Source organism: Canis lupus, chromosome 10 (genome assembly GCF_048164855.1).
Source record: "Canis lupus baileyi chromosome 10, mCanLup2.hap1, whole genome shotgun sequence".
NCBI lineage: Eukaryota > Metazoa > Chordata > Mammalia > Carnivora > Canidae > Canis > Canis lupus.
This window is the reverse complement of record NC_132847.1, coordinates 39,113,629-39,185,717: the sequence shown is the minus strand read 5'-3', so window position 1 is coordinate 39,185,717 and position 72,089 is coordinate 39,113,629. Positions and strand designations below refer to the sequence as shown.

At 39.3% G+C, this 72,089-nt stretch overlaps 1 long non-coding RNA gene across 1 annotated transcript; it reads left to right on the top strand.

The window, feature by feature from the left end:
* The first annotated feature begins 31,864 nt into the window (after positions 1–31,864).
* LOC140640926 (uncharacterized) lies at positions 31,865–62,235 on the top strand. Its single transcript, XR_012037526.1, has 5 exons — positions 31,865–31,930; positions 32,834–32,895; positions 54,175–54,264; positions 54,631–54,696; positions 62,039–62,235. It is a non-coding gene; the product is annotated as an uncharacterized lncRNA (long non-coding RNA).
* Positions 62,236–72,089: the final 9,854 nt, after the last annotated feature.

Below are 72,089 nucleotides of genomic sequence, written 5' to 3'. Positions count from 1 at the left end.
GATTGTATTTACTGACTTATTTCAGAGAAAGAGAGTGAGAGAGAGTGAAAGTAAAGGGAGGGAGAGGGATAAGCCAGACTCCATGGTGAGTGTGCCCAACATAGGGCTGGATCCCAGGACCCTGAGATTAGACCTGAACAGAAATCAAGAGTCAGTGTCTCAACTGACTCGCAGGCACCCCTATTAAGTACATTTTAAGTGACAGTTTTGTTGTTACAGTTGTCTAAGATTTCAAGACTTCATTAGCTAATTTTCAAGCCGATTCCTTCTGATCCAAATGAAGAAGATAAAAACCTGAAAGGTTAAATGACATCATTAAATTCAAATGGGTAGTCAGCAATGAAGTCAAGAAACAAACACAGGTGTATCATGATCTCAGAGCTTTTGCTTTGCCACTACTTTATTCTATTTCATTTAGCCTTTCCAAGCATCATTTTCCGCATCAACAAGAGTAGAGGAGGGATCCCTGGGTGGCGCAGCGGTTTGGCGCCTGCCTTTGGCCCAGGGCGCAATCCTGGAGACCCAGGATTGAATCCCACGTCGGGCTCCCGGTGCATGGAGCCTGCTTCTCCCTCGGCCTGTGTCTCTGCCTCTCTCTCTCTCTCTGTGACTATCATAAATAAAAAAAAAAAAAACAACAAGAGTAGAGGAATAGAGTAAGTGCTCTCTGAGGTCTCTTCCAGTTTGCAGAACCATTCTTTTTATACTTATAATTTTTTATTTTATTTTTATCTTTTTATACCTTTAAATAGACTTTTAAAACATGCAACTGTAGGTTGGTATTACCTCCAAGGTCATCTTCAGAGTCACTAAAGTTATCATACCTGGTGACAAGCAAAAATGGAAAAATTATGTTATTTCCTTTGAATATGCCTGCTCAAAATCCATCCTAACTACCAAAATGTTACTAAAATTAACAATAGTTTGGTTTATACAATACCATATTTGCCTTTTTTCTACAAATTCTCCTTGCCAAATTCCAACATGATGCTCTTTAAAATGGCAGGACATTTAGACATTTCATTGAGAAGTACTTACTATAGAATTCTAGCTAATTAAATGTAGAACGAATGATAGAATTAAATAAATATGATATATGATCCTAATGAAATAATGTCAAATGTCCAAAACCAAAACTATTAGTTAACAGGGAACATTTTGATTGGTAGAATTTGTAATGGGAATTGGACTGGTGATATGTGAATGCAATGATCAATCAAAGCATTACTGAAAGTTGGAATGCCAGATACCATTTGCTTCATGATGTAATGTGTTAGGAGTATACATATACCAATGAAGTATTATTGCCTAAAAATTTTCACCTGAATCATTTACTCTCTATATCTAACTATAGTTCTCCAGAAGCAGAGACAAGTTAAATGATAATACTAAGAAGAAATCAGTCAAATCCAGAATTTCAAAGTACAACTATCCAGTTTATCTAAGAAATAAATGGCATTAAAAGAAAAAGAGGGAATGAGTCAGAGCACAAGAGATTTTTACAGACAAAACCTCTATAGGTAATATGTGAACCCTTTTCAGGTCTTGATTCAATAATCTAACTGTAAAAAGACATATTTGAGGTCTGCTTCCAACTATGAAGAAGTGGCAAAGCTTTGATTTACTTTCCCCAAATAGATAGCTAGAAAACAAGATGAGGGTGAGGGGTGGGGAATGAAACAGCTGTTTTCAGTCCTGGGTCAATGGGCACATCAGGAGTCTGCTCCCTGATTGATGAGAAACAAAAGAGATGACTCTTAAAATCACTCTTGCTTTCTGCCAAAAGGCGTACTACAGTCCCAAGCAGAGCATGGCAGATTTGCTAAATACAGAAAACAGAAATCTGACTTCTGGAAGACTGAGATGACCAGAAGCAACAGGGCAAAGTTCTAGAAGTGGAAAAACAGCATCAGAGATCTTCATATGGATACACCTGAGTCTCTGCTGAATAATAATATCTGCATGCCTAGGGTAAAAATTCAGTCCTCTAGGGAAGCTGCACTGCAGGAGCTATGAACAGACTGGTTCACAGAGCTCCCACAGGGCTGAAAGGTGTTCTATTTCTAACTATACAAGGTGATGAGTCTTGTTTTATAACTTTGGGTACTCAGTAGAAACCCAAGAAAGGCTACATCCTAGGTGTTAAAATATTCCTAAAGTATACGATACTCTAGAACCACCTTAAGGAAAGTTTTCAAAAGTCTCAAGAGGATCAAAATGAGTAACAAACTGAACTAAAAACCAGAAGAAAAGCTAATACTTTAAAGGATGACAATGAAATCTAGACCGTTGATGATATAATACTCCCAAAGTCCAGCAATATAACAAAAAAATTATTAGACATTGCATGGAGGAAAATATACATTTAACCAAGATAAAAATTTTCTATAGAAACAGACCAACAAATGAATGTTTCAGTGATCTGTGAGACAATAACAAGTGGCCTAACATATGCATATTTGGAGTCCCAGAAAGGACAGAAATGACAGAAGAAACATTTTAGAAGGTATAACTGCTGAAATTTTTAAAAATTTGATGATACGCAAAGCTCAACCCAAAGGTGGATCTTTCAAAAAGAGAGAGAGAAAAAAAAAACAATAAACCTTATCAAGGCGCACAATAATCAAATTTCTGAAGACACATCACTTAATAGAACTAGGGTAAGAAATAGATTTCTTGTCCTTTAACCACATGAGCCACAAAACAATGGAACATCTGCAAAGTGCTAAAAGAAGGTTGAGGGCAGGAGAGACTATCAACCTAAAATTCTAAATCCAGGAAAACAACTTTCAAAAATGAAGGAAAATCAAGATTTTTTAGAGAAGCAAAATTTCAGAGAGAACTTCATTTCAGTATTACATGATTTGTTAAAGTTCCTTTAGAGCAAAAGAAAATGAAAGAAATAGAAACTGTGATTTTTACAAAGGAATGAAGCACACCAGCAATGATAAAAATATAGATATTTTAAAGTTTTCCACTTTTGTTTTATTTAAGAGATAATGAAGAACTAGCAACAGTGTATTATGGAATTAATAACATTATGTTTAAAGCAAAAATAATAACAATGCATAGATTTATAACATGTATGAACACAATTGCCAAATGGGACAGGATGATAGAAGTTAATATAGCTTGTTATAAGTTCCTTTCATTATACAAGAAATGCTATAACGTTTTTAAATAGAGTGTGAAAAGTTAAGGAGAAGTACTGTAAATCAACAAGGTCTACCTAAACAAGCTTTTAAGCCAATAACAGCCATAAAACGATATCATGAAAAATTCTCAGTAAATCCAAAAGAAGGAAAGAAAAAAAGGAAAGCAAGGAACAAAGATAAATAAAAACAAATACCAAAATGGTTAACTTAAATCCAACTAGACCAATAATCATCTTAAGTGTGAACAGTACAAGCTACAATAAATACAGAGATTTTCACAATGAACAAAAAAGCAAGAGCAAGTATTATTGTCTACAAATAAGAAATAAATCTTAATATAAAAGGATGGAAAATATATGCCACAGAAATATTAATCTTGATCATGACCTCAAACAATTTAATGTATTTTCTTTGTTTTTTGTATTAGGTGCTGCTGTATAATAACTCCTAGAACAAAATGGGTCTAACAAATGTGCATGTGACATCTTTAAAACTTAAGAACAGAGGGGTGCCTGGGTGGCTCAGTCAGTTGAGTATCCAACTGTTGATGTCAGTTCAGGTCATGTTCTCAGGGTTGTTGAGATAGAGCCCTGCATCAGGCTCCATGCTGCACATGGAGCCTGTTTGGGATTGTCTCTCTCCCTCTGCTCCTCCTCTCTCTCTCTCTCTCTCAATTTCTCTTTGTCTCTGTCTGTCTCTCTCTCAGAAAAAAACCAACCAAACAAAAACAAAACCAAGATATTCAGGAAAAAAACAATTGAGCAGAGACTGCTAGTTGGTATCAGATTGAGAGTTTATAAGAGAGACAGGCAGAGGTTTGCATTTGATTTGGTATGGAATTAAAGCAAAATGAAGCACTTTGATGAATTTCAAAGCAGGGCCCACTGCCTGTTAGGCTGGGTCCCCTCCGAAGCAGTTTGAGTTCTCATCTGTTTATGAAGCATGTATAGTTTCAGGCCTCCTCCTCAGCAACAGAGAGCCTGTCCAAAAAACGTTAACCAAGAATTAGAAAGAGTAGGCCAGGGACATTCTAAACAATGATTTCATACTTTGGGTTTATCCTGGGTTTCCCTGAGTTGCCAGGGTAACCATTTATTGTAAAGTCTTGGCATCTTTTGGGTTAAGTTATAGGGCAAAATCCTATAAAATTAGTGGAGCAGAGCTCTTTTGAGGTCTTTGAGTATATCAAGCAGTCCAAGCCAAGGTTTGGCTCTAGGACCACATCTAGCTCCTCTACTCAGACCCTCTCCACCCTCCTTGTGATTCCCTGTAATGGAGAAGCAGAGGAGTAGCAAAGCTTTCACTGAATCAATAGAATTTATTTCACTACCGGGGACTGGCTTGTATAGAGAGGAGTAGAGGGAAAACTGCATTTGCAAATCCTGATATTAATTCATATCATTTTAGCAAGGACCACAATGAAGAAGTTAATCTGGAAATCTTACTTGGAAAGTCTGGCATAAGGAATTTGGCCACCAGGAAAGTTGTGTACTTGAGGGCATCCAGACAAGGACAGTGAATGGAACTTCAGCAGAAATATTGATAATGCTCACTCCACCCCCTCTTCTCACTCCCCACTCTGAAGAAAGAGTGAGGAAGACTTCCTCACAATGATAAAGACCCGTGAACAAAAAAAGACAGGCTTGACCTTTGCCAGCTCCTGAGGGGGAGGTCCTTGAGAAACAGTCTAGCTACACTGAGGCATAAGATTATTGAGTCCATATCAGAATAGAAATGAAACTAGATATGGTAATTATGTATCACAGGCTGACAGGCACTATCATTCACCCAGCCTCCAGGGACTGCTTGATAGCAAGACAGACATGCAGACATAATCTACTTACAAACTTTCAATTTGTATATGTCCATATCATAATCAAAGTGATCCCCTAAAACAAAAGACTATAAACTCTGCCTGCCACTGCAGATGCTGTCATTGGTCCTGTTGGTCATTTTAGGCTCTGTCAACCTTTGGTTTCTTCTATTTCTATTATTGCTGATAAGTGTGTAATTTCTGATGGGTACAAAAAGCATTGAGAACTTTAAAAGTACCACTAATAAAAGATTATGATGACAATGAAAACAAAAATCAAAAGTTAAAAAAAAATTGAAAGTGGCAAGATGACAAATGTCCAGAGATTCATGGGATGAGTCATTCATTATTGGATCAATTTTGAAGGACAAAGAGCAAATCACACAAAGTGAAAATCACACAATGTTATCCCCTCTGGGGATAAGCAAAGGGCAGCAGTCATCAAGAGACAGGTGAAAGTGATCAATGGAATATTTAGCCTTAACATCAAAAGTCTGTTAACCTAATATTAATTCAGGAGACAGCTAGGAGGGTGTTGAAAAATTTAACTATGAAAGTCTGTTGCACAAACCTTTTGTGTCTCAATGTTTCCTATGATTCCATTGTTCCTAGGCCCATTCAAGTTTGCACAACATCAGAGTGAGTGTAGATAAGGCTGTCTGTGTGAATACTGTGTTGCTAAGGTATTGCTGATATCACTTGCAGAGGTTATGGGGTAAAGTGAGACTGAGTGTAAATGGAGGGTGGTCATGCTACAATAGGAGTTCAGTATGGTTAAAAGTGGTTTACTTTTTCAAAAAAGATGCCCAAAAGGACACATAGTAGCACACACACACACACACACACACACACACACAATATGCCTGGTTTTAAAGTTTGATCCTTAATCATGAAGGACTTAGGAACAAATGGACCCATAACAGACTTTTAAAGCCTACCCTTTGTGAAAGTAAGGATGTTTGGGATGGATTGAAGCTATCTTGTGGTACTTTAATAGAGGATGTCATCACTGGGGAGAGAGTTATTTAACTCTCGCTAAAGAAAAGAATTCCTTTGAGGAAAAGAACCATCTTTGTTTAAGCTTAAAGGATTTGGGGGGAATGAATTTAAAGAAAAACTAAGGTGGTAACTGAGTGAGTTAAACTGATCTCTATATAAACATGAATAGGAATTGAAGGGGAAAAAAAAAAAAAAGGAATTGAAGGGAAAGTGAATGAGTAAATGACCTGGAGAGGAGAGGGAACAACAAAGATTGAGTTGGAGACAGAGAGCAACACCGGGAAGGTGAACATCCCAGGAATTGCCACAATACTTTAAGAGGAAGAATATAAAGTTTCCATTTTGGATTTTTATATCATTCAATCTTAGTCCCAAACCTTTAGTGAAAACTGCCATGCACAGTCCTGAGTTAATGCACCTTAGATAAGCAGGGATGGAATTGTGCACTGTGTGATGATATGGTGCTGTCAAGGAAGAGGAGGAAAATCCAAGATGGCTCAGAGACTTCACTGCACATACAAATTCAGAATCAGAGCTTACTAAGAGAAAGCATCACTGCCATAACCACTGCCACCACTGCCACACACACCCCTACTCACCACTACCACCTCCATCACTATTTATCATCATCATCATCATCATCATCAAGAACTTCCAGATATGTTAGAAAATACACCAGATATACCACTGTACATTTCATGGGGTTCAAACCAGTTGTACCTAAATCTTACAGGGCACCGTAGCCCAAGTAATTGGAGATCTTGGACACAGCCAGAAGCAGCTGAAATCTGGGTCTGCACTCTGAAGTAAATAGGGAGCCCTGAACTCTCACTGTCTTTCTAACAACAAAACAGTTCCAAATCCTAGATGCTTGGGGTTTTTTGTTTTTTTCCATACCCCTAATACCTTCCAGGGCATTTTTCAGTGATGAGAAGAAAAGTCCCAGAAGAAAACATCAGGGAAATTGCAAGGCTTGAGATAACCAACCTCTCTCTATTAAGAGAGATCCCTGGACAATTTCCCAATGCCTTGGGGAGAAATTACACTGCTTCTAGTTCTTCTTTCAGGATCACTATACATGTAAATATATTTACTTCCCATTCCTTTATCATGGGAATAGGACATAGAAGTCTTCTGCTACAACTGCCCCTCTTTGGAGCCTTTGAAATGTCAGATAATTTAAAATATCTGGAAGTCAAGGTAAGGGTGTGTTGGAAGTCTCAGAGATATCAAATTGCAAGGAACCCTTCATTGTTAGAGACAATTTCTTTATCTAAAGGAAGTATCTAATATTCCTTCAGGACTTGTAATTTAAAAAATTTTTGCTTTGGTTTTTTGCTTAAGCTCAGATGGAATGTAGAATCTGATAAGAAATCTAACAAAGAGGGCTAAACCCTACAGCTTTGCTGTTATCTGGATTTTCTGTTTAGGATGTGCAACTACATCATTTTCATGATCAAAATACCTCATTATGTGTACACCCCAGACATCAGACTGACAGGCTCAACCACATGGGTCTGTTTCTACAGCTTTTCTCAAGACAGCCTATAATTCCTGTCGTACTCATAAACTGTAGCCAAAAACACTGTGTTTACATCCTAACTATTTTTCAACATGGCATCTTTTTGTCCTAATACTTTTGCAAAGTATCTTGCTTTTCACAATATGTTGATTGTTGAAAAGCAATATATCTATTAGGTGTTTGCAAATCAAACAAGTATTAAATGTAACCAGGAAACTTACCCTTTATAGAAACCTAAGCAAAAATGCAAAGAAATTTTGTAATGTAAATGATAGTCCCTAATTAATTGGTTCTGAAAATTTGTATGTAAGCAGGCTTTCTTAAAGTCAATGATATCTATATACTTTTAAATGTAGTAAGTTATTTTTGTTATCAAATAACTAGTAAACTACTCATGATCTCTCTTTTTTCTCTAATCCCAATTAAACTAGAAATCTACAATTTTGTAACAAATCTCCCTCACACTACACAGTGGTGTCCCACTGACACTTCTTTTCCTAATGGAATGACTTTCTAATTGGCTTAAATATAGAATAATTGTGTCACAAAAGAAAAATGCCCATTACCATTAAACCCATGCTCAGGACATTAAAGGAGAGAGAGGAGGAGCTGAGGAAGACTGACTCCTCCAAACCCCTAGCCTAAGATTAAATGTGTACTAATCTATCATTGTATCAGTCTATAAAAGCATTCTGCTGCTGCCTCAGCCTTCACACTGCACGGAATCAGTTCATATATATTTCCCATTTGGGGTTTTGGGCAAGGTTCCATTGAGGTCTGGTCCAGGAAATTCCCCCAGGGCTTTCAGGGTCATAAGTCCTGCAGGTTTATGATGGTTTGGTTTTAACTTCTGACTACACTGGGCAAGATTTTACATACCTGATGATAGCAAGCTTTACTATGGGCCAAAAAGTTCTGCAATTCAATTGGTGGTAAGTCCTGCTAATTCCCTAAAGCCTAGCAAGGAAGCTGAGAAGAAGGATAAAACACACAAAAAATAGAATTGTTGCTAGGCATACGGAATCTGGCCTTCTGAAAGTGTTAGAGGATTGACTTGCGAAAATGTGTGCTTGTGAATTTTTATGTAGGGAGTGTGTCTTGTGAATTCTATGGCCACGCTACACTTGACAATGATGTCCCCTAAAATTATTGTGCAAATCTTGGGGAATCAAAGACTTGAACTGGTGAAGTCATAACCAATAAGGAGAAACCAGAGGACCAGCAAGAGCTCCTTGACTTTTGACAATGTGCTTGCATCTTCTGTAAAGAATTTCCTAGTCTTTCTTTCTCCCCCAAGCCTACCCTGTACTTCCAATGGGGTAAAATTTCTTAAATGTTTAGAAATTCACTTTCTGAGAAATATCTTTGGATGGTGTTTATATTTTTGGTTAATGATCTCAAGCCTATATTTGTTTTGCTTCCCAGGCAAGGAAGAAAAAACTCAGCAAGTTCATTTATCTTTATTTCTTCTTTTCTTCCTGTCTTCAGATTATATTTGGACCGAAGCATCAACCTATGGATCAGGAGAAACACTTTTTGCAAAGAGAGCTAAGAGTTTTCTAATAGGACTTGTTACATTCCAACATACTGTCAAGTTCTCCAACAGCCTCCCTCTAGGGGAGACACCCTCATAATTATCAAGATCTTCCACATTTCTTCTGGGAAATGAAGTAAGGAGATGTGTTTCAATCACACCTGATACACCATTTCACATGGCAAAATGAGTTCATAGACTAATTCTGCCACCATCGGAGTTTTTTGTTTGCTTTTGTTTTTAATTTTTTTTTTTCTCTGCATGCTGAAAGCACTGTTGTTAAATGTTTGACATTTTGGATTCACCCTGTTAGTCACAGTGGTGGTATTTCTTAAACTCTCACCTAAGTAATTAATCAACAAATATTTCTTGAATTCTCACCAAGTATTCAGCTTGTACTATGAGTTGTAGAAGATACATAAACCAGGGAAAATATGTTTGTTCACTGTCAAGAAGCTCATAATTAAGATAGGGAAAGACCACTAATAGCATGAAGCAATAAGCAGCATACAAGATGATATATCATGATGGTTGACCTATCCAGTTCATCTAGTATCAATGGGTCAGAACCTCTCCTGGGTCTAGCAGCACTTTGAAGTTCAGGTAAAGGCTATTAGGTTTCTCCCCAGAAATATGCATATAGTTCATACACACATAATTTCACATTGATTCCAAAGGAGAGGACAATGGTCCATGAACTTCCTCAAATCCATTCACAAATGCAGGAGTAGTTTATGGATCACTCCCTTAAGAGCTATAGAACTTCAAAGGAGAAGGAGCTCATTTAATTCAGAGAAATCTAAAGGGACCTAGGGAAGGCATCAGGGTTTAAAATTTATCTTGAATGGTGGATGAGATTTAGGAGAACGGAAAGGAAATGAATCTTTACGAGAGACATAAGTAATTTATTTTATTTTTAAAGATTTATTTATTTATTTATGATAGAGAGAGAGAGAGAGAGAGGCAGAGACACAGGGGGAGGGAGAAGCAGGCTCCATGCAGGGAGCCTGACGTGGGACTCAATCCCGGGACTCCAGGATCGCGTCCTGGGCCAAAGGCAGGAGCCAAACCGCTAAGCCACCCAGGCGTCCTTTTTTTTTTTTTTTTTTTTTTTTTTATAATTTATATGTCATTTCATTTCATCTATATAAAAATTCAGTGAAGGAGTTACTGTGTTCTCCATGTGAGAAAAATGAAGACTGGAGAGGCTTAATAAATTGCCCAAGATCACTCTCAGTTATTTAGTTCCTAAGTTGGATTGAAACTCATGTTTTTATGAAAACATATCCCAACTACTTCCATTACACACTGTTGAAGAGAAGAAATGATAAATCTTCTGTAATCTAATGAATATGTCTTCTAGTGCACATACATAATCTGATAGATCAAGTTAAGGGTGAGGAATAACAGAATAACTCTTCTAGCTCTCTGGTAAAATTAAGTTAAATGAGATCATGATTGAGATAAGTATTGTACTGTTAATATATTATCTATGAATTAAGAACATTCAGTAAACTCGGTGTGAATTCTGAAATTTTTTTAGGCCCTTAATATACAGTTGGTATGGTAGGACAGAATTATTGTTTTCAACTTTTTGTTCTGTCCCTGTAATAACATAACATTCACTTTTCATGTGACTTGCCCATATTTCCTACTAGGCAGAGTATACATCTCCATCTCATTGACCTTGGACTTGGCCTTGTGAATTAATTGCTTTGACCAATGGAATTTTAATGAAAGTGTCAATGTGACAGTTTAGAGCAGAGGCTGCTAGGAGGGGTGTTTTCTCTCACACCTTCTGATCTTCAGCTCTCCTCCATAATGTCACAGACAGTAGTTGCCCCATCAGCTTGGATTGTAGAATGAGAAAATATATGGAGCAGATATGAACTCAACCTGTAGCCTGGAGGCAATTCCAGCTAAGTCCAGTCAAACCAGCAGATCTGGAGCTGATGTACAGAACTATAAGAAGTGAGTATTTATTGTAGTAACTAATTAAGTTGTTACCACAGAAAATGCTGACCTTTGATAGTTGGTCAAGCGTGGCCTCAAGATTTTGAAACCAACCAAGACTCTAAATCTTACCAGGGAATTCAAATAACATCAGAGATAATTCTAGACCTAACCTGAAGTAACCTGGTTGTTTCCAGTCAGGAACAACATGTATAAGACAGGATTCTATGCCTTTTATGTTCCCCCTCCTATCAGTACAGACTCCAGCCTCCAGGGAGATGGAAGGCTTCTAAATACATTTGAGGACTTAACTCCTGGTTAGAGTGAGAGATTCTCATTGCTAGAAATCAACTCAGGAACTCAAGTGCGGGCTTCCCTTCTCTTCCTTGTTCTCAATGTAGAGCAGAGACATAACATGGATATAAGACAGAAAAATATAGGAAAATGACAAACTCTTAGGCAGTTCACAAAGTTGACAACCAGGCTCTGTATAACGGAAAGCAAGCTGTATTTTTAGAATCCATATACACGTACAGATACAAGCATACATGTTTTTGCTCTTAACAATCATTTCTGTGAGAACATTGCTTCAATTATTGGCCACACAATCTCAACACCAACCCTGTTGAGGTCTAATTAGCATTCTCTCACAGGTAATTCTCTACTGAGAGCTGTGTAGGTGACAGAGCACCCATGAACAGACAGACAGATGGCCACCAGCTTCTCATTAGCACACTCCAACCTCTAATTAACACATTAAAAAAACCAGTCTGTGGCCTCAGCAAAAAGACTTTTAAAGATATTTTATACTTTTGATTTGATCTTGCCTCTCAGCTATACTGTTCTACTAAAACTACAGATGACCAGGCTCAGAGCCCCTGAGTTCTGGTGAAAACGTAACAGAAACAAATGCAATCACACACTATCTTTCTATTCCACCCACCCGAACACATCCTGAGGCCCTGAAGTGAAATCACCAGTAAGCAGGGCAGTCCATCAAACAGAGTCTAGACTGACACTTGTTAAATTTGGGTTTTGTAAAGCAAGCTGTGAGGACTCTGCAGTTTTGGCTCGAGGACATCGCTGGGTTCCAGCAGTTCCAGTGTTGGAGCCCAAGCCCGGTTCCAGTGCCAAACATTTGTCCACACGCTGTTCCCATGCAGCAAAGCCCCAACTCTGTCAACATCCCAGTGACTGGAGGAAGGTACTCCTCCTCCCATCCCACATGTGGGAAGTGTCCCCTGGTAATGAAGTCATCGAGGGCTGGATGCATATGCTTAAAATGATCTGCAGGGCTGATCCCCAGGGGAGACAGGGAAATTGGTCGGCATCCCACGGTAACTGACCCCTGAGTGGGGAGAACACAATCTGCTCTCAGGGTTGTGTGGCTTTCTCATTCAGGTGTTTCTAAGCTCTGCTATTAGACCATTATAATTTACAGAATCTCTCCACATAGGGTGAATGGGTTAAAAGATCAGATGGTTTCATCAATGTAGTCTTTCTGTCAATGCCATTGCCCTAGACAATGAGAAACTTTGTTATGGGAAAACTATTCCTCAATTAGAAGCCTCCCTGTCTTAGAGAACTGCTCCCAACTGAATAGACCTTTCTTTCCTGTCAGGTACACGATGTGTTATCTACAAGGATATCAACATAACCATATTTTGGACTAAAGGGCTTTTTTTACTTTTAAGAAGGGAAGACTGGGGGACAGTTGGGTTTAAAATGGCATTTGGCTTAAAGGCCCTTATTCAGCCTCTCCCAACAATTCAATAAAATACTCATGTCTTTAATGTAGAAAAAATACAAACCGAGGCCATCACTAAAACAGAAACTGAACAACTTTTTTTTCAGATTCTTGGATCAATCTCTATTCATGGCAAGACTGGCAAAATGGGATTAAAAACACAATTCATGATTTCCTGTGCTATAACCACTGAAACAGAGCTGCTCCTCCCCTTCTACCCTGAAAAGCAGATGGGAAGTGGGTAAGAAGTCCCTGCCCCCTCTCAACATCTGATCCCTGGCTCAGAAATGATGCACTATATGTGCTAACCAGGTAACTGAGGCCATCTCTCTATGTGGGGGATGCTTTCAGAGGTCTGGTGCCATCCTCTGTCCACTCTTCATCCTGGCTCAGATCTGTTTCCTATATCCAGTCACAGAAGGGAATGCCAGAAAAAGCACAGATGATGCAGCATCCCAAAGCAAATCACCATAGTTGAGGTTGCTTCCCAGGAGCAGTCCCAGCAGCAGCACATACTAGGAATTACAGCCTTTTAGGATTTCCATCAGGGTCAGTGTTTGGTGGTGGGAATGAGGTATGATGTCACAGGAGCACTTGAGATTTCTCAGCCTAGAGTGGGTCTAGAAGCTATGCATGTTAACATTCTGTTCAGCCGCTCATTTGAAGGATAAGATAAAAACAAAACACAAACTTCCTTTTTGGAAAATTTTGCATCTCCTTTAAAAATAAGAAAAGGGGAAAAATACTAACATCAGGCCTATACACCTGCCAGACCAAAAAAAAAAAAAAAAAAAAAAAGTGGGGTAGAGAGGAGTCCTAACTCTGAAGATTTACAGGATGGAACCGCAATTTGAAAATGATTATAGCAACCAGAAGGAAACTTTAGAAAACCATCTTTCATCCTCAGTAAGAAGATACAGAGAAGCAAAACACTCACTGAAAATGGGCTAACGTGATAAGCCAGCAAATGAGAGGAAACGTGTAGTGAGTAGGTAAGCCAGAGACTGCCAAGAACGTGAACACAGAAGAGCAGAATTTCAATCTGGAAGGGAAACAAAGAAAAAGTTGATAGTAGCCCCAAATTAAAATAGTTTAAGGCAATATCACACAACAAGAGTCTAATAGATATTTGTTGAAAATGCAGCAGAGAAAAAAAAAAGAAAATGCAGTAGAGAGGACCACAAGAACACTGACAAAGCCTCCATACTGCTCAGTTGTTGGAGAAAGTGGTTGGAAGACATAGGAGCTCGGCAGCAGCTGAGTGTTCTATTCCTTCTTTCTGGTGAACCCAACATATAGGCTCATGGCAGGGGAGGGAGAAGGTAAGAAACAACTTAGTGCACAAACAGGAGGACTAGAACTGACACACGGCTCTTGAAACTAAAGCTGAGACCAGGTCTGTGAACCTTTCCCCAGGGCCTGGTGTCCTGAGACCAGGTCTGTGAACGTTTCCCCAGGGCCTGGTGAAAATGAGAGTGTGCAGAGACAGAGGATTTATTTTGCATTGAGACAGAACATTTTTACCAAGGAGTAGACAGCAGCACCTTAGGTAACACAATTCTCTTAGCAAATAAGGAAGGATGGGAACCCAAATGGTGATTATTGCTTTCATGGTTCTAGAGGAAAAAAACTTCTGGGATGTCAATGAACATCTGGAGAATGAGGCAGCTCTGGCAGACGGTAAGAATTTGCAAGGATAGCTGTGTTCCTGGGTGGGCAACTACACATTCCATGGTGTTAAGCATCTAAATTTAGTCACCGGTTTCATGTTAGATATGATTTATTCTGAATTCCTTATTATGCCTCTCCCACAAATCAAACCATGCTACAGTACACACTTAACTGGGTTTGAAATTCTTCCAAACGTGTTTGGTGCTTGTTAACTTCCTCTTTATTCGAGGTTAACCAAAAGACAAGGATAAAAACCTTCAGCACCCACCATCTAAGGAGAAATAGATGAAGTGCTAAAACAATAACACCCACTGTTAGAACTGTAACAAATATCATCCATCAGACCATTGCAGGCCGGCCCCACCTCCAGCTGTGAGGCTGTCAGGCCTCAGGATCTCAGTAGGGATGGGCTGGAGCAGAGGGTCAAAGGCAGGCTTCCTGAGAAAGCCAAACCACTGACTCACTGGTTGGTCCTCTTCCCCTTCAATTAGACTCCAACATATGCATGACCAGGAAGCTGGGGCTGTTGGGGTGGCCTCACCCTGGTAGCTATCCATCCTGCTCCACAAGGGAGAGGTTTCCACGTTGGTGGGTTGGTGATGATTGTGTGGGCATGGTATGACAAGGTCAAAAGAAGATGAAGGACTTTGGCGTTACATTCCTGGCCAATTCTGGTCTGCCACTTATGAGTTGTGTGATTTAATTTCCCTGAACCTCTATTTCTTTGACTGTAAAATGAGAATATTATTAGTTGCCTTACTGCGCTGTCAAGAGGAATAAATAAGACAAAGAAAATAAGCATTTAGGTTTATAGTCAACATCAAAACCCCTTGGAGTGGAGGAGAACCTATGACAGCCTGTGGAATAGCCCAGCAAGTAAATAAGTAGTGAAATGGTGGTACTTGGAGAATTAGAACACTGGTGTCTAACTCTGACACACTTGTGTTCAAACCTTGGCTTGTCTGATGGTAGCTCTGTGATCTATAAATTGCTGAAAAAAATGCAAGCCTCCATAGTTGGTTTAGGAAATATTCTACACATTTCATATTGGTTAACTTATTCAAATGGTTAAAGTAACAAATATATTTGAGCATACAGACACATGCATTTATTACAGTAACTTTCCAAAAACCCTTGTTTATTTTTATTATTGAACATTTAGTATGTGTCAGAAACTATGTTATGTACTTTGCATGCATTATTTTAAATTAATCCTCCCATAACCCTACTCATCACGCTGAAATCCTGGCTTGGGATTTGGGTTATTTCATTATGCTTACAATTCTTATTAGAATCAAAGGAAGAATGGGTCCACACCTCAGACCTTGACCTTATCCCACTCCATCCCCTCTCATAAAATATATTTCCCTGGAAATATTACCCATGATGGAATGAGCTACTCACTTACTGAGGACACCAACAGGGCATGGAATTTTTTTTCAGGAATCATTTATCCAGAGTCACAATCTTGTTGATGGTATCTGGCATGACACAAAACTACCCTTTAAGAGAGCCTTAGATACAAAATGATCATGTGTGACTAGGTCGTCCATGAAAATCTGACCATGTCACCAGATCTGCCTGGGAGAATTCTCAAAAAAAATAACAGAGGACAAGGGAGTGGCTAAATACCCAAAGCCCTTTTTTTGTACTGGCCCCAAGCACCAATCAGGGACCTCTAGATTTCCTATCACAGAGAGACAAGAATGCCACTGAAATTCAAGTTCTTGGCAGAATCAATCTTTAGGGGGTAAAACTTAACACAATATTGCCTGTGCAGTCATCCAGGTCAACCAGGGGAAAGTCTCAAACTGCAGTCAAGTAAAGTGATGAAGGGATCTCTGAAAGGCAATCCCAGAAGACCTGGTCTGATGGGTACCCGTCTGGCAAGCCCCAGACAGCACCAGCAGAGCAAGCCATGTGGGATCTGAGATTGTTTCCTTTCCCAGGACTCAATGTGAATTTTTAGGACTCTGAGTCCTTTCCAGCATGTTCCAAATTCAATTATTTGATCCCCAAAGGTGTAGATATTTCAGACATGGTAGATCACCCAGGTACAGTATAATTTTTCTCACGTATTAGAAAAGATTTTTAACATTTCATTCTGGATCAGTGTGAAAATGTTGGTGCTCTTTGGCACTTGTGATATTTTAGTTGTAAGTGAATAAGGTCTTCTATGAATCAAAAGCACTTTCTTATTTTCTTGTTTACAAGACCTATAGATCCACACATCATGGAATGTTCAAGAGACTAAGATAAGTCATGTTAAGTGGTTAAAATAATTGATAAAAACGGGTATATAATCACATACAAATGGAACATGCAATAGTGTTCAAATGAGTTGTGCTGTATACATACTGCATGCAAGCTTCTCGTGGAATTGGACCTGGACTGAGCAGAACTGAAGATTCTGGAATTGGGTGTAAGAGGAGGGCAAAAACAGCAGAGGTATATATGAGAGGAAGAGAAGGCTCTTGAGCAAACAAAACAGAACTGGGGCCAGCAGAGAATCTAGCTTGTCTTCCTTCCCACCATATCCCCTGCCATGGCTCCCTTCCTGCTGCCCAGCCTCCCAGGGTGCAGCTGCCATGTAGCTAAATAACTGTTCCTGAGGCTCACCTGCTTCCCATCCTCACCTGCTCATCAAGTCTCCCCGTCAATAAAAGTCAGTAGAAAACTGAGGTTTCAGATATTGGTGAGGACAAAATGTCCTCTTAAAGTCCACATCAAGTGCAAGATGTCAGCATTTGAAATGAAAACAAGCCCCTCTCATGATCCATTGGTAGAGAGGGTGTAAGGTTCTCTGAAATTCACAGCAGGTGAACAGTGTAAGTTAGGCCAGTGTAGCTGACAAAAGCTCTAATAAGCATCCTCTTGATGCTAATGAGCTGCAACTTGCTTCTCCTTAGAATGCAGGTGAGGCACTTTGGCCCTGGAACAGAAATTCAAATGATATATTAGATTTCAGGAAAAGATAGAGACAAATCTTAATTACAAGATCTTTCTCTTATAGTATTTAACAAAATGCATTAAAATTAATAAATAAAAACAGCCAAAAAAGAAAAGAAGTTAAGCTTCATGATATGAATGTTAAGAAAATGTCAGGCCAAAAAAGACAACAAAAGATCCCTTGTGGTTTTCTAACCCCACCCTTCCAGAAAGTATACTAAAGAAAAGAAGGATTGACAAAATTCTGTACTTCTTAGAAATATATCCCAATTTCAACAGAGGCAGATCATGAGAGAATAAGCAGCTCAAGGGAAAATCTAGGGAAAGACTTAAAGCTCCTACATGCCCTAAGGACCCAACTCCCAAGTGAAAGGTCCTACTTGGGATCTGAGTTCACTGGGGGAACAATCCAAAGGGATGGGAGCGGGGTATATTCCTGAAGAAATGGGTCCTATTACATGGCACTTAATGGACTCTTAAAACAGAGACAATTCAAGTCCTTTGACAAAGATTGCATGCAGCTCATTTTTTCCTCCCTCCTACAATGCTTTAGGCTACAGAAAAATGAACAGAAAGCCACCTTATCCCTCACTGCAGCTGAGAGAAGAAGAAAAGTAGACTTAGAAAAAAAGGGAAGATGGTGAGGAGTGTGTACTTATCTTTCAGCAGAAAGAGAAGACTGATTAGAGATGCCTACATTAAACATTACATACAAAGAGGAGAAGTGGCATGGAAACTCTACACATATACCAGAAGGAAAAAAAGAAAAGAGAAAGAAATGATGAAAAAGAGCAGGCAAAAGACAGATGATGAACCTGGTCTCAAAGAAAATTTGTCCCCAAAAACCAGAATGATACTCCTTGGAAATTTGTTAAAATTGTTAATATATTTTTTAAAAATCTGAATTCAATAAAGAAAGATGGTAAAACTATCAAATGTGTTGGGAATGCATGCTGCCAAGCTAAGGAGACTAATGGATTATCAAAACAAGAGCATAATATATCCTACAAGTAAATAAGAGCAAAGAAAAAAACAGATGTGGCTGAATTCATTAATTTGAAAGAAAGATTTGAAGTCATCACAATAAATGTAGATGAAAATGACAAAGAAGTTAGAGCAAATAAAGAGATGCTATACACAGAGAAAAAGGTCAAAAATGCTTCACCACTTCATAGTCTAAAAACAGGCAAACAAACAAATCCAGAAAACAGCAAATGTTGACAGGGGCATGGAAAAATTGAAATCACTGTTAATTCTTAATGGGAGTGTAAAATGGCCATGCTGGTATGGAGAATGGCATGGTAAATTCTCAAAACAATTAGAATTACCATATGACCCAGCAATTCTACTCCTGAGTATATACCCAAAAGAAATGAAGGCAGAGACTTGAACAGATATTGGTGTAAAAGAATGCTTATGTTGATAGATAGTGTTAAGAGCATCATTATTCACAAAGACCAAAAGGTGGAAGCAATCAAAGTATTTATCAGTGGCTGAAAAAATAAACAAACTGTGATACATACAATCAATTATTCAGCCTTAAAAAAGAAGAAGGAAATTGTGACAAGGACACATTGAGAACATTATGCTAAGTGAAAGAAGCCAGTCACAAAAGGACAGATATTGTATGAGTCTGCTTATATGGGGTACCTAGAGTTGTCATATTCACAGAGACAAAATAGACAAATAAACAAGCTGTGATATATACAATTAATTATTAAGCCTTAAAAAAAAAGAAGGAAATTGTGACACGTGACACATTGAGGACATTATGCTAAGTGAAAGAAGCCAGTCACAAAAGGACAGATACTGTATGAGTCTGCTTATATGGGGTACCTAGAGTTGTCATAATCACAGAGACAAAGTAGAATGGTAGTTGTTAGGGGTAAGAGGAAGAGGGAATAGGGAGTCATTTTTTAATCGGTAGAGAGTTGTACTTTTGCAAGATGAAAAAATTCTGAAACTGGAGTGTTTATGTTAGTATGACAATGTGGATGAACTTAATGCCACTGACCTGTACACTTAAAACGGATAAAAGGTGGGGTGCCTGGGTGGCTCAGTCAGTTAAGCCTCTATCCTTAGCTCAGGTCATAATCTCAGGGTCCTGGGATGGAGCCCCACTTCAGGCTCCCTGCTCAGTGGAGTGTCTGCTTCTCTCTCTCCCTTTTCCCTTACCTCCTGATCATGGTCTCTCTATCTCTCAAATGAATAAATACAATCTTTTTAAAAATGAATAAAAGGCTAAATTTTCTGTTATGCATATTTTACCACAATTTTTTAAAAGATGTATTTATTTATTTGTTCATGATAGACATATATAGAGAGAGAGGCAGAGACACAGGCAGACGGAGAAGCAGGCTCCATGACGGGAGCCCGACGCAGGACTTGATCCCAGGACTCCAGGGATCATGCCCTGAGCCAAAGGCAGGCGCTAAAGCGCTGAGTCACCCAGGGATCCCCCTTTTTACCACAATTTTTATAAATTAAAGCTTAAAAAAAGGAAATGATCCATTATGTACATAATATGAAGTAGAGAATCCAACAAATGAAACAGAAAAAACTATTCAAGCAATAATAAAGGAGTTTCCATAAAATGAAAAACCTGGAAATAGAAAAGAATCTAAAAACCTTGATATATAAAGATCTACATAGAGACAGACCCTGGTTTTTTAGCTGAACTTCAAATGAAGTGTGAAGTTACTTATAGGGAAACAAATATCAGCCTGGCCTTGGAATGCTTTTATCGCATCATTTAACTTAGTGTTTTCTTTTGACATTTATTGTCAAAACTCTAAGGTAAGGAAATTGTAGTATGAGAATATTATACCCAGCTAAATTGGTATTTGAGTAGAGAAGAGCCACAAGAAAGTATCCACAAACTTGAAAAAATTCACAAAATATGGTAATCATGAACTCTTTTAGAAAGAAACTACTTGATGATGAAATTGAGGTGAATTGAGAGATGAATCAAAACAAATCATGCAGAAATAGCCTTAGTAATAGAATTGGTAATTAACATTAAACTATTTATTTATTTATTTTAACATTAAACTATTTAAATATTACATTGAGACTAATAATTGGAGTAATTGTGTTTATAGGATAGAATATAAATATATAAAATTTTTAAAAATTAGTTACTGCTTTTGATGCTGTAACATACCGACTCAGTATCCCATGGGCTTACATTAACAAACGTTTATATCTCAATCGCATGAGGTAAGGGTGGGGTCTGAGCTGCAGCTCTGCTGGGTCCATCTCCACATGTTCTCTCCTTGCTGAAACCCCACTGATGGGGCAGCCCCTCCTGAACACATGCCATTTGCATGTGGAGGGCTGAAGAAGGTGTCTCAAGCCAAAGTACATATTCCCTTTAAAATCCTTGGCTTAGGGGCACCTGGGTGGCTCAGCCAGTTAAGTGTCCAACTCTTGATTTCTGCTCAGGTCTTGATCTCAGAGTCCTGGGATTGAACATGTGTGGGGCTCCATGGTCAGCAGGGAGCCTGTCTGAAATCCCCCTCTGTCTCTCTCTGCCCCTCCCCCTATTCCACATGTGAACACATTCTCTCTAAAACAACTAAATAAAATATTAAAAAAAAAAAAAAGAACTTTAGGCTTAGAAGAGGCGAATGTCATGTTCTATCACAGTATATTGACCAAAACAGGTTACATGGCCAAACTCAAAGTCACTGAAACTAGATTTTAACTAAATGTGGAACTGGGGGAGATAGAGTGGGAGGAAGTATAAAAACACTAATCTGAGGTTTTCTATCAGGGAGACAAGTGATACTTTATTAAATCAAAAGCTGTCATTATAGGGGACGCCTGAGTGGGTCAGTGGTTGAATGTCTGCCTTTGCCTCAGGTTGTGATCCTGGAGTCCAGGGATCAAGTCCCACATCTGGCTCCCTACTGGGAGCCTGCTTTCCCCTCTGCCTATATCTCTGCTCTCTGTGTGCCTCTCATGAATGAATAAAATCTTTTTTTCTTAAAGCTGTTGTTATAAACAAAACATAGTGATTTAAAACTCCTCATGTTTTCCCTCTTTTTTAAAAAAAATATTTATTTATTTATTTATTTATTTATTATTTATTTATTTATTTATTTATTTATTCATAGGAGACACAGAGAGAGAGAGAGAGGCAGAGTCACCGGCAGAAGGAGAAGCAGGCTCCATGCAGGAAGCCCGATGTGGGACTCGATCCCCAGGACTCCAGGACCACACCCTGGGCCGAAGGCAGGCACTAAACTGAGGAGCCACCCAGGGATCCCCTGTTTTCCCTCTTAACTTTCAAGTAATCTCATATGAACTAGTATCATCATGTGGTAAAGAAACAATCATGTGAAGTACAGCAATTCTTTCAGTTTTGCTTCACTATCACTTTTCTTGTATTAAATTCAAGTAAAATTAAGTATAATCCTTTTTATTTAAATATAGCATATGTAGTTTGATTCCATTTTAATAAAAGAATTTCTATATATCTATTTATTCATCTTTTTATCTGTGATTACCTATAGAATATACATGCAGTGAGATTCATTTAATATAGGTTATCTCTATGGGATGGTTTTTTGGTTTGTTTCTTTTTGTGAGTGTGTATAGTTTTTTATCATAAGAATTTGTCACTTTTATAAATTAAAATCACTGTTGTAAAATTGCAACAAAATGCAAATATGAACATAATAAGTATATATCTCATCTACTACTCAGAAATTCTTTTAAAAGTTCTTAAACTTTTAAACAAAATTTAATGTATTTCCCAGGCTCCCATAATGTCAGGAACACATGCCAACTAATAGAGGAGGTATTTGTATGGAGGGGTGGAACATCTCATCCTCATTGCATCTCTCTATGTTAGTTGTCCTGAGGCAGCCTGTGGTCATGTCCACATGGCCCACATAGTCTGGGGCTTTCTCCTCTTCTCTCACTCCATGTTTGAGGCACACAGCCATCAGTGAGGCTGGCCATCATGGTGCTTTCTGCCTAAAAGCTTCAAGGAACATTCCCTCTCTGGTATTTTGGCAGCTCCCTGTGACTGTACTCAGAAATAGGAAACCAGGCCAGGTGGGCCTTTAGAGAACTCTTAGCATGCTCTGATATAGACACGAAGCTAAATACAGGGAAACAATAATGCAAGAGCTGAGTTCCCTCCGGCTCCCAGCCCTGAGAATAGATCAGGAAACTCCAGACCTCTGGTAATAACATCCCTCTGTCACCAGCCCCACTCTAATTCCTGGCAATACTTTCTTATCTAAGGACACTAGGAAGAAGGACACCACTGTTTCTTGAGGCAGGTATCAGTAAAGTTACCATCTGCGACTCCTGAATGATGTTCTTCCTTTCTGTCTGAGGCATCTAGCATAAACTGGTTAATGGGCTTAGGTATCTGGACTTCATAGCCAGGAAAGCTTTTAGTCCCACTGCATCCCTCCTCTAAGGTTATCTGCTTGTTGAATGGAAGTGATGGAAAGGGGGAAGAATACCTAAAGGAAGGTTGGAGAAAACCCACTGGTTAATAACTTAAAACTACTGCTTTGGTTTATTAATGCTGAATTCAAAAACTCTGTGATCTCAACCTAGAGGGTACCTTACCTGTTGGGTTACAGGCTATTATTTTCAGTTTTGGAAAGGAGATGCTCATAGCTGGAGACAAAGAGTTTGGGAATGAGACTGATTTGTTGGAAGATTGTCTTCCATTTACTTCCAAAACAAAGACAAACACACTTTGTCTTGGTCTCCAATAAGCCAAGTGCTTTTGCAGACCAAGAGAATGCTGGGAAGGGTATGAAATATTGGACAGGGGAGTGAGCAAGATATTTGAGTAGGCCAACAGGAGGATTTGTGGCTAGTGGGATACCACAGCCAGACAGACTCCCAATCAGAGAGAAGGCAAAAGGAAGAAAAGACAACAACAAAACAGCAAAAGGGATAAAGGAAATATGTTAATAAAAGGAAAGAAATAAAAAAGGCAATTACAGGTCTGAATTGAACTTGAGGAAATTCTTCTAGACTAACAAAGGTACATGATGCAGGATAAATCAAATAATTTCCAGGTCTTTCCTGAGACTTAAAGGTATACATACATGATGTGTGCAAGATGACTCATCCAATGTGTATAAAATTTTGAAAACACCTTTGCCTTTACTGGAACATTAATCATAAAACCATTTAAAATGAAGAGAACATTTGCTCAAATACATGTGTGTCCAAAATCATCCATGGAGGGCTTATATGCCCCAAATGACAGATCTTCCTGCTTAACTACTGGGGACATTTTCTGTATTTCCATACAGGAGTATAGGGAATATAGGGTATCACTAGAGCATATCACATTTCCCAAACAAGTAATGTCCTTTTAAATTCAGCTAAAGTAGGAAAGATTATAAGAGAAAAAAATCTCATAAGTAAACAAACCTTATAAATAAGTACAAATATAGAAACCTCATCAGAGGTTTTCTGAAAACCGATTTTACTTTTGAAACAAAAATCTTAGCTCAATTATGCCTGAGTATTTTATCAAATTGTGCCAATGTTCCACCTTGTTCCAAAAGAATCTGAGTGTGATATGTGTAATTACATAGTTGTGACATAAACACTGGCAACCTCCCATGATATAGGTCTTACTCTTTTCTTTGATATTAAATAACCAGAGGGCCAAGTTTCCAAAATCACTAACTACTACTAACTGAATGAAGGACTTCTGTAGTTGGAAGGAAGACTGTTGAAATGTATCTTCCCACAGATATTAAGTCTTTTCTGAACATCATTTATCCAATGGTAAGTGGCTAAATTATATATGAAGAGTAAAAGAAATGAAATTTTTGACAGTTTTTGGAAGAACAATGGCATAGCAATTGTCTCCTCATTATTTCTCATCCATTCTTCCTAGAACTTCCTGTAGGTTCAGAGCTATATTGATAATCTATGTCAAATGCCTTTAAACTCTCGGTAACTTCCAGGCAAAAGAATTTTAGCATATCACTCAGGACTATTGTCATCTAACATTTACAAAGGACCAAACACCAACTTTCCTAAATAAATTTAATTTTGAAACAGGAATTCATATATTTAGCAAACTATCACCAATATTATGGGCTACCTTTTTTTAAATCTCTCTCTTAAGGGGGATCTTTCCTTTCACAAATATTGCCATACTGTTTTATATTTTATATTACCCTCCATTCTAAAGGTTAGGAGTTACTTTATTAGAAGCATGCTTCATATAATGATCTTAGGGAATTTTAGAAAATTTGATGCCCAGAGTAAATGCCCCAGATAGACTCTAAGAATGTGGTTTATAGTTACATTGTTCCTTGTTGATGCTATGAAAATATTCTAGTTTTACTAGAGCTCTCATAAGGATATGGTCTTTGGAGTTCATCTATATATTTATAAAAAAGTGGTACCTGGTTAATAATTGTGATCCTCACGGAGCAGAAAATATACTGCCCCATGATCTGCTCTTAAATGCACCTGATTCCTAAGTTAGACTCTAGTGCTACAAATAAGGTGCCTCCCTTGCTTCCATTTTGAAACGTGCATTGCATATGCTATAGAATGCCAATACTTCTTAATCAACCCTAAATTGTTCATTGCTTTTATATACGACATGAGAATGAGAGTTTATTTCTCGGGACATAGCTGTCCGACCTCCTAAACACATTTCCTAACAAGCTTTACTCATAGATGCTCTTTATATCTGGGTGGGGACAATCTCCCCAAAGTTCAAGTCTGAGGTCACAGGTCTCTTTTTAAACCATAGGGACTAAGGGCCTGGCAGGAGTTGGGGAAATGAACCAAGTAAGCCACAGGCATTTAGGGAGTTGGGGCTGCCTTCTTACTCCCATGATTTTCATGTTACGTTTGATACTACAGGGAGCTTTTTGAAGAATGAACAATGTTAGATATATATATATATAGAGAGAGAGAGAGAGAGAGAGAGAGAGAGAGAGGGCGGGGGAATTTGCCATGAATCTTGGTTGAGAATGAAAACATGGATCCATAAGTATGTACTACTAATAGTAAAATTGGTTTTCCCAGGGGCTGGAAAAAGTAACACTGTAATTGGGAACATTGCGGAGTGTATAAGATGAGCAGTCTACACTGGGAAGCATTAAACAAGGGGTTTTTACAGCATGTGAAATTCAGCATGGTTTTTACTTTATGCTCCTTCATGGAGAAAGAAATTGTTACATCATTCTCTCTGGGGACAAATCACCCATTTGGGCAAAAAGAGCCATACTGTGAATGAGGGGGCAAGGGTGGCTTTATCAACACAGATGTCTTTTTTTTTTAACTAGTTAAAGGGAAATGCTTTCCTTCAATAAAAGTGTGCTTTGAGATCTAATCTTTCAAAGGATCATTTCTTGCTTATAACTTGTAAGACCTAAAGATCATCGAATTCTCACATTCTGAAAGGAACATTACCAAATGCATACTTGATTCTCAAGGAGATATGGGACACTGACTCTGAAATGAAACCAGTGAACAGAATTTGCTTCCCAGCCCATAGGCAAGAGAGAGGCTCGCTAATGATGTTGGAAGCCATTTGTAGGCAGGTGTGAGCCAACTTCCCAATAGGGAAGTTCCACATCAGAGACCCCAGCATCACACCTGGAACTAATTGGCCTCCTTTTTGGCAAATTCAAAAACTAGGCCAAAGATTAAATAGACCTTGGAGACCGTATAACCACTTCCGTTTCTAAGTACCGTCAACCCCAGGGCAGGAAGGAGAGATGCTGGGGAGGTAGCCCAGAGAAAGGGCTGCCCCACTGGCCCTGCACCTGCACCAGCAACACGCTAAACACACTTCAGTTTTCAAAGCCCCACATGTAAATGTTTGTGCATTATTCTGATGATTGCTCTCAAGATGCTGAGTTATATCTTTCTGCACTCTGTACTGGAAATAGTCACTTTTAAAGGCAGGTATGTACACAAATATAAAATAAGACTGTCAATAACATTGCATACTCTGGAGAGGGTGGAATGTTAAATATGAATGTGTTTAATTAGTAAGATGAGTTATTTTAAAATAACTTGGATTTCCTTCATTTTTGAAGATTAGTGCATTTCCCCTTCAATTTATTTAAATGACATGAATGTGTTTGTTAAAATTATGTTGATTCATGATCTTTTCAGCCAGCCTCTCCTCAGAGCAAGTCCCCTCTGAGGCTGTGCATACAATTCCTGTAGACCTGGTCTACAGGAATTCATGTCTGATGGATGAGAAAGACTAATAGGCTGATAATTAAAATGAAGTGTTATAACTACATCACTGGCAAAAGGAAACAGTTGGCCCTCTTTGAATGCAGAAGAGGGATGAAGAGGGAAGAAGCAGAAGCTGCGTGATTAGTGTTTGGTTTGGAGTCTGTGAAGACTCTCAGGTTAGAGGGCCCCCTCACACTGCACACTCCCCTCTCCAAAGTCCTGGTTAAGAAAGGGGGTTGGGTGGGTGTGGAGAATTGCAAAGCCAGTGGTGAGCCCAGGGGAGAAGCTATTAGAGATAAGGCTGCAGAGTTCAATGGAAGTAAGATCTTTTAAAAAAGTTTTTAATTTAAATTCAATTAATTAACTTATAATGTATTACTGATTTCAGAGGTAGAGGTCAGTGACTCATTAGTCTTATATAACACCCAATGCTCATTACATCACATGTCCTCCTTAATGACCATCATTCAGTTACCCCATACCACCATCCCTGCACCCCTCAGCTTGTTTCCTATGATTTAAGAGTCTCTTATGGTTTGTCTCCCTCTCTGACTTCATCTTGTTTTATTTTTTCCTCTCTTCCCCTATGATCCTCGTTTTGTTTCTTAAATTCCATGAGTGAGATCACATAATTGTCTTTCTCTGATTGATTTATTTCACGTAGCATAATATCCTCTAGTTCCATCTACACCATTGCAAATGGCAATATTTTTTTTTTGATGGCTGAGTAGTAGTCCATTGAATACATATACCACATCTTCTTTATCCATTCATCAGTCAATGGACATATGGGCTTTTCCATAGTTTGGCTCTTGTGGACATTGCTGCTATAAACATTGGGGTGCAGGTGCCCCTTCAGATCCCACATTTGTATCTTTGGGGTAAATGCCCAGTAGTGCAATTCTGGGTTGTAGGGTAGCTCTATTTTCAATCTTTTGAGGAACCTCCATACTGGTTTCCAGAGTGGCTGCACCAGCTTGCAGGGAAGTCAGATCTTAAGAGCAGTGTATGCTACACAAAAGAGATTGGGGTGACTCTGGAGGAAATGAGAAGGCTTTGAAGTCTTTTAATCCAGGGAGTGCCATTAGCAGCTTTGTATGTCAGCAATACCCTATGCTAGCTACAGTAGGAAGGATGATTTGGAGTGTGAGGACCTAAAGTCAGGGAAAAAATGCAGGAGACTGCTGTGGCTGTCACCTGCTGAAGGATGATGTGGATGTGGGCTGGGGTGAGGACAGAGATTTGGGGATGCATTCAGAGATACCAAGTAGGTAGAACTAAGTGAACAATACTGAATGTTGGGGAAAGGAAAAACAAAGTTGCATCCCAGATTTCTGGCTTGGTTTATCTAGGGCAGTTTAAAATCTACTGCCTAAAATTACCTGTTCTCATGGAAAATGTCATGATTCATTCAGTCATTCCTTCATTCAATCATCAACTCAACAAACATGGACTGAGTATTCCATGCCTTGTCTGAGATGCTGGGAATACAGCATCTGAACAAAGGTGTAAAAATCCCTGCCCTGGTGGAGGCTACATTCTAGCAGAAAGAGAAGGGTAATAGACAAATAGATTAAAAGGTGTTAGATGATGATATTTGCTAAGGAAAAAATGGGGATTGTCAGATAAGGGGCTAGAGAGTGATGAAGGGGTGCTAGGTAATACAGGGTTGTGTGACTGTGATCCTTGAGCAGAACCCTACAGAAAGTGAAGAAGAGAAGGAAAGAGTGTGCCTGGAAGAGGAAACTGCAAAATTGAGGCTAGGGCTAATGCTGTTAAGAATAATCCTTACCCAACACAGAGGCTGCCATGGCCCAAATGACAAGGCCTCACTGAGGCTGTATCCTATCCCAACTCTCTTCCCCACAGGAAAATTCTGCAATTGTCTCTGAAAGAAATGCTTGAGACCTCAGAGCAAAACATCTTGTGCTTGTTGGAGTAGAGAACTTTCAAGTTATCGTGGGAAACAGCAGGGTTGTTACCATCAAGGAGTGGACAATGAAAGAGATTCTACATTTATTCCTTCGACAAACTGTGGGATGAAAAAAAGGTATGCTTGGGCAAAGAGAGGTCTCCCAGAGCATGGAAAACCTATGCCAGCACACCCTATGATCATTTATGGAGCAAAGAGAGGGTGCAGAACTCCCCAGACAAGGAGTACCCTGCCTTCAACCCACTTTCAATCAGAAGGCTAAAGAGGCATGTGTCTAAGCACCAGTTTCCAGGAAAGCAAAGAAGAAATTCTAAAGATCAGAAGGCAGATGCAAAGACATGTCTGGTGGTCTCTAAGTCCTTGGAGGAAGATGCAAGTAGTAAAGAGAGCCACTGGAACCCAGGCAACAGCAACCTCAAAAGTATGTGCAGAGGTGGAGGAGCTCACTAGGGAGGCTGACAAATGGTCAAAGAAGTAGAAGGAAACCCACGAGAGCCTAGGCCAGAGGAGGAGAGAGCTTTAAGAAGCCAGGGGAGGAAAGAGCTTTAAGAGGCCACAAGTCAAATGAGCAAATCCTGCTGGGAGAAAGGTCAAGGGAGACATGCCCACTGGATTCAAAAGCCAAAATGGAAGGAGTTGGGAGTAATAGATGATGAGTATGCTTCTCTTTCAAAAATGCCATGCAGGATAAAGATAGAAATGGACATACAATTAGGCAGGAATTTTGTTGAGTTTTTTGTTTGTAAGTTTTTTTTGATGGGGATGTTAAAAGATAAATTGAAGTATATTAAGAATTTTAAGAGTTTATTTGAGCAAAAAGTCTATTCAAATTGGGCAGTGACTAGCCGAAAGTGGTTAAGAATGTTCCACAGGCAGGAGCTAGAGGCAAGACTTTTATAGAGAAAACACAGAAGCAAAGCAAGGAAATTATTTGATTGGCCAAAGCTTAAGGAGTTGCCTTATTTGGAAAAGAGTCCTTAGCTGTTCGCATTTGTCTTAAGGTTTTGATTTCTTAACCTTGAGACATTACAGGCTTAGGTTTGGTTTGCTGTATAGGATGCTAAGTCATTAGAAGCACCTCAGTCTAATGACCTCTTCTTTTAATTTAACAGGGAAAACATAAAGATGGTTAAATGTTGAGAATACAGAGCCAGTTAAAAAGGAGACATTACTGACACAGGAAGAGAATGAATGAGAGGCAAGGCCAGACTGGGACCAGAGTTCTGATGATAGGAAAAGAGAGCCAGGTGTGAGTGTGCAGATGTGGAGCAGGAAGTTGCAATGTCAAATGATTTATTTTTAAAACATCTGTTTTATTTATCTTCTTCTACCTGCCTATAAATGGCTTTCTATACCCACAGTCCTCAGTGAACAAACTCAATGTTCAGTTTCAAATCAGAGTTCCTCAAGTCCCTGGTAAGGCATGTGTGAAAGCTGAGTGTTTCTGATATATAAGAGCTGCGGTTTGTTGAAAGAAAAAAGCCAGGGCTGGAAGATTCAAGGCAGGTCTGGAAGATGAGAGCACAGGCCTATAAAATCAGCCATAGGGCGGCTGGAGGAAGCCATAGGAAGGAGGCAGAATGTGATGTCAAAGTTAATTTTCTCATTGCCCAGGAAGGAGGTGAAACCTCTTCTTGGCTGAAAGGAAACCTCAAAGAGAGTAAGAGAGGAGAGCCCAAGGGTGGGCCTGTTCTGTGCCTCACCCCTCACCTCAAGGGCAAAAACCAGCAAGCAGATGGAGACAGGACACAAATACCCAGATAGGCTTAGAGAACTGTAGTACTTCACAGGGTGCCTCATTCACCATGGGGCAGCCAGAGTAGAGGAAATGTGGCAATAGCAATGGTATATTAGACAGGGAGGGCCTGAAATAGCTCCCCTCCCCCCACTCCATAGTATTCCTGGCCTCCAGTAGGGCATGGAAAATAATGTGGAAAAAAAAAATCCTATAGCAAACAGCCCTTGAAATTTAGGAAACTTAGCAAATTTTTATATTTCTTTAAATTTTTTATTAAGTAAACTCTATCCCCAACATGGAGCTCAAACTCACAATCCTGAAATCAAGAGTTACAAGCTTTATTAACTGAGACAGTGAGGCGGCCCCCCAAATTTGCATATTTTTGAGCACACTACACACCATCACTAGTTGGCAGGGAGGTCAGCTCTTTGGCAATAAGCATCTTAGATATAGCTAGTTGGCCTGGCAAAGGAAAGAGCATTTGGGAGGCTCTTGCCCAGACAATTAAATGTTTACCTTGACTCATATCATTTTGGCTAGTCGGTCAAATGAACCCTATGGCTCCAGCTACCCATAGGGGGCCCAGAAAGAATAACTCAGAGATATTTGGTGAACAGCACTAATGATTGCCTCATCTTTCATGGTAAAAAGGAGCACTATACCAGCTAGAACATTGGGTGGTTCAGGGTGCAAGGGCAATCAGGAGAAGCTGATGAAAGAAAACACGAGCCTCGGGGTTCCTGAGAAGAGGTGTTGCTGGGCAGGGGTGGAGTGGGGTCCAAGAGGAGATTCATACACTACACCAGCCAAAGATGCTTCAGCAGAGGGTGCAAAAAGCACAGGGGCCACAGGCAAGGCCTGGGACCATGGGAAGGCAGAGCAATGAGAGTAAAGAAGAAAGGACAACACATGGACAGCTGCATCTTCCCTGGCCCAGGAAAGCTACCAAGAATTTAAATTTGAATTGAAAGAGTTAAATTTAGGATTGATATATTTAAAACTCATAAGTAAGTTATGTTGAAGTAGCAAAAGAAGTGTATGTCACCATTGGAGTAAAAGAGGGGCGCTGTAAGAAATTCTAGTCCAGTTACAGAGTTATAAATAACGACAAGTATAGGACTGTCCATGTAAGGTGTGACCAGGACTTTTCTATGATGTGTGAACATATGGTGGAGTAAGAGGGGAAAGAGATTAGTAGCACCATATAGACCAGGACCTTCATACACAAAGGCCTCTGTTTTTTTTTTTGTGAATGAAAAGAGGTCATCTAGGGCTGTGCTCTGAATGACCAAACCCCTGGGAACATGATGGTATCCCAGGAGCCAGTAGCCTGAGTGATGTCCACTCCAGGGAGCACCAGCACTGTCAGGTACTAGTGTTCCCCACTCCCCACACCACCACCCCGGGGGCAGGAACATGGCATTCTGGACCTGGATAGAGGGAAGAACAGAGTGTAGCACAAGCGCATATCCAGGCAGCACACATTTGGTTCAATGATAACCATGCATTCCCAGAGGGAAGTCACAGAATGGCCCCTGCCTCAGAGAGGAGGAGGGGGAGGCAGCTATCCCCTTCTTATTGCTTTGACATCTATAGTGACATCACATTGGGTGGGTGGGCTCTGTGTATCTGACTCTAATGAGTGAGAAGAGAACAGACATCAGAATCAGACTGAGGTTCAAGTCCTGGCTCTTCCAGTTACCTTCAAAGTACAGTCTCTCCAAATCAGTTTTCCTATCTATAAAATGGGGAGAAATGTAACTCTCTTAGGTATTTGAATAAGAATCAAATGAGATATTCATGGATAGTTCCTAGAGCATAGGAAGTATTTGAAAATAAGATTCCCCACTCACATTTCTGTCTACTAGTGACACATCTGGTATTCAGAGAATGTACATCCTACCATTCTTCAGGATGTGAAGTATTCTCTAGCAGTCCCAGTAAATCATTTGAAAAATCAAATTCAGAGATGCCTGGGTGGCAAGCAGTTTAGCAGTTGCCTTGGGCCCAGGGTGTGATCCTGGAGTCCTGGGATCGAGTCCCACATCTGGCTCCCTGCATGGAGCCTGCTTCTCCCTCTGCCTATGTCTCTGCCTCTCTCTCCCTCTCTCTCTGTATCTTATAAATAAATAAATAAATAAATCTTTAAAAAAAACAAGAAAAATCAAATTCAAAAGCACGCTGGACAAGTCAGAAGTATAAGTGTTAAGAATGAACTACACAAACAGTAATTGAGTTTTGACAATCCTCACTCTCCACCCTTTCCCCAGCAGACTTGCTCTGTTGCGTTATGTCACAACATGGGAGTGAAAGGCTATTAAGGAATTTTTTTTTAAGCTCCAATCATTCACTGCCCTTCAACCTAGTGACAACAAAATTTAATTGAGTAGCCAGTGATCCTCTCTGGGTTTGGAAACTTTTTGGCTTATTTTTGTTTAGGGGAGGTTGGAGATATTTCTGCTTTAGCACTAGGTACTACGTATGAGATATTAAGTGAATTAGGGAGAATATAACTCACTAATAATAGTATTCTGGTTATTTTCTGCAGTATAATAAACTTCCCAACACTGTGGTTTAACACAATAATTTGGTTTTCTTTCTCATGGTTCTAGGTTTGATGGACTCAGATGAGCAGCATTCACTTGGGGTCTCTCCATGCTGCTGTGGTCAGATGGTAGGCTGGGGCTGGGGCTCTCTAGAAGGCTGGCTAGAACCTGGGTGGGGTGGCTGGTGACTGGGGTGAGCATCTCTTACCCACAGGGCTTATCCATTTTCTCAGAGAAAATGGTAGGATTTATTTCTAGGCAACAATTCATTTCCCTGGAGGAAGCAGTAGATGATTAAGGATAGTTTTAACACCTAATTTTGATGACAGATGGGTGGGGCAGTATAGGAAGCAGGCCTGAGAAGGTCCAATAGAGGCACTAGGGCATAGGGGTTATAGAATATAGGTTTTACAGATGAAAGCCTTAGGTTCTGTTGACCTCTTTGCTACCTTGTCAGCTCTCCAACCCACTAGCTGTGTGGCTTTGGAGCAGATTTATCTTCTCTGAGCTTCATTTTTGCCACCTCTAAAAGAGGCTAATAGTGCCTACTTCACATAGTATTTGTGAAGACTGAAAAAGATAGTCAAGTACAATGACCTGTGTTTAGAGGATGCATATTAGGTGTTCAACAGTGATAAGAGGAAGTGTCTTAGGAGCCAAACCTAGAAACAGCCCAACAAATGAGAGATCCCCATGCTAAGAAATTTGGTTGGTTCCAGATTCTCTGGCAATGACTACAATCAAATATCCCTTACATTATTTTAGTCCAAGAAGGAAAAACCTACTTTTGGTGAGCAAACTTGCTTATGGTTACTTGTTTCTACATGTATCAATATCCTTGTAGGGAATCCCCAAAAGAAAACTATGGTTATGGCTCATTCTGGTGTCTTGTAAATGGGGTTGTTTTTTATTACATAGGTTGTGTTTGGCTCTGGGGAAAGGGGAAGCTCAGATCACAACATGTTCTGAGTGGGTGTGTGCTGGGAATGCCCACTGCTGGTCCTTTGTACATAGCACCTCTCCCATAAACTGTTAGATCTCTCCGTGACAGCTAAATACATGCTTTAGACATGTGTTAAAAATCAGGCATGCCAGGCCCAGCTCAGATTTCATCTCACTGAATCACATTCTGTGTAGGTCCTTAGGAAGAAGGCAACAACTTCAAACAGAGATTAAGTTGCTTTCAGGTAGAATTACAGGGCAGAGGCCTGGCTGGGGAAATGTTCCTACAATTTAAGGGCATCATAGATGTCCTACTGCTTGAGTGCTTCAAGAACTGCAGAAATTGGCAAGCATTTTCCTTCTTCTTTTTTTAAATCTTTGTGGAACTTTAAAAGTCAACTTTAAGTGCCAGTTAAAAACTGTATAGATAGCAATAATTTCTATTTCCATCAATATTAATGCTAGGGACAAGCCCTCCACCCAAGTGACAGGAAAGCATCCAGAACCAATTTGAATCCCCAGGCAGATTTAGAAAATTATTATGCCTCAACAGGGGGTAGGGTTGAATCTATCTGTTTTGACCCACTTTGGAAGATGATCTGATCCCACTACAAATAAACAGATGATGGAAAATGCAGGCCAGGAGTAGATAGCATGACTAGGTAATTTTAGCCATTGACACAGAGACATTCTTACTGCTCAACAAGATCAAGGCTAAACTTGGAGTGGGCAGAGTTCCTCGACATTTTCCTGGGTCAAATATGCAGCTTGGCAATCAGTCAGGAGAGGAATGAGCATAGAAGATTCATCCCCTTCAGCTCAGCCACACGGCTCAGCCAGACACTCCATAGCAAGGAAAGTCTATTTGTTTCTTCTTCCCCTAAGGGAAAGGACAGTTTTTTTAAAGGACCAGAAAAAAACCTTTGGCCAAATCTGGATTATCAGATCAAGGAATAAAATTATCAGGAAGCTTAAGTAGACATAGAGGAAATCAATTAGTCTGAAATTAGATAAAATGAATACATAAGGTCATTTAACAAGTATTTCTTGAAGCTCAAACCAAGTACTTAACTGTAACTTCTAAATCTATTTTATTTGAACTATGTACAGATAAAAACGGATTTCCTGAAGTAATTAACCAAATAATGTGATGACTAAAAACTAAGCAAGGTTTAGCAGCAGCAGAAAAACATAGAAACTGGAGAGAGGAAGTGATATTATTTCTTTCTGTGCTATACGTTCTACATCATATTTTAAGAGGGGGTAGAGATGACCTAGGTCATGTCCAAAAGAGAGAAATCCAGGTAGAAGAGAAAGGCAAAACCATATCACCTAGAGACTGATCAAGAACTGGGAGCATTGAGGGGGAGGGACACTCAAGGGGCAAAGGGACATGATTCTTTGTTTGATTTTCGTTTGTTTTCATTTTGAAAGGCAGTCTTGTGGTCATAACATGTTTGTGTGGAAGTTTAGGATAAACGGTGTAAGGAGCAGAAAGCCATCCCAGTATAGAATAGATGCCCTGATAGTAGTGAATTCCTTGCCATGCTTAAGATGGATGGGTTGTTGACAGTGGTATGGAAGAGGAATTTGAACATAAGGATAACACTGGATTGGGGTGAGACAGAATTCAGGGGCAGGATGGTGTGCTGGTTACATTAAGAGCTCAGTTCTAGAAACAGACTGATTCGGTGGTCTCAATCACTTATTTCATGTGATCCTGAACACTCTACTTAACTTCTCTGAGCTTTGGATTATTTCACCAGGAAGAGGAGATAACAGTGCCTGTCCCATGAGGCTGTTTTGAGAAGTAGATGCTTTAATGCATACAGAGGGCTTCACATTCTGCTTGACACCCAATGCTTAGTAAATGGCAGCTATTCTTACCATTAGTCATGAGTAGTAGAGTTTTTATTCCAAATTCTCTCAATTTAAGGAACTTAACCTACAACACAGCTACAAGGTGGCACACAGATTGGCACCCCAATTCATGCTCTGGGATCTAGCCTGGAGGTGAGGAGCAATGGGAAAGCAGTAAACAGTGAAAGAGAGAGAAATGAACCTGGCCCACATGCTCACAGCCAGAAACAAAGCAGGGTGTGACCCATGAAATCAGGCCATGAATTTACAGGGAGTTTACTATACTCTGACTTTTATTTTTTTATTTTTTATTTTTTTTATACTCTTTTATATGATTACTTTTTTGTTTGACTTTTATAGGAATAAAATATCAGTTGAATAACGAATAGAGGTTTTCTTGGAAGTTAATGTTTACGGTGACTTTACTCAGTGGCAGGGAGACAAGTGGAAAAAGATGGTAGAAAAAGGAGGTCTGTGTTAACCATTGTGTAAGGAAGATATTGGACATATATACAGCAACACCCTTCCCACCATCCTCAGACCCGGACTCAGACCTGGCCTCACATCTACCTGCATGAAGATATAAACCACATGTACAGGCACCTAAGAGTCCTTTCTTGCCTACTCATCCTCCAAGATTACCCTTCCCCAACTCCTAGAAAAAGCTATATAAAAGGACAGCTTTTCTTTGGGAAAGGAAATTGACTTAGTGACATGGATTCTCATCCTGGCCAGGCTGCTTAAGTAGCTAGCTGGTTTGGCTTGAACAAGTCACTTACTTACTCTGTTCTCACTCCATGGTGAAGGTGTAACCTAGCCCTAATTGAGCTCCAACAGATCCCATCCTAATAGTTTCCTACACTCTAAAGCGGAGAAACATTTTTTTTTTTTTTTCTGAAGCCTACTATCTCTTCCTTGTTTACCTGGCCTATGAGCTGCAATTCACCTGAAACCACACATATGTGCACAATGTCAGAAGAACTGGAGAAGCCTTAGACATCAAATATCCTTGCCCCTTCAGTTTACGGATAAAGAAACTGAGATTTGGAGTGATAACATATTTTTTCTAAGGAGAGACAGCTAATTAGTTATCAGGCCAGGACTAGGGCCCAAGCCCTCAGAAATTCAGATGATTGTTCTCACTCACATGTATGCACATACACCACAGCCACATGGTGATATCTTAAGAGTTTTGTTGAATATAACATAGATACCATAAAATCACCCATATTAATTATACAAATATCTAAATTTTAGTAAATTTACAGAATTATGAAACCATTACCACAACCCGGATTTGGAACATTTTCATCACCCCATCGAGATTCCTTGTGTCCATTTGCAGTCATTCCCCATTTCCACCAGGGGCAAACATAAATCCATTTTGTGTCTCTATAGATCTACATTTTTGGACATTTTATACAAATGGGATCATAAAATATGTGGTTTCCCTTCCAAGTTAGAGGGGAAAGCAGTCAATCTCTCACCATTAAGTATGATGCAAGCTATAGATTTTTTTGTAGACTCCTTTACCAAGTTGAGAACATTTTCTATTTCTAGTTTATTGAAAGTTTTTTATCACAAATGGGTGTTAGATTTTATCAAATGCTTTTTATAATCATCTATCATCTATTGAGATGATTGTATGGGCTTTGACCTTTACGCATATTATTCAATTAATATGATATTACATTGCTTTTGAGATATTAAGCCAACCTTATATTCCTGGAAGAAATACTACTTGGTCATGGTATATAATCATTTTTATATGTAGATGGATTCATTTTGTTGAGGTCTTTTGCATTTAGATTCATGAGGGATATTGGTCTATTGTTTTCCTGTGATGTCTTCTTCTGGCTTTGGTATTAGGGTAATACTAGCCTTTTGGAATTATTTGGGAAGTGTTCTCTCTTATAATTTATGGAAAAGTTTTGAAGAATTGGTATTTTTTTTCTTTGAATATTTTATAGAATTCATAAGTAAAGACATCTGGGCCTAGGCTTTTCTTTAAGGGAAAATTTTCAATTACTAGTCCAATTCATTATTTGTAATAGGTCTACCCAGATTTTCTATTTCTTCTTCAGTCAGTTTCATTAATTTTTGTCTTTCTATAAATCTTCCTCTTCTAAATTGTCTAATTTGTTAGCATAAGTTTTTTTTTTAATTTTTTTTTATAGAATGGCTTTGTAATCCTTTTAATTTCTGTAAAGTTGGTACTGATGCTTCCTCTTTGATTCCTGATTTTGGTAATTTGTGACTTAACTTTTTTTCCTGGTTTCTCAACCTCAGCACTATTGATATTTGGGCCAAATTTCTATCATAAAGAGAGCTGTCATGCACTGTAGAATGTTTAGCAGCATCTCTGGCCTCTACCCACCCAGGAGATGCCAATAGCATGCACACATGGGCATATACACCCAAGGTATAACAATTAAAATTTCTCCAGATATTGAGAAGTATGCCCTGTGGAGAAAAATCAACCTGGTTTAGAAGCTCTGGTCTAGATGACATTGTAATTTTGTTGATTTTCTCAAAGAATCAACTTTTGTTTTCATTGGTTTTGTCTATTTTTTTTTGTTTTTCATTTCGTTGATATTTATTCTAATCCTTAACTTCCTACTTTCTATTTACTTTGATTTTAATTCACTCTTTTTTCCTAGTTTCTTAAGGTGGAAAGTTAGGTTATTAATTTGGAGTACACAAGTTGATTTTAAGACAAAATATATTTTGGACAACTTGAAATTTGGTAGAACTAGTCTCTTAGCTAGAAGAACTGTTTGTATTTTAATAAACAGAAGATGGTTAAAGAAGAGACTTTCCCCAGCTCTCAATTTTTCCTTCTCTAAGCAAAATATTATGTAAAAGAAACTTAATTGTGGTGAACTTCTAGCTGGTTTTCTTACCTAATAACCCTGACTTCCCTGAAGACACAAATTGTCAGTCTTCTCTTGCAACTTCTTTTTCATCTCCTATCTACATTCTGACTTCTTTTCATTCACTTACACTGATTAGCTAATCTGACTGAACAACTGCTGCTGATTATATAGGAGAATACGATCTTTTCTAAGTGCTATAAATAATGAATAGTACATGTAAGTGATCAATATACTGCTAATGTAATCATTATCATACTGGTGATTGTGTAGACAGCAAGGAATTATCTATTGGAAAAATTAGACTTTAAAACAAGGACATTTTTAAATCATGGAAGGACAGAAGAGATATAATCAAGCACACTAGAAAGGAAAATTTAGTTTAGTGGCCAGACTGATAGTCAACCCCCATTCTAAGAGGCCCTGGGTAGAGTGTATTACCAGTTAGTTTGCAGGTTGCCTTTTTGGGTTCTTCAGGAATGCAGGGCATGTTACTGGTCTGATGGGCTTATCGGTTACAGGAAAGTTACCATTAACTGGTAGCCTTTTCTGCGTGTATGCTATGCATCTGGGGCAGGTGCTGTACACTGTCTCGCTGTGAGGCATATGCAAAAGGCAGGCAGCACAGCTCCACACTTTTTTCCTTGATTCCATTCCCTCTCCTCTCCTTCCCTATCCTTGTCACTATCCTTTTACCAATCCCAATTCATCTTTCATTTGCCTTTACTCTTCCCCTGACCAGACTCTGTTTATCTTTTACATGTTACATTACCCAGGCTATATCCAGAGCTCACCCCAAGGCTTTGGGAAATATTCTTTCTCTACTTCAAATCACACTTCTTATGTAAGACATCAAGTCTTCTTGTTTCAGGACATCCTGGGTGTAATGAACTTCTGTTTACAAGAACATGTGTAGCGTTACATAGCTACACAACTGGGAAAATGTTAAAACAGGAAAACTTGGGCTGGAACTGAAATCCTCTTGGTATCCTTGTTCTGGGCTGTGAGACATGTCTATGAGCTGGAAAATAAGGAAAAGGAGGAAGGGAACCTACAAGACCCCTATACCTGCATGTAAGAGAAGCTTTACATGGATTAGTTCATTTAAAGTCAGCAATTCTATAAAAGAATTCTCATCTTTCTTATTTTATAGAAGGGAAAAATGAGGCTAATGAACCAAAAGTAACTTGCACACTATGAGTATGTAGCACAGCTGGGATTCCAAACTAGGGCTGGATGACTACAAAGTCTCCCCCTTATATCACACTGCTTCACATATCACTCAATGGAGAACATAATGGTTACCTTGGTGACCTCTGTGGTCAGTTTTCTTCAGCTTAACAATAGTCTCTAGGGTAGAAAATTCAGAAAGAATGGTAGCTTGAATATGTCCTGACTCCTTTCATTCCAACCCAGCTACTTCTCCTGCATTATGCAATAAGTACTATAATGGCTGCAGTTAATGGTGAAGATGGAGCTCAATAAGAATACAGGACTTCCTCCGCCTGAGCCAGTTAGAACCTAGAAATAAAGTTGAAGCCCTTAAGATCAAAGATCAGAATATATGGATACAGAAGTAGAACTTAATCCCTGAGATTTATGCACCCCCATCTCTCATTCCAATAACACTACCAAGAGAAGGGCAACTAGATCCACATTAGTGGGTTTGGGCTCCCTGCCCCTGAGATGCTTAGGAGATGAAAAAGTAAACTTTCTTCTCTATACTCTTAAGGTAGGAGACCCCAAGTTGGCTGAGAAACACAAAGGTTCTTCCTGGTGCTGCCATCTCACAGAGGATGAAAAGTTCTGCTATTGGCTCAAAGGAACAGACCACCAAGCTTTCCCTTGTTAATGAGATGGTCCCACTTAAAATGCATCAACAGCTGAACCTGAGCCTAAGTGAGACAACTATTAAATCAAATAACAATTTTATATTAGGTTAGGGTGCCTAACAGTCAGTGGGCAGAGAACAAGTAGAACATTCTGAACTAGCCTCTAGTGAAACAGAGTTGCTGGAGGAGGCTGATAGCAAACTGAACAGGAAGACTAGTTATTATAGAGATTCAAGGACAATTAAAAGATGGCTCTCAGCACTGAAATACATGAGTTAGATGGATACAGGCAATAAATAAATTGACAAAGAAATCATTGCTGAGATTCAAATCACAAGGCAGATGAATGGAAGAAATATTTTCAAAAACTGAGCTACAAAACAAAAAGATGAAAGCCATGAGGTAAAATGTAAAAGGCTTAGTATACTGAGGCAAATTGAGAAATATGAGAGTCCCAGAAGTGCAGTTGAGGCCATCATTAAACATAATTAAATAAGCCATAGAAGAAAATATTCCTGACCTGAAGATGAATCTGTGTCTGTAAGGTCAAAAAGGTTCACATAATTATATGTATAAAGTACAAACCAAAGCAATGCAGTGTGTGATTTATAACATATGTAAAAGTAAAATGTAAGACCTCAATTACACGAAAGAAAGAGATAAATGGAAATATGCAATTAAGGATCCTTAATTGTGTATGAAATGGTAAATATATTACATTAGTTCATGGTAGACTAGGAGATGGGATGACTACTTTAATCCCTAAAGCAATCACTACAAAATAAAACAAAGAGGTATAATTAAAATTTAATTAAGCATATAAAATAAAACACAAAACAATATTCAACTAATCCAAAGGAAATCAGAAAAGGAAGAAAAGTAAACCAAAAACAGGACAAATAAAACAAATAGCAAGACATTGGACTTCAACCAAACCATGTCAATAATTACATTAAATGTGAATCAACTAAACATTCTAATTTAAAAATTTAAAGTGATTGTCATAGTTAAAAGAGGGCAAGAACAACTATATGCTACCTATAAGAAATGTACTTCAAAATGAAGCCACAGATAAGTTAAAAGGGTAAAAAAAAGATATACTTCGTAATTCTATTATTTCTGTATTTTTTAAAAAGCTAAAAATGGACTAAATGGGTGATGAGTATTAGGGAGAGCACTTGTTTTGATAAGTAGTGGGTGTTATATGTAAGTGATGAATCACTAAATTCTATACCTGAACTGAATTCATATATGTTAAATAACTAGAATTTAAATAAAAACTTGAAATAAATAAATAAATAAATACTTTGATTAATAAAAACAATATGAAGCCATAGATAGGTTAAAAGGATGACAAAGGATATACCATGCAATTATTATTTATATATATTTTTTAAAGCTAGACTGAATATCAGACAAATTAGACCTCAAAACAAAGTGTATTGGCCGTGATAAACATTTAAAGAGCCAATTCAGGGATCCCTGGGTGGCGCAGTGGTTTAGCGCCTGCCTTTGGCCCAGGGCGCGATCCTGGAGACCCGGGATCGAATCCCACATCAGGCTCCTGGTGCATGGAGCCTGCTTCTCCCTCTGCCTGTGTCTCTGCCTCTCTCGCTCTCTCTGTGTGACTATCATAAATAAATAAAAATTTAAAAAAAATAAATAAAGAGCCAATTCATTGGGAAAAATAAAAATACTAAATTTGGATACACAAAATAATAGAGCTTTAAAATGTATAGAGTAAAATCTGACAGAGTTGTAGATGTTCATACCCCTGATAGAAGAGGTAGACTCAAAAAATCAGTAAAGATATAGAGTATAGGTTCTCAGAGTATGGTCTGGCTACCACTAAGGGCCTCTGACACCCTTTCAGTGAATCTGTAAACTTAAAATTGATTTCATAATAATACCAAGAGGTTATGTGCCTTTTTCACTCTCATTCTATACTGGAATAAAGTATAAGAGAGTATCCTCACAATCAGGGAAAGGTTTCTTAGATAGAATATGGAAAGCATTAACCTCACAAGAAAAAATATATAAATCCTATTTTACCAAAATTAAAGAAAAACTTCTGTTTACCCAATGACACTAATAACAGAATGTAAAGGCAAGTCACATTCTAGAAGAAAATAATTATAGTAAGTATATCTACTAAAGTACTTCTATGTAGTTTATATAAAGAACTCCTACAAGTTAATAACAAAAGTCAATCAAAAAATTTTTAATGGATAAAATACTTAAAAAGATACTTCATGAAAGCAGATATACAGATAGCTAAAAAGCATATGAAAGGTAATTAACATCATTAGTCATCAAAGAAATGCAAATGTAAACCCTAATGGAAAATTATCTCACTAGAATGAATAAAGTGACACCAAATGTTGGTGAGAAATATGGAGCTACCTGAACTCTCACAGACCACTAGTGATAGTAAAAAAATAATATAAACATTTTGGAAAACAAATTTTCAAGCATATACCAATCCATGATATCATGCATGAATCCCAAAAGCATTATGGTAAGTAAAAAAAAAAAAAAAAAAGATAAATACAGACGAGTGTATTCTGTTTAATTCCATTAGTCTAGAAGTTCTACAAAGGCAAAACTAACCTATGGTGTCTTATAAATTATACTTTAATAAGAAAATTAAAAATAAAATTATCTATCTCACCATCCACCCCAAAATGCAGATACTATAAATTCACCAAACCAGGCACATGTGACTGAACTTGGTCAATTCTTTCTCAGTTTGGATTCTCTTCTTTAAGGCTCTTAGATCTATGGGAGATTTCATTGCTACTGTGCATCATAAAGACTTAGTGAAACAACTATTGTCAATTCTTATTTAAAATATAAGCAAACTTTGGGGATCCCTGGGTGGCTCAGTGGTTTAGCACCTGCCTTCAGCCCAGGGTGTGAGCCTGGAGACCCAGGATCGAGTCCCATATCGAGTCCCATATCCCACTCCCTGCATGGAGTCTGCTTCTCCCTCTGCCTGTGTCTCTGCCTCTCTCTCTCTGTCTCTCATGAATAAATAAATAAAATCTTTAAAAAATATATTAGCAAACTTTGATTTCTTACTTTTAAGAAGTTGTGGTATTTTTTCTCATACACCAATGAGTCATCTTGCACAAACTTTAGATGTCTGTCTACCACTTAGGAGATCAGCAATTTAAGTCCTTTGCATCAGGATTTTCTGCCATGTGCAGCTGAAGAATCTGAACTAATAAAGCTTGATGTTGAGGAAGAGGCCAGATCACAATAGGTAACTATCTCATGCCAAGGAAATAAGATTTTATCCTGTCCACAATAAGTAGCTTCCAAAGTTTTCAAAAGAGAGAGAGAAGCACCTAGCAGCATTGTGCTAACACTAAAGGCAGAAAGATCAATTTGAAGTCTGGGAGGGATTGTTGCCTGAATTAAGACAGTGCCAATGGAGTAGAGATAAGAAGATGCAATTAAAACCAAGTGGAGGGCAGCCCCAGTGGCTTAGCGGTTTAGTGCCACCTTTAGCCCAGGGCATGATCCTGGAGACCAGGGATCAAATCCCATGTCAGGCTCCCTTCATGGAGCCTGCTTCTCCTTCTGCCTGTGTCTCTGCCTCTCTCTCTCTCTCTCTCTCTCTCTAATAAATAAAATCTTAAAAAAAAAGAGCAAGTGGAACCCCAAAGACATTTGGGTGAAAATACCGACAGGTGTTGGTGATAGGCCCAATGTGGGACATAAGGTCATGAGAGGCACCATGAATGATACCTAGATTCCTGGCTCTGGTAGCATCTGGGAGTGTGGTAGGACCTCTACCAAGGAGAAAGTCCAGGAAGGGGGGGGGGGGGTAGTGATGAATCCAGCTTTGGGCATCCCAAACTTAGGTGTCCGGGAAATTTCCAGATATCCGGAAATTTCCAGTGGATATTTCCACTCTGTTCCAGAGTGAAGTTGTGGCTGCACCATGGGCCCCTCTAGTGTTTCCTCTAGGCTGAGGCTTTTATCTTATCAGCCTCAGTGCTTCTTAGCATACAATGGTACCTGAAAAGAGCCCCATCTTTCCTCCCTCCTCACTAGCTTCAGAAAAGCTGAAATAGATAACATGGTCCTCTTCCTGCTCTCATTTGTTCAGTTTTAGGTTTGGGGTTACCTGCTACTCCCACTGAGAGGGCCCTGTTGGGGCCTTCAAGGGTGCATGCCTATTCTCTCCATCAAGAGCACAGATCCACAGCCATTTAACATTTACTGAGCTTTCTAATGTTCCAGGTTTTGTGCTACAGACCAGATACACAGAAATGCAAGGTCATGGCCCTTGACTTCAATGAGCTCGCAGCAAAAAAGACAGATACAACTGCAATGATTAGATTGACATGGGTATGGTTGAAATTCAGTGGGGTTTTGGAAGAAAGGGAAGGTGGGAAAGGCTACAGAAGTAAGAGATGGTGTCAAGAAGTGGGAGCCTTTGGCCTTACATTGGAGAATGTATAAAAAGTCAGCTGGATAGAGCAAGATGTAACACAGTCTCTAAACAAAAGATGGTGCAAGACCTGAGGTACAAGAGAGCCTGGCATATTGGAAAGTGGGAAGTTTCAGGCAGTTTAGTGTGGCTGGAGTCTACCATGCAAGAATAGGAATGCTTGCCATGGGGCTGCAGAGAGAGTAAGTGGTTTGTTTGTAAGGCAAGTGCTAAGCCTTGCAGAGTGTTTAAAGCTTCACAGGCAATGGAACAGCCTTTCTCTCCTGGGTTCTCTCCCACTGGAGAAGTTCATTAACAGTCTGCGAGAAATCTCATTAATAGCCACAGTCTCTGCAGCGTCACCACATGGTATTCCAGAACAGGATATTTTGCTGGCTAGGGAGGATATTATTTGCAACTAGAACAAAATAGGTTGGACAGTCCAGTTGTAGTATTCCTGGGAACTAGCCAGATGGGAAACTAGCATTAGGGCTCAGATACCAGCCCTGGCTTGGGTTGCAGACAGCCGGAGGAGCTACCTCCAAGCACTACACTGGCTCAGGGTAAGGTAATAGGCAGTCATACCCAGATCCCAGATCCTAAGCCTTGGCCCCAGAGCAGTTCCTGCCTAAAATAGGGCTAGTTAACTCCAGTGGACATGGCAAGGTGGCCGGGGTCTCAGGGGAAGCAGCATCATGGCAAGAACCACAGGACCACCAGGACTCAGAAAGGCAGACACTCTGGGCCCAGGCAACACATAAAATGCCCACAAATGGGAAAAGAATCCAGGACAAAGAGAGAGGATGGAACACAAGCAATGGAACACCAGGGATGGCCAAGGATAGCTCCTTTTATGCACATGAAAACAGTAGAGCTTTGGTACAGCAGCTCCCACAAAGATATTCTGTGAGCTTCCGGATTAGTTTATTGGCTATGAGTGTTCTTATGAACCAAGACTTGGATTTTTTAATGCCTTTGTGATGGTGAGCTAGGAAGAAATCCTAATAATAGTCTCATACTACTATCCATAAAAGCTACTATATATCATAGAATCTAAGGCTACATGTTGTCAGAAACATTACTATTTTACCCACCACTAATAAAGTAAAATATTGCTTATTAACTATAGGTTAATCACAACCAATAGTGAAGCATTTAGTTGTCATTGGTCTTATTGCCAAATATCCCCTGTTCTCCCTGCTTCTGGGAACATGGTGAATGAGACAACACTTCCTGACTGCTTTGTGGTTGGGTGAAGTCACGTGTCTAATTCTGGCTAATGAGTTGTGAGTTGAAGTGACCAACTAATTACTTGTGAGTATGAGACCTTTGAGGCACCTTCTAATTTGTGCAAAATTACCATATAGGCTAAAGGCAGCAATGGACATAGTACACAAGATGCATAGCTTGCTATGATTACAATTAACCCAAGCCCTGAGCTGGGAGTCAGCTCTGACAAGCCTTCTTTATGCTTCTGTTTCCACTGCATTAGAAAAGGCCAGTTTCTGAGATTCATAAAAACTGCTATCACTCAAAGAAGACATTCCAGGATACACAACCAGCATCAACTAACACAAATTGTTAAACAAAGACATATGCTTTCAACTGAAATGATAACAAAGCACAATTTTAAGACATAATAAAAATGCCAGACTTGGCCAGGGAAAACTTTCAAAACTGAGAAAATAAAACATATCTGTTATGTTAGTTACTTTTTCTGTCTACCATCACTCACTGTATTTGGTCTTTTTTTGGAAGATTGATATTTAGAGTATTTCAGAATTTGTATGGAGAGCAAATGCTTTGACAAGGGCCTAATTCAGCTCTGAGATGTCCAGGATGAGAAAGAGAGAAAAACTTATGGGTTTTACTACCAGGAATTAAAGAGGCATAAGAGGCAGAGGCATTCCCTAAATCTTCTCAGAAAAATGTTTGGGAAACATAGATCAAGGTAACAGGCTATAGGTACATGAGAAGTATTTGAAAATGTTAAGCTCCACTTATATTACCAATTTTGTTCCTTCTCGTCTGTGTTCCCATGTAAAGAAGAAGAGTGAGGTTTTTGTATTTGTTGATGAATACAATTTCTAGGACTTCCTTGATTTCAATTACCTTGCTCCATTCTACCTTCTACCCACAAGCATTTTAAGCTGGCAATTTCTTAGGTTTTGGTTCAGAATATATGATTGCTGTGGGACTTGGCTGTAAAAAAAAAAAAAAAAAAAAAAGCCCTTCTTGAAAAAGCTCTGGGGAGCTTTCATCCAACTTTGTAGACAACAGGACAAGAGATGTTACTGTGAAAGTGAGTATAAACAGAAGGAAGCTTCCTCCTAGAAGATAAACAGCACTAGAGCTGAGATGGGGAAAGTGGATCCTGAGCCTTATGGAGCAGAAAAGCCCAGCAACTTCCCTAGAAGTGAGATGTTAAAAGCAAAGCCTATAAAAGTGTCATTTGGGACTTCCCAGTACAAACAGTCAAATCTTAGATTCTGAATACAATTCTCCACTGAAAGAAATCGGGTTTCTTTAAAGAAGTGGCTGATTGTAAGCTTGGAGCTAAAAAAGTACAAGATGAAGTTGGAACATCTTGCTGGGTCAGAAAGTAAAGATGTGCAAAAAGAATATGGGGACATGTCAAAAAAATTAGGGGCCAGTTTAAAGAGACTCAATCTGGGACAATTTCAGCCTTGAAATAAATATTGATAGTACAGATTCTAACCCACAGAATACAGTAAGAATCCATAGGACCATACTTGTAAATACATAACTATATACAGGAGAAAGAAGTCTCATTATTGCAGTAAAAACCAACAGATATGGAAGAAATTATGGGAACAAATGGGGAAGGGATGATGGAACTTGAAAATAATTATATTTGGCAATAATTGTTTTAGGTTTTTTGCCTTTTGAGATGATATACTGAGAAAAATACATCACTATTTCTATGGTAATACTTCCAAAAGGTATAACCTGAATCTAACCATGGGGAAACAGCAGATAAACCAAACCTGAAAGACATTCTACAAATTAACTGGCCAGTAATCTTCAAACATGTCTATGGTCATGAAAAAGACCAAGTAACTTAAAGGAAACTATAGATATATGACAACCAAATGCATCATGTGAAACTAGATTGGTCCTAAGCCAGAAAACTGTATTTTCCTTTTGCCAGAAGCGCATTAGTGTGACTACTGATGAAATGTGAATATCTATAGATTAGATGATAGCTGTACGAGTGTTAGTTTCCTGGTTTTGATAACAGTACTGTGATTATGTAAAAGAATACTCTTGTTTCAAGATATACACATTGAAGAATTTAGGCATAAAGAGGCATTATATCTTCATTGTACTTTCAAATGATTCCAAAAGAGAGAAAGATAAATCAAATCAGTAAAATGTTAACAGGCTGGCAATCTGGGTAAAGGATATTTGGAAATTCTTCATGATATTTTTGCAAACTTTCTGCATATCCAAAAGTATTTCTAAATAAAAGTTTTTTAAGAATAGATAGACAGACATATAGAAAGCTAGTATCCTACTTTGTAGACACCAGGAGAAGAGATGTTACTTTGAAAATGAGCGCAAGCAGATGGAAACTTATTCCTGGAAGATAAACGGTACCAGATAGCTAGCTAGCTAGTTAGCTAGCTAGCTAAATAGATAGGCAGGTAGGGAGGGAGGGAAGGAGGGAGGGAGGAAGGGAGAGAGAGAGGGAAGGAGGGAGAGAGAGACAATAGATAGAATTGTCTATGTAGTTTCTATTGGGGAAAAAATGTTTTGTGGAATCCCCTGTACAATGGACTGAAGTAAGGCAGAGGCTGGAGAGATTTCTTTTAATATGAAGAAATATTTTTTCTAGTCTTATCAGATTTCCTCCAATATTTCTAGTATGCGTCCAGAGCCATATTTCCTATTTCCTTTTTTTTTAATTTATTTTTTATTGGTGTTCAATTTACTAACATACAGAATAACCCCCAGTGCCCGTCACCCATTCACTCCCACCCCCCGCCCTCCTCCCCTTCTACCACCCCTAGTTCCTTTCCCAGAGTTAGCAGTCTTTATGTTCTGTCTCCCTTTCTGATATTTCCCACACATTTCTTCTCCCTTCCCTTATATTCCCTTTCACTATTATTTATATTCCCCAAATGAATGAGAACATATACTGTTTGTCCTTCTCCGACTGACTTACTTCACTCAGCATAATACCCTCCAGTTCCATCCACGTTGAAGCAAATGGTGGGTATTTGTCATTTCTAATAGCTGAGTAATATTCCATTGTATACATAAACCACAGCTTCTTTATCCATTCATCTTTCGTTGGACACCGAGGCTCCTTCTGGTTTGTGGTCTAATTCCATAACTCCTACAAGAAATACTTGTTCTCTACTTCCACATAGGCACCCACAGATTCAATGCCCTTCTTGAATGCACCCCTGGAATCTTCTCTGAGCATCCCCTGAGATTATACCACCTAAAAGGCAATATCTGCCTCTAACTAGAGACTGATTAATTTGCAGATTATATCTTTCCAACTGTAGTCTTCTCCCCACTTCCAAGCACCTAACCAAAGTTTTACAAGGTTTTGATTAGGCCAGTATACAGTCTCATCTGAGTTCTAATCACACTCTACTTATGTTCATGTTTAGTCATAATCCAGTGGAAAGGGAATCCTAAATGGGGAGAAACAACATACTATAGTGAGAAGAGCTCTAAATTTATAGTTTTACCCTCTACCACTAACTAGCTATGTGAGCCTGGGTAATTAATTTCTATAGTTCTCACCATAAAATCAGGAATCTGAACTAAATCTTAACAGCAGTCTCTTTCACTTCTTAAAAAGGTATGGTTATTAAACAAAAGGGCCCTCTAACTTAGTTTGCATACCCATAAGAATGAACTTTTCCCCCCTGAATTAAAGAGATGAGATCTTACACTCTATTCTCAAGGTTGACCTTGGTTTGAGTTCATGGCATTGACATGGCTTTACCCAGGGGAAGGATTACAACTAAGAAGCATCATTCCCACACCCAAGTTCTATTTTATAACAGCCTCTGCCAGCTATGCTATGTTTAGCTTAAACTATTTCTGGATGCACTACAGTTAATCACCTCTTCCAATGAAATATAAAAGAGAGAAAAATACAAAAAAAAAATTCCTGTAATCATTCCTAAATACCTTTAACTTTTCTTCTGGTTCTCTGTCCCCCATGCCCTTTATCTCTGAGATTTCTCTATAATCACTGCAACGGCATGCACATGAGCTGTTCCCCTGTGTCTGGTACGCTCAGGTATCTATTTCCTTCAGGCCTGGCTCAGATTCAACAGCTCCTAGATGTCAAGGAGTTGCAAGAGAGAGAAGAGCTGTGCCTGGTTTTGCCTGAAAGCAGAATGCAGGCACACACATTTTGGAATCATTCTTCAGGCTCTGCCTTCCCCCTTGATCTGCTCATCAGTGTTAAAGTCTTTGCTACAGGCATAAAAGACTTTTATTCTAAATCCCAGACTTCTAGAACATTATCTCTTCTCCTGGTGACTATTAAACACTACTCCATTTACTTTTTCAGATTTCGCTCTGATCTGATTGTTCCTTTTTTTCAAAGGAAAAAAATCCAAGTAAGAGAGAGAAAGTTATGCTGTATTTCTCTTGTGGGGCCAGACAAGGGAATACAATGGGAATCTTATATCCTGAAGGAATGCAAGGAATCCCAAAGATGGGCACAGGCTGCCTGAGCTGAGTACTTTTTATAACAGAAGACACAAGAGCAATGAGAGAATGGACTGTGTCTACTTGGTGCAGGCAAGATATATTAACCTTGACATCCAGCGGGATCCCTAAAGTCATGAAGTTTCTATAAAATGAGTAGGTGAAAAATATTTTAATTCCTCTTACATGTCAGTTTTGTAAAATTATAGAATTTTAAGACATGAAAAGTGTCAAATGTGCAAAAAGTAAAAAGATTAGTCTAACAATTGCCCATAACATTTTGCCGTATTTACTTTATATTTTCATATGTATTTCCATATATATATATACACACACACACATATATATATTGCTGAAGTATTTTAAAAGAATTACAAACATCAGGACACCTCACATCTAAATACTTAAGCTTCTATATCCCCCAAATAAGGATATTTTGTGTTTTAATGGCAATAATGTTATTGCTCTTAAAATTAATAACTGCAAAATATCACATAATACCCTTTCTCTAACAAATTACCCCAGTTATACCAAATACGTATTTTATACTTGATTTCTCCAAAGAATTTAATCAGACCAAGACAATCATGTGACTATAAACATTTTGCATTTATCTGTTTCTTCATGGTGTCATATAACTTTATTCTCTGTTCTCTGTTTTTCTTTACACTGGAAGTTAGATCTAAAGCCTTGAGTAGTTTTAGGTTCAAGATTGTTTGTAAGAAGTCTTCATAGGTGATGCTGTATAATTGCAACATATCAGAAAGCACATAATGTCTGATTGTGCTACCTGAAGCATTAAATTTCATTATTCAGTAAAATATCCAGTAAAGTCAGTTTTTCTATAATGCTACATATATATTCTTAAAAACCACTATGCTATGCAAAATTAAATAGTAAAATCCATGAGGCTTATGGGGGAGAATAGGGACGGGGTACAACATTCAAGAACTTTGTCAGTGAAACATAACAAAAAATGTCAGGAGCTTATTAAAAATAGTAGCAGTTGTATATTTGTGAAATAGTTAAGAAATACATAAATAGGGGCACCTGGGAGGATCAGTTGGGTAAGCATCCAGCTATTGGTTTCAGCTCAGGTCATGATTTCAGGGTCATGAAATTGAGCCCTGCATTGGACTCTGCACTTAGCACCAGAGTCTGCTAGAGATGCTCTCTCTCTCTCTCTTTCTCTCTCTGTGCCCCTCTCCCTGCTCATGAATTCATTCTCTCTCTAAACAAATTAAAAATTAAAAAAATACATAAATATTATAACACATATGTCACTTTACATTAAGAAAAGATCTGAAGCTTGCTTGTGGAAGTGGGCATCAGAAGGGTTGAGCTGGTGGGTTATTATGAAGTGAGAGTTATCTAAAATTGGACCAAAACCTTTAACTCCAGATGTGGATGGTATGGCTTATCACACATGTGGTGAAATGAGGTAGCTTTGGTAGCTGTTTGAAATGTACACACACATGTGCATTTTATGTATTCCTAGGTACCTTGGGGTTTAGCTAGGTGCAATTTTCTGCATTCACCTACTGTTTCTTATGAGAAAAATGACACACAAATAACTGTGAAAGTGCATTATGCTCAAAGTGCTCCTTAGTGTATCAATTGCATTGAAAAAAAATCACATTTTGAAACAAGTTTTATAGCAGAACTGACAGTACTGGTAAATTGCGTCTTTTTTTCTTTTTTTCATCCATTGTCTAGCTGGAGGTTTCATCAATTTTGCTGAACTTGTTGTCAAAGAAGGAGCTGTTGATTTCAATGAATTCTTCTATTGCTTTGTTCTCTAGTTCAGTTGTTATGCTTTTATCTTTATTTCCTTTTACTCTTTACTTAGATTTAATTTACCCTCTTTATTCTAGCTTTCTAAGGTGGAGATTTAGATCACCACTTGTAGATCATTTTTATTTCCTAATATAAGTTTTTAGAGTTATATATGCCTAAGTACTATTTTAGATGCACCTCACAAAGTTTGATAAGTGTGTTTTCATTACATTGCATTAAAATATTTTCTAAGATTTCCATATCTACAAAGATGGAGTAGACATACTTTTCCCTATTCTTATGTTAAGTACAGCTAAAGATCTTTAATATTACATATAAAAGAAACAAAATAAGACTTTAAAAGGTATATAACAAAAGGCAGGCAGACTAGAGACCTCAAAACTAATGACAGGTACCAGGGTGCTATAAGTGGAGGCATATATAGTAGGGGTCCTCTGCTTCCACCTCACCCAGCAGTAACAGGGAATCACCCCCACCAAATGTCACTGGAGGTCAACTAGGGAACTTGGACTTCAGTCTTCACCCATCTGCAACAAACCATGAGTCCCTTCTTTAAACAGGAAGAAATGATAAAGGAAGGAATCTTGGGGTATCAATAAGGAAGAATGAACATTGGAAAGAGCAAAGATATAAGTAAAGAAAACTTTACTTTCCCTTTTGAGTTTTCTAAATTATGCTTTTTAGCTATTAGCTTTTTGGCTGTACCATTTTAATGTGCCTTTCTTTTTAGTGTTTTCTCTAGATATTACAATAAGCATTCTTCATGTATAACTTTGACTTAAACAGGTAGTTTACTGTTCACTCACTTTACATGGCAGTGCAGGACTATAAAAATCACCATATAAGCTGAAAGCATGCAAAGCAATCTTAGTAATCAATGAAAAAATTACAATTGTTCTGTGACCTTTAAAGAATTTAACAAAATACTAAAAAATTTATTATTACTGGTTATAAGTGGATAGGGAAATGAAAAGAAATAGTAAAACTAATATTTATTTAGTACTTTGTAACATAAAACATCAGGAATGCTGAAAATTACAGATTTTTTTTATTTATTCATGAGAGAGAGAGAGAGAGAGGCAGAGACACAGGCAGAAGGAGAAGCAGTCTCCATGCAGGGAGTCCGACATGGGACTCGATCCTGGGTCTCCAGGATCAGGCCCTGGGCTGAAGGTGGCACTAAACCACTGAGCCACCCGGGCTGCCCCCTGAAAATTAAAATGTTTTATTTGTTCATAAAAAAAAAAAAAACCTGTTAAGGGCAGTTTGAACAGTATCTGCCTTCTCCTTTTCATCATGTAATTTAGGATATAGAGCAATCATCATTCATATGTTTGATGAACTGTCATATTCCTTTCTGTACAGGACCTACTTCCAATATTATATCCTTCACTCTTCCAATGCTGTGAAATATTTCTGAGAGCTCCTTTAATGTGAAATTTTTTTTACCAGATATTGCCATTTCCTCTGGGGGTATTTTCATCCTTTACATCACAAACACTTTTCTTAATTTAGATCCATAATTTCATCTTTCTTAAGTTCTTCCAGCTGCCCATTTAATATCTCTCAGCGGTGTCAATCTTCCCACAGTCAATAATCCTTCTGTGGCTCCATTTGTGTTGGATTCAAATTTCACTGCTAGGGTTATCATTTTTTATTTCTTTGTTGCCCTTTCATTTTTGGGGGTCAAATCCCTCTTAATTATCCATTTTTATAAAATGTCATGTGGGTTTATCACAGGGAGATGAAGAAGCAACATAACTCTATGCTTTGCTGCCTGTGCAAACTGAAAACCAGGTGTGTATTGACAAATCATTGGCAGACTTTGAAATACATGACATGATTGGTTACTGATCATGATGTGCATGTTATTTACATAGTTATTTGTCACCTGGACAGAATGGTAAATTATTTTGCAATTACTTAGTACACTGTGGTAATTTTTAAATATTTTTTCAGGACTGGTGTTATTTAAGTAAATTTTGGTAACTGAAATTTATGCATATTGGAGCCATGCAAGGGAAGACTGCCTGTACTGCACTACTTCATGTAAGAATCTAAATATGGACCTTCTCATTCAGCCCCTTAATCTATTTAGCTACCCTAAAGCCTGGCTTACCTTTGAGATCTGCACAGAAAGGGCCTCCAATCCCTTTTAGTGTTACCCAGCCTGAGGCTTAGAAAGCTTCTTTTGTAAAAGAATCCCCACCACTGCCACTTAGACCACTAATTTCACAGTAATTTCATGTTCTCCTTAGCAAATTTCTAAGTAAGCTCAAAGCTGAAGTGTTTAACAATCAATTTAGGTTTAGAATTCTGTTTTTTAAAAAAGTAGTAAATGTATATTGAACATCTATTTGTATGGCCATTAATCTCTTGGAGATCTTAAAGAGTTTTACACTTGATTGTCCCCAGATCTGAGGGAACCAGATTTACAGACCTCAAAGGATGATGAATGGTGGAAGACGGGAAATTGATTCTGTAAGTATTCAGATAATAGAGCACTTTGCTCAATCAGGTACTCAGAGAAGGTCTCATCAGATATAAGAGACATGAACTGGACCTAAAGAATAGTTGGGATTTAGAAGAAAAACACAGAGAAAAGTGCTTAAATTAGGAACATAAACAAAACACCTATTTACAGAGGCAGCATGACATAGTCACAGCAAAGACCTGCTAACTTTGAAAAATACAGATTTCTAAGGGCCCAACTGAAAGCTCCCCAGGTGTTTACAATAACTAGCCAGATTTGCACAGCCACAGTAAAAAAAAAAAAAAAAAAAAAAAAAAAAAAAAAAAAAAAAAAAAAAAAAACATGTTTAACACATGTTCACTGCTTCAATAACTGAGACAGCATTTGAATGTTTCCATATAATTATTTGATTCCTACAAAGCAGATTTAGTCCAAAGACTATAAGGTCTACCATTAATATAACACTAACTTTGGACAGAACTGATTTAATGATACACATCATTTTTCTGTTTACAGAAGAATAAATCCAGGGACAATATGATTCTTATGAAAAGGCTTTATAGGAAGCCATAGTTTTGGGGTATTGTTTTCTGGTGGCAGCATATGCTTCCTTTTTTGTTGCTATTAGCTCCATCACACTGGTGGCCTGGTGATCTGACTCAACAGGCTCCTTCAGGTAAACAATAACCTCCTACTTACAAAGCTGCCTGCAGCATTTGGCCCCTTCTGTTTTGGGGACACTTCCTTGGGCTTGCCTTGGACTGAAGAAAAAAATGGAACCCAGGATGTCTCCCTTCTGCTGGGAGCTGAACTTTAGGCCAGCACACTCCAGGTGAGAGAAACCATCTGAGTCTGCAAGCTGGCCAACTCAGAAAACAGGTTAGGCCCCAGCAGGCCCTCTGCCTCTATTCATCCTGTTCTCCTTCTTGTTCCAGAGGAAAGAGGCTGGGGTAAGACAGGTTCTAAGCTCCCTGGGCCACCCAGATACCTATTCATCCCCTTCTATGAGATGCAAGTGTCACAATGCCTTGTAGAAGCTTAAATGTTAGAGACTTGCAAACCTTACAGAAATCGTAATGACCATAATTAAATCATTCAAATCTAATTACTTTTAAAGCAATTTAGCAGAGTAGGGAATTGTGAAGTGCTGAAAACCAGCTGTGGACGGAAACAATTCTACCCTAGCACAGGCTAAAATAACTGCAGCATGATAAAATGTTCTCATCATTTGGGAATCACAGAAACTTGTCAACTAATTTATAATTATCCCAGAAACAAGAGTGGGTTTTTTGCTAACAGAGGTCCCATTCAGGGAGTCTCCATAGCTGATCCATAGGGCTAGTTGTGTCCGAGTTCTTCATGAAAGACAAAGATGTTCATCATGAAAAGATACCTCTCCCAAGCTCTCCATTTGATGTCTATCCTCACAGAGATTGGGTTCAAGAGTGTAAACTACCTCTACTAACTGTTCTTGAATAGGCTTATAGGCTTGCCTGAATTTATGTTTTGCTTATTTGAAACCTAAATTGCCCTCACCTGTGTTTTGATGGTAGTGATGATGGTGATGATGATAATAATGTTGATAACAAGCTTATAATAAAGCAAGGCAAACAAACAAAAACAAAATAAAAATATATTGTTAACCTACTTAACCTATACTGAACTTCATATAGATATGCATGGTTCCACAAGGGAAGCTGTTGCAGGGTTGCCATACATGCATTCCTCCTCAGCAACCTTTGGCACTTCCATTCCCAGAGCCTGAAAATCACATGAACTGTTGTATAAAAATGTTGAATTAGAGGTGAGTGGTGCTTTGGTCCTTCCATCGTAGGAGGCTGGGCTGCCTTCAGAAAGGATCTGAAGGCACATGTCAAAAAAGTCTTTGTCTTCTGCCCATCAAAAGGACCTGTCAATCATAAATCAGTCTTTTCCAGCTCCACCTGCACAGATAAGCAATTGTTTTTCAATCCTGCATCTTTAAAGTGTAAAAGACTCTGCTAGTGGTAAACGTTCTCAGCTTTTACAGAAATACTTTTTAGAACTGAGATACAGCAGTGACTGAACTCTGGTCCCTTCAGCCCTGACCATGAAACCCCTCATTCTTTGACAGCAGAAACCCTATGCCCCTAGAATAGCCTATCTTGCAGGAATGCAGAAGTAGAATGCTTACCAAAGGAGAAACTTGACTACAAAGATGCTAAGACCCAGACAAACCAGTCTGTGCCAAGGTGGAACCCAGCACTGACCTTTTCCTCCATTATATTATTAAAAATCACACCCAGGATGGAGATTCAACATGCTAAGGAGACATGCCATGCATGATGAAGCATACTGTCTACTGTATTTGCATGCACAACTTTCTGTGTCTCTCCTTGCCCCTATATACCTAGAAGTTACTCCTTTCCTGCTTTAGCTTCTTTTAAAACTTTCTCTGGCATTTGCCTGGGGAGTCAGCCTGAAGGACCCTTTCTTTTGTGCTATCTTCCTGGTCCTGGAGCATAAAAGTCTTCCCTGAAATTCCCGTTTGGCCCCAGTGAATTTCTTTGCTTGGAGAGCTCAAAGACCCACGTTGGCAACAAAAGCTGCATGTGGAGTCAGACTTCAGGGGCAGAGAGAGCCAAACCATGTCCTCATTCATGCACTCATTGATTCATTCAAGATTTTTTTGGTTTTTGTTTTAAGATTTTATTTATTAAGATTTTATTTATTTGATAGAGAATATGCAAGTGGGGAGAGGAACAGAGGCAAATAATCTCAAGCAGACTCGTCACTGATCACAGACACAACCCAGAGATCCCAACTGGAGCAGAAACCAAGAGTTGGGTGCTTAACCGACTCTGCCACCCAGATGCTCCTCACTAAGATTTGTTAATCAACCACCAGTCTAAATTCTTGGTTAGGTTCTAGAGGTACAAAAATAATGTTTGCTTCTTTCTCCCAAATAGTTCATAGTCTGTCAAGAGAGACAGACGTGCAGACAATAAATTATAGGACACCATAGCAAGAACTATAGTGAAAAGCTTAGCTACACTTCCCCTCAGTGCACACACACACCAGCTTAGTCGCTATGAACCCCGTCATGTCTATTGATAATGGCTGGGCTGTACACCTTAAAGATGATTTTTTTCAGTGTTTTGTGTTTTTCTACATTTCTTATGCTTCCTTAATCCCTAAATGAGGAACCTAACTGCAGCTTCCCTTGGACATCCAGTAAAATGAGTGGAAATCCAAGTCTCCTGAAGTTTTTCTCTTCCCAGGTTGGTCATATGTTTCACTTCCCCTGCAGTGGCCTCTGAGGAGCTCCCACCACCACTAGGGGTACTCTTTGCTTGCCCAATAGCGGCTTCCTTTGGTAGCTGGATGGATTCTACAGATTCTGGAATTGATGGGAAAAGCTTCATTTCACTTGGATATTTGTGGCTCCTTGTTAGGCTCCTGGACAGGAACATGGCCTGCTAGTATTTTTAGTCTCCTGTCTTGAGAAATTTAGGTCCAAGATTCCTGGATTCTGTTTGGAGGACATTTGAATGGTATGGCCTAGTTTTATACTAAACATTCCCCTCTGGCCCTGTGCTAGGCTATACTGCTATGGTTCTCTGCATATCGAGGCACTCATCCCAGAGGCAGGTGATGTGGAGCAGAATTTGTCACCCCAAAATCTGTCATTTTGGCTTGAGCATTATTTTGAGCTAAAGGCAACCAAAATCTAGCAGATCCAAGGAAAATTCTTTACTTCCCACTCAACTCCTCAATTTACTTTGGAAAAGGGGCCTGCACCAGGAAGAGCGCTATTGCCAGAGATAATCTTGCATAACAGGGCAACTTTTGTTTTCCAAACAAGTCCTCTCAAAAGGCCTTTCCTTTTGTATTCCTGGACTACTACCACTGTCATAGTTTGATGTGGCTCCTAGGCTATGAAATGTACTTGTTTTTCTTATATCAGTTAATCTTATATCAATTTCATGATTAGACCAGCCAAAGAACCTAGAACAGAAGAAGGGTAAATGTTTCCCACCCTTTCACAGGCATTAATTTTGGTCTCCCTACATTGTTTAAGAGTCTTTTAAAAAAAGATTTTATGTATTTATTCATGAGAGACAAAGAGAGAGAGGCAGAGACAAAAGCAGAGGGAGAAGCAGGCTTCCTGCAGGGAGCCCGGTGCAGGACTCAGCCCAGGACTGAGGATCACACCCTGAGCCAAAGACAGATGCTCAACTGCTGAGCCACCCAGGCGGCCCCGTTTAAGAGTCTTAATCCAGGTTTCTAAGGGCTTGACTACACATTTATCAATCAGCCTGTCATGTAAATATCTCCTTTTTTTTTTTTTAACTTTTTCTCATCATGGAAAAAATATTCCTTCACATCCTAGAGTTCCCATGGTAGGAATTTAGATTAGCTACTTTCCCCTGCAGTTACAAGAAAAAGCAGGTGTTTGCAGATGTTTGATCCTTCTGGGTCCAAAGAAGCTTAAAAAGAAAGCTGAATCCACATAATTCCCTATATTTGTGACATTCTTAATTCCAACAAACTGAATAAAAACTCCTAGCATCCCTTGCAACTTTTCAGAGTGAAGAAAAACTTTTTTACTTGTACTCTATTTTTATACCTGAACTCCTTAAAACATTTTAAATTGCACAAGGGAGAAAGAGAAGGGAAAATAATTGAGCTATTTATTTAGCATACATGCAAATATGCCCTCACAACACACTGAGTAACTCGATTACATTTCATCTTCTTATCCAAAACATGTTAGATCTAAAATCAATGCCAAGAAACTGGAAATGCTCTTAATATGAGCGAGGAGTGAGTTGGTTTTCCCTTTGCGGTAAATTGTGGTGTAGCCGATGGGGAATGAGGCTCCCCCGAACCTCATCCCAGTGCAAAGGGGCATATTTTAGTCTTTTCAGAATTTTAATAGTGACTCATATAAAATCTTACCAATATTCTTACAATTATCAGGAGGTGCTTGAGAACCAACAAGGTCAAAACCAAAATCTCTTTGGGTCTCTTATGAATGGACACCTTGTAAGCATCTACTATATATTATATATACTATATCTACTATAAGCATCTCTGATATATTACTAAAGACTGAGAGGTTACAGGATGTAAACAAAACTTGATGCTCAAGCGGTCTCATATGGGAGACATATATTCATTTTATTGTCAGGGAAAAGGGTTTCATGGAGTCCCTTGCACACAGAAATCTCCTAACAAATACTGACTTTGGTTGTTAGCTTCTGCACTGTAATAAAGTCACATGAGGTTTTAAAAATTGCTATGACAGCACTGAGAGGATCTGTCGGGAGGGAGCTAGCTGTGTAAAGTCTTCCAGAGGAGGTGCTTTGAGCCAAGCACTGGAAGATCAATATGGAGTTTTCAGGGAAAAAGAAAAGAGCATTCAAGGCAAAGGAACAGTACAGAGAAAATCAAAGGCTTGAATTTACACTAATCTTACTAAAGGAACTCCAAGGGTGGCCAGTATCAATAGAACAGAGTCAAAACGATGGGGTAGGAGAAGATGCAAAGGTACAGGTAAATTTGGTCCAGATTAGGAAGGACTTAAAAGCCCAGGGTTTATTTTATAGACAAGGGGAGCAACATTTTTAGGGAGGAAGTGACTTGATCAAACTTATAATTTGGAGAGATCACTGTGGGGTAAAAAAATAAATGGCTATGGCTGGCGAGTGGCAGGGATGCATTTGGGAGGCTCTGGTGAGAATAGGGGAGGCTTGAGCAGGAGGGATCTAAAACAGGCAGTGAGCAGCAGAGGAGAGATTGGGAAGCGTATAAAAGACAGGTATTTTCATTGTGAGTTACTATGCTATTATTTTTTCCAAGTTATTGAGTATAGTTTTTAATGAGGTTCATTTCTATAAACTGCAAGTTCTTTGGGGGGGGAGGAGAGAGAGAGAGAGAGAGAGAGAGAGAGATTGAAAGAGATTGAGAGACTGTATTTTGCCCTTTCTATTCCTGTGTTACAGGTGCCTGAGGAGGCCCACCCTGTTAGACGTTGTGGGCGCCACTTGGTGGCAGCTCCCTGAATTACAGGCACAGGACCCAAAAGTATAGTCAGTCCTGACCAAGGCTTTCTGCCAACCTGTCTTGAGATCATGACAATGCCATACTGAGATTCCAGTGTACTTTCTAGGAGGGGATAGAAAATGCTCTTTCTTGGGTTATAGGGATGAACCTTTCCAAAGTGGCTTGCTTCAGCTAACAAACTGAAATGCTGCATTCCAGATAAAAGAGTAAAAAAGAGTGTGTTTTGGGGGGGCAGGGTGTGAACAGAGGCATTCAAGGTAAGACCTCTAGTGTTACATCTTACAGATTATCCAAACCTGACCAAAAGACTGCCATCAATTATAGAACAATGAAGGAAGTCCCCATGCCATGGTCTTGTTATCTGAAATCAGAGGTCCTCACTGTTAACAGTTGCATAAACAACAGTTGTCTGGTGCTAAGCTTGCTGTTAAAGAGTTAGAAGAGTTGAAGGTAGATGACTGGTTTGACCTTGGTTTAAACTGCATCCTCAAAAAAGAAAGAGAAAAATGAGACCCTGGATTTGACCAAACACTCTCTCTCTTATATACACCCTTTATGGAATCAATCCATTGTCAATCCCAGAAACTTTATCTTTAAAATCTTTCAAATACTTCCTAATTTGACCACTGCATGCCACCTCTGCCACTGTCACCATGGTCCAGCCACTGACCCTCTGTCCTGGACTCTGCAATAACTTCCTGGCTGGTCTCTCTGCTCCCATGGTTTCTCATCACTCTGAGAAATTCTCAACTGTCCCAAACCTCCTTGCCCCTCCCTGCTGCTTTTCAGACCTATCTCCTACCACCTTCCCTTTGAAACCCTGTCCCAGCCCCTTTGGCTTCTTCAATCCCTTGCATACATCAGGCACTCTCCTGCACTGGGGTGGTGGCACTTGCTGAATCGTCTGTCTAGAATGTTCTTTCCTCCATGGCATATACCTAAATAGCACCTTCTCCCTCTTTCTAACCCTTTAGCATGCTTATTTGATTTTTTTCCATGAGATTTTTTCCCTGATATTTTGTTATGCATTTGTTTATTTGTTTATCTCCCTTCCTGGAATGTAAACTCCCTGAGGTGAAGGGCTTAATCTATTTCATTTACTGCTATATCCCGGCGACTGAAATAATGTCAGGCACATGGTAGTTTCTCAAATATTTATTAAGTTTCTCAAATATTAGGAAAAACTGACTGACTGAATGAAGATACACTATTCTCACTTCCTAACCTAGACCCATCCCACCCCTGCCCCAGTCCTGAAATAACATTTACCTTTACTCTTGCAACTTATCAAAATCACTGTAGGTTAACCCAGCCTAAGCGATTTCCCACAAAGTGAGGGCCTGGAGCAGCCTTTGGATCTGGTGAATGGTTAGTACATTTTCAAGACACCATATTATGCTCTTCAGACCACTTCAGCTACTGTCAAGAACTCAACAGCTGTGTCAACTCTGCCTAAGGAGGGGAATTTAGAATGTGCATCATTTTGGCAATAAACTTCAGAAGGTAAGTGAAGGTATGTCCTAACTCTGAATGTCCTAGACATATGGGCTATATGCCCATTTTATTCTGCAAATAAAATGTAGGTTTAGATGACTAATGCATGATTTCAGTCTTTTGATCAAGAAACTCAAAATCAGTCCCTCTTTGGGGGAAAATAAAAATAAAAAAAATTAAAAAAAAGCAAGCTTAATTCTTTTTTTTTTTTTTTTTTTTTTTTTTTTTGCAAGCTTAATTCTAAAGGAATCCAAGGATCACAAAAGAGAACTTTAGTCAAAGGCCAGGGTGCCCTCTACTGGCTACTGGCAGCTAACAAAACCATGGGGGAGGGGGTGAAAAATCATAGAGGTAGCAGATTTATATTTAAATTCATAAATGAGGTTATTAAAAAATATTTCTGTCTTATCAAAGAAAATGGACTGTGGCTATAATAGAGGGAAAGTCTGTTCAGTCACTGTTTCCAGGGGCTTGCAGATTACTAGGAGGAACCAAAATTTGGAATTACAACAAGGTAAAGTAAATGTAATCTGGAAGACAAGATGTGCATATAATCCATCATGCAGGGGTGTGGGGTGATTCCTAAACTGAAGTTTGTAAAGGGGTGGGAATTAGCCAGATGAAGGGGGTAGTGTGAACATGCAGAGTTATATTCCAGATGATGGAGCCACATGTACAGAGGTATAAAGGTAAAAGAGAACATATTTAAGGACTCCAGGAGTTGAAAGCTGTGACAGTTACTATTGGTTATCTACTTACCAGCCAACCTCGTCTGTTTTCCTTTGCTGGTAGAAAGTACCAGATGCTGACATTTCTAACTTCTCTAATGGTCAGACATGGCCATGTGACCCAATCCTGGCCAATGAGATGAAAGGGATCATGTACTGGAATATATCATTCATTTCATGATAAAATAGGAGACACTCAGGAAGAGAGCACGGGGCTCTCAATCTGTGTGTTGAAGTTGTCTTCTAAAAGTGTGATTGTCAGAGCTGTAGCAGCCATCTAGTGGTTACGAATGGTGATATCACTAGCAGTAAGGATGACATTACAGAGCTGTTGAACCACCCCTAGGACCACACATCTCTGGACTTATTATGAAAGGAAAAAAAATAACCTTTATGACTTAAGCCATTCTTAGTTACATACCCTGCTATTTATACCCAAAGTATGCTCATTGATATAACCCTATTCTGTGACTTAAGGAATAGTGGAAGGTGTTAGGAAGGCTGTAACACAATAAAATTTGCATTTCAGAAAGATCACACTGATAACAAGCAAATAATTAATAGGAGAGAATAAGATAAGGGGCCAGAAGGCCAATTGAAATACTTGCAAAAGTTTAAGTGTGAATGGGAAAAGGAGGCAGAGATTAGGGTCTAATCTCTGAGCTGCTAGGAATGAAATATAAGGGAGGTATTAAAAAATATTTAGAAAATAAAATGAACAGGATATGATCATTCATTGGGGGAGCTAGATGAGATGAAGGAAGGAGTCAAGAATGAATTCCAACTTTGGGGCTTGGAAAATAAAATAGATGGATAGGTCACTCTTTGGTATATAGAATTTAGGAGAAGGAACATATCAAGGATGGGATGAAAGTGATTAATTCTCTAGGTCTGAGGAGCAAAGTAGAGTCCAGGAATCCACTGAATTTTATATCTGAAGCTCAGAAAAATCTGGATTTAAGATAAATATTTTTGACATATCCACGTGGACATGGTCATTGAAGCCATGGCTATAGAAGTGGTCACTCTTTTTGGAGCATATATAGAGCATGGGAGGTAAGAGAATCAGGGAAGGGCCTTGTGATGACCAACATTCTAAGACAGATAGGAAGAAAAGTTACACTGATTCTAGGCAACACCAAAGGAAGAAAGCAAAGAGAATGAAGTGTTACAAATGACAAAGAAACAGGAAGGTTCCAGAAGGCAACTTCCTACTACAGAGGATGCAAGTGGAAATAGGGTCAAAAAAGGATACCGTTGGTAACCTTAGCCAGAGTGGTTCCATAGAGTGCTGAGTGAAGAAGCCAGAGTCAGCATAGTGGAAGGAATGAAATGGATCTGATCCAAGTAGACCTTTATTTCAAGAAGGTGCCTATGAAAAGAAGGACAGAGTTGGAAAGATAGTTAGGGAAGGCATGGGGACCAGGGAAGGGAATCTTCTCAAGATGAGGGACGTTTGAATGTGCTAACATGTTGAGGGAAAGGAAGCAGCAGAGGAGGTGCAGCAGAGGTATGAGAGAGGGGAGAGAGGCAATAATTGAGGGAGTGAGGTCTTTGAGGTCTGAGAGGGGAGTTGAGGCATAAACTTGCAAACCAACTCAGTTCATAGATCCTTAGCAAATTAACCCTTTGGCAAAAAATTCAACCCCAGTCAATACTGGGGCTCTCTCACCTCCCTCAAATCATGCAAGGGTCCTAGTACAGCATCAAAACATCTGGATGGCCTCTCTGGTTAATGACAGCGGTTAGCAGAGAGCACAGAGATGCTCACACTTCAGGACTACGGGGCTCAATGTGCTTTGAAGTAGACTTGGAGCCCAGAGGCCAGTGGTCAACATTCTTAGATTTATCACATAGACAACCCAACATTCCCCACATAGTGCCACTGAGTCCCCATTACTGGCAGGGATTTCTCTCTCCTCTCCATCTCTGCACTCCTTTGGATATGCAGAAAATGAGTCTCCCCTTTTCCTGCCTTTACAGGATATAACCTTCTCTACCTTCCTCCTTTCAATAAACTTGGGTATCTGCAGAGAACAGGACCTTCTGCAACCTCTTTTTTTCACCTGACCATAAAATATCTCTAAGGTAGAGTGGTGGGAGTGGGGATAGGGAAGCAACATAAAACAAGCACAAATTAATACCACAGGAAGTTATTCTGTCACAGGGGATAGAATCCAACTTTCAAGTGGAGAAATGAATCCTTCACAAGAGGAGAAAATCTCTTTCACAGGAAATTTCCAAGTTGGCAGGTGGGGGGAGGACTGGAATTTAGGAATTTTCCAGCGTACAGGAGAGGGCATCTACTGAAAGTGATTGAGATGGCATAGGGGAGGGACAGGTGCACTAAGGATTGTCATACGAGTCCAAAACAGCTGGCATGAGGAAGGGGAGGAGAACACAGAAGTATTGCTGGGCAACATTAAGTCCTTGGCTTGAGTTAGAAAACACATTGTTATGGCACACATCCATATTACTGTGTGATTTTCTCCAGCATGGTTGGCAAATTTAGGACAGGAAAGAAGAAAACGCACAAGTGGATGAATTGTGGGGCAGGATAGGATGGGAAGCTGCCAGAGATACGTCAGGAAAACAAAGGGTATTGGCTAGAGGTTGGTTAGAGCGAGGGACCATGGAATGGAGGCAGAGACAAGCTACTGCAGTCTGAGTGGTGGTTGTGGAGGTGAAAATACCAGAGATCAAGAGCCTAGGAAGTTGACTAGGTATTATGCAGACAGTGAAGGTAATGAGGATGACAATGACATTGTGGCAAGGAAGTCTCTGAGCTACCTCTGAACATCATCAGTGACTGAGGTGGGTGGTGAATGGCAGAAAGGAACAATAAAGATGGGGAGAACCAGCCAGCATGAGCCTCCCAGTGAAAGAAATGGTTACAAAAGAATGGAAGTTGTGGTTTGGAAGCATCAAAGGAATACTTGAAGGGCACTGACCTACGTCTCAGTAAGCCACCCTCAGCGCTGCCTCTCACCCATAGAGTAGCTATAGGTGATCTCAGGACCACAGCCAGAGGTTCTGACGGGAACTCTGGTCTAGCCTAACACATCATTTTGGATGAGGAAACCAAGATCAAAGAAAAAAGAAGTGACATGTGGGGTCCTTCCATCTGATGGAGACTTCCATCAGTGGTCTTTCCACAATGCCTCCCTGATGCTCAGTTTGGGCTCCCCTAATTTATAGATGCCTTAACACTAAGGAAGAAGAAGAAGAAAGAAGAAAGAGATAGAAAGAAGAAAGAAGAAAGAAGAAGAAGAAGAAGAAGAAGAAGAAGAAGAAGAAGAAGAAGAAGAAGAAGAAGAAGAAAGAAGAAAGAAGAAAGAAGAAAGAAGAAAGAAGAAAGAAGAAAGAAGAAGAAGAGGAGGAGGAGGAGGAGAAAAGAAGACTTCTTTTAAAAACATACTCAGTTACAAATTGCTACTGGAATAATAGTAGGCTTTCAGAAGCAAGAAGCAGTGCAGCCTTTCTAGGTAATGGGTTTTGAAAGGATTTGTTGCATGGAAACCACCCATGAGGCTTGAACCTAGAACTGGGGTTCTCCGCGTGGCCCTCTCAGCCTCCCTCGGAAGAGCTCCCAGCCACAGAGGGAGCTGAGGACACTGCCTGGGCCAGGGGCAAAGGCAGAACAGGTGCCATTCTTCCTTTCTTTCTCCTGAAGCCATTTTTTTATATGGCTTCTTAAAGATGATGTCCTCTCCTCCCAAACACAACTTACAGCTTATAATAATGCTACGTGGGAGATAAGCTGCAAGAGGCTAATCAAGCCCAAGGAAAAAAGGCCCTTCAAAAAGAGTTGAACTCTCTGTGGTTCAAAGTCTAACTCTGCTATTCACTGTTGCACGGTCTGTCAAATCTCTAGGCCTCAGATTTCTCATACAAAAAAATGGGGATTACCAATAGGTCTTAAACCATCAGGTCATCATGAGGAAGTATGGAAAATAATCCAAGTAAAATGCTTAGCACAGTTTCTGGCACATAATATTCATTCAATTAACTTAATCTGTCTGGGTCTCAGTTTCCTAAGCTGTAAAATGGGCATTATTATGGATTGAATGTTTGTGTCCCCCACCAAAATTATAGGCTGAAATCCCAACTTTCAATGTAATAATATTAGGAGGTGGGGGGCCTAGGGGATGTCATTAGATCATGAGGGTGGAGCCATGATCCAAGTTGCCCGTCCCTTCTGCCAACTTAATGAAACTGTGATAAGATTGGACAAATCCTTAGTGCCAGACCTAGGATTCCCCAGCTAAAGATTCCAGAGTCCTCTAGTTGACCTGCATTAGAAAGCACATAAAATGTCATATCTTTAAGAGAAAACGGGAGGAGGGGGTGTGATCATTTAATAAAGACGAGTCTTGCTCTTTGTACAACTTGAACAATCTCTTGCAATGTCCAGGGAAAAGAGAACTTGGCCAGCACAAAGGTGTATTTCGACCTCCTGGTAGGAATGGCCCTAAGGTGGAAATTATTGCATCAGGTCATCACAGTATGGTGAATCTGAATTTACAATCAATAACTGACTGAACTCAGATTAAGCACACTGAGATTAAAATTTAGCTTCCTGTATAGCTCACCTACACAATAACCATACAGACCAGATGATAGGGTCTTTTCAGCTTGTGTGACAGTTTCCCACCAGCTGGCATCCCAAATTACTTGAGTGAATGTTGAACCATTGTTAAATCAATAAATCCTAAGTGCCAGTCCTCCTGAGGCCTACTACATAGGGCTGCCCATCTGAGAAACAGCTTGCTCATACCAATCAATGCCTGAATACTGAGCATCAGGCCCAATGATTTCAATTCTAGGCTTATATTTGAAAGCATGGTTCAATTTCTCTGTTCATTTAACATGTCCCACCAATTCAGCAGCCCCATAGGTCTCTCATCATTACCTCAACTTCAGCCCTCTTGTAGGATAACGGCCTGTGTTTTGAAGAAGTCCCCGAGGACCTTCCTTAGATCATTAGGGGGCATTCCACAAAACTATGTGAACATACTCATATTGTCAAACATACCCTCTATGATGTCAATTTTATGTGTCAACTTGCCTGGGCCACCCGACCAGATTAAACATTATTTCTGGTGTGTATGCAAGGGTGTTTCTGGATGAGAGCAACATTTGAATCTGTGGATTCTTTATAGTAGCCTACCCTCCCCACTGTGGATGGGCATCATCTAATCCACTGAGGGCCTGAATAGAACAAAAAGCAGAGGAAGTAGGATTCACCTCCTTCCTGCCTATCTGCTCAAGCTGGGACATCAGTCTTCTCCTTTCCTTGGACAGGGATCTACAATATCAGTTTTCCTGGTTTTGAGTCCTTCAGATTTAGACTAGAACTGCATCACTGACTTTCCTAGGTCTCCAGCTTGCAGACAGTAGATTGTGGGACTTCTCAGCCTCCATAATCACATAAGCTAATTCCTCATAAAAAAAAAAAAAATATATATATATATATATATATAATTGTATTTATATATACATATATTTTATATTATTTATATATATAAATATGAATGGATGGATAGATAAACTATTGGGTTCTGTTTCTCTGGAGAACCCTAACTAATATAGCCTACAAAATTTATAAAAATCTGTAGAGTCTTTTCACATAATCAGTAATTATTAGAGCCTACATATTACTTATGTAAATTGTAATTGAATAACTTGGCATTCTTGTTAATTCAGAAGATAAAATAACTCCCAGCCACCTAGGCTGTAGTGTTGATATTCTATCTCCTGCTCAAAGGAACCAGGATTCCTTAAAAGCAATGGCCAATTTCAGTGCTGGGGCAAGGAACCTACTGGATGAGCCTGTACATTACTTACCAGAAAGCAAGGATGCTAGCAGAGAATCCTAGAGTTGCACCAAAAGGACTCAGAAGCCAAGCTGATGGGATTCCAACTGGCTAAAATGGGGGCAATTTGAGTATCAGTAAGGATAACTTTAATGGCTGAAACATTAAATATGTTTAGATCCATAAGTTCATTATAGTACTTAAAAAAACTATGGGATTTTATTTGGCCGGCATTTTCCTCAGTTGGAGAATTGTTTAATCTCCGATGCAGAGCCTTGCCTCTCCCACTCCACAAGGGATGGCAAGGACTGTGGCTAGGACACTCATGGGACTCTATCCACCTAATCATAGTCATTAGACCACAGTGACTGGTCTAACAGTGGACAAGATCCAAGTAAGGCCAGAGTTCTTCTATTGGATTTTTCTACTTAGATACTGGAAAGAAAGGACCCCTCTTCCTGGAAGGATAAATACTTGGCTCTGTCAGCAATCATCTTCCCACAATGTGCCAAGAGTTTTCCATGGCAGGATAGAATAAAGCCAACATTTAAATAGGAGTAGAAATAAGAGCTGAGAAATTTAAGATAGAGAGAAAGTGATAAACCCCAATGACATTGCTTGAGCTCCTAGATCTAGTCGTGCCTGAAGTGTGTCCTTGAACTTACCAATTACATGTACAAATTAATTCTTTTTTTGTTTTTGTTTTAGTACATATTAGGTTACTGTCATTTGCAATCAAGCATTTTACTACTATAATTGTGTAGAACAAGCATGAGCTATAACCATTCCAAAGCCTCACAGAACATGTCTTGTCCTGCCCGCTCAGCCTTCACGTATCTGATCTCCCCAACCTTGCCACCTCCATTCTTTAAAGCCCCGTTGGCTCCAACCTTATGATCTCCTGCTCTCTCTCTGGCACGAACAATAAATAGTCTCTTAGTGAATGCATTTGAATTATTCTAAATTTGATGCAGTCTTCAAATAACCAAATGTCACTGTTTCATGTTATAAAAAGAGATGCATAGAGCATTTGGAAAATACAATTCATTTTCCCATCAACTTTACCATTTCAGAAATGTTTCATAGAGGAAGACTTTGGAGAAAAAGTCAGAAGAACTGATTCTAGTCCTAGAATCTGAGAACTTTGGTTTGATTTTTTTAAACTATATGGTATGCCCACTCTCAAGCACTTTTTTTAATTTTTTAAAAGATTTTATTTATTTGAGAGAGAGAGTGCAACCACAAGCGGTGGGAGGAAGGGGCAGAAGGAGAGAGAGAAGCAGGTTCCCCTCTGAGCAGGGAGCCCAACATGGGGCTCCATCCCAGGACCCTGAGAGCACAAACTGAACAGAAGGCAGACAGAGGCTTAACCGACTGAGCCACCAGGTGCTCCATGCTAAACACTATTTTAAATACTTCACTATGAAAAAAAAAATACTTCACTATATAAATTCATTCAGTCCTCAACCATCTATCACACCGATGAAGTAGGTAATATTATATGCTCATGTTACAAACAAAGAAACTGAGGCACGAGGTATTTAAGAAATCTATTCAACATAATGAAGCTAGTAAGCGGTGTGGGGGGACAGTCATGTGCTTTGGACTTGGAAACTTGTGTCCCTCATCCACAAAATACCAGTTATTTGAAAAGCTGTGTGCATGGTGCTAGGAGAGACTGAGTTTTAGATACAGAAAAACTTGAGTTAGAATTCTGAGCCTCAGTTCTTTTATATGTAAGACTACCACTGCCTTTCTCTTGGGTTTGTTGCATGGATTGACTGCAGTCATATATGTCAGTGGCTACGGGAAACACTTGGAAAATCCTTCTTCCTGCAAAGCAGGAGAGATTAACACTATTGCAATGGATTTTTAAACAAGATACTTGAAGCACTTGAGTCTTTTCCTAGGAAACAGCCACTCATATACAGTAATGCAAGGAACAAAGTGTTAAAATGTCCCTCTTTGGTTAGAAATTGTGCTTGCTTGGTTCTATGTTTTTATAAAAGCACAGGGAGAGATCTGCCACAAATGAGATAAGAGCTGCAATAAGATACCACCATGAGCTGAGATTTTCTGCCCTGAGGGAAAATAATGTGTCAGAACAGGTCCTCCCTCATCCAGGGAATGCTTGCCTTGTGGCCACCACAGAGGCTGGGCTGTGTGTGTAGACAGAGCTCTTCTCAGTCTTCAGTCCTCACTGGGTAAGCCACCTCCAGCTTTGGAGACAGGACTAGGGAAACAACAGAAACATCCTGCCTTCAGCAGGGGCTAAAATTGACACCATTTGAGTCTGTATAGTGTTTGGCCCCATGTGGAAGTAACCTGGAGAGAGTGCAACCTTTAGACTCCTCTCTCACTCAAGGACCTGACATTTCCATTGCCTTGTGATTAAAAGAATCAGTGTCAGAATTCCAGTATAAGAATGACAGCATGAGACAGAAATGTTCCAGTTCTCCTCCAGGATGTCATACAAAACAAGATTAATGGAAACAATATCAGTATGGGTAATGCCATTTTGAACAAAACTAGGGTTATATATAATCCTTAGCCTCATCTAAGGACTGTCCAAGTCAGGTGAAGAAGCTACTTAGGAAGAAGCTTTGCCTCTGCAAAGGGGGTGAGGGATGCTTAAGAACCTGGCCTGGGTTCACAAGATGTGAGCAGGAATACACTGCCTCCAGGTACGAGGCTTATCGTGATGTGATAAATATCCCTTGAATATAATAACAGTTGCAAGATCTCAGAAGAGATAAGAAATGGATTGAGCAGAAGCTACTTAGGGAGTGAGGGTGGGCATAGTGCACACCACTTCAAAATCCTCCTGGTCCTACTTCTTAATTCTAGCCAAAACACAGCATCTACTTCCATGCAAGCTTTGGCTGGCTTTGCACAGATCAAGTGGACAGAGACTCACCTTTTGGTGAAGGCTGACTCTCACTTCCTGTAAACTCACTTTTGCATCCGGCCCTGCAAAACCCAGAAGTGTAGGGGACAGGAGCCAGTAGATAAGCATTTCCCTCTTTTATTCCCCAAATGAGTATTTCTCATTGGCTGATTCCAGCAGGCTCAAGCACTAGTTGCCAAGCAGGAGGACACCTCGGTAATATACCTTTGCACTGTTTTCTTCTGCTTTTCTGTCCTAATTTCCTGCTTATTGGGATCACAGTTCTCAAAAACAAAACAAAACAACAACAACAAAAAACAAACAAACAAACAAAAAACAACAAAAAAAAACCTACCTACACGTAAGTCTTTGTCCCAGGTTCTTCCTGTTGTTGGTATCAGGCTAAGAAAGCTAGTACCGGAAATGGC